The following is a 72,089-nucleotide window of genomic DNA, read 5'->3' as shown; positions in this document are numbered from 1 at the left end:
AGTTGTGAAATGCAGTCAATAATAATGAAAATCAAATAATCATTGCTTAATTATACTGCGTAAAACCAGATTAATAAAAGTAACACAATAAGAATTTATCAATAATAGGAATGAGAAAAGAAAAACAGAAATAAAACATTAAAACCATGTATAATGATATTTAAAATGATAAAAACTGAAAATTAAATGCGATTAAATGCGATTAAATAATAGTCTAATTTAGGTGAGCTTTTAAGAGTGATCAGTTCCTAAAATGCCCCAGAATCTGATTAGTGATAAGTAGGGGTGTAACGTTTTTTGTATTTGTCCCGTACCGTCTCGGTGCAGGCTGCATGGTTCACGCACCCATCCGACGAATGCGTCTGATGGAGGGGGAGGGAAAAAATTTATTCTGAGACCAAGTGACTGCCACATTTGTTGTTTTAAGAAGAAATAGAACACATTTAGAAGAAAAATGGCAAGTGTGGGAGACCATGCTCCCTGTCATATACATTCGCACAAGAGCCATGGTGCGCCCTAACTCTTATAACGAAGTTAAAAGTTACTAGTTGGCAAGTGCTACCTGACTTTATCTGCAACCTCATTCTATCCATACAAGAAAGGTTTTTTTTCCTGTGTGTCTTTATTATTATTATTATTATTATTATTATTATTATTATTAGGGCCCGAGCAGCGACTGCTGCGAGGTCCCTATTGTTTTTGTAGAAATTATTATTATTAGAGTCCGAGCAGCGACCGCTGCGAGGTCCCTATTGTTTTTGTAGAAATGATTATTATTTGTTGGCTGGCGACCAGTTCGGGGTGTAGTCTGCCTTCGCCCATTGACGGCTGGGATAGGCTCCAGCAACTCCCCGCGACCCTGTATAGGATAAGCGGTTTGGAAGATGACATGACATGACATTATTATTTGTTTTTTTTCTGACCAAATGATCGCATTTTTGAACCCCTAAATATGCACGAAAACTCACAAAACTTTGCAGTCTCATCGGGCCTGGAGAAAAAGTCGCTGTAAACGATGCAAACGAAATGGCTCTGTAGCGCCACCTAGAGTAGGAAAACAAAATAGAATTCCAGCCCGTTTGACCTAGGGCTACGAAAATTTGCAGACACGTGTCGCACCCCTGAGACATACAAAAAAGTTCATTGCAGCCATAGTGTAAAGTGTACAGGAAGTGAGCTATGAATTTTTTAATGTCCAATTTTGGACCATTTTTGGACGTCTACAGGGTGCATACTTTTGCACCCATGTCCCAGAGGATTATTCCAATTGACTTCAAACTTCGGGTATATAATCTTAAAATGTGGGGCAACAACTGGAAGAATTCTTTGGAGTTTTCGATAAACTATATGACTGGGGCGGGGCATCAAATTTGGCATACATTTTTTCCTTCGCCATGCAGGAGAAAAACCTGAATAACTCCCCTGCACATGCTCCAAAAAATGCCAACTTTCACCTGTATGTAAAGAGTCGCGTCCTGAAGACATCTATGTGATAATATTCCATTATACATATAGCGCCCCTTAGTGGCGACAAAAATTGTCATTTTTTTCAAATTCTATTTACTGCACAAAGCCCGTTGAACGAATCCAACTGAATATTTGTCCGAAAAGCCTCAAGACATTGACCTTACTCTACGCTGAATATTGTGACTTTTCGGCAAAGGGCGTGACCTTGACAGTGCCGCAAAATCTGATTATTCAACGTAACAATAAATACAGTTTTAACTTGACTCAGATCATCCAAACTTCTCGAAATTTTTCATATTTGATGATACCAAAAGGCTGAAGACATCTTCTAAGACATCATATTTTTCATCCTTGTGGTGCGCCACTTAGTGGCTGAAGGAAATTTATGTTTTTTTCTTATATGTGTGTAACAGTTCAAGGCCTACAAAAAAGTCTCTTGGAGTTATATGCTAAATCAAACAGGAAGTCAGCCATTTTGAATTATGTTTAAGGTATGAATTTGCTCTGATTACAATAACTGCTGGAACTTGCCCACATGATAATTTCTTCTAAAAAACTACTGACATTTGATAAAAGTCGAATCCTGAAGACACCTCCAAACTTATTTTACGTCGTAGTGGTAGCGCCACCTACTGGCGAAAGGAAATACATTTTTTCTTTGATCTTTGTCTCCTTGCTAGTTAACCATTTCGACCTCAGAATTGCTCCGAAGACTCTGTAGACCTTCCTGATGTTAAAATACAAAATTTGTGAATTTTCCTTAAAAGCTGTCGCCATGGCTACGGGCAGTTCGCAAATAAAACTACGCCAATTTCGACGGTCTAAAAATGCATGAAATCTCACAAATATTTGCATACACATCAGGCCTGGTGAAATCATCTTTTTTATTTTGTTTTACGTAGCAAATGGTTAAAAAATGGCTTGCTAGCGCCCCCTTGAATTTTTTAAAAAATCAGCCCCGGTTCTACGTCTCACCTATCGCTACGAAAATTTGGTGGTATATCTAACAGGTCAAGACCAACAAAAAAGTCTCTTGGAGCTATGTGCTAAACCTAACAGGAAGTCCGCCATTTTGAATTTACTTTACAATTCGGCATCACATTGACTTTAAAAGCAGCTGTAATGTGATCCACATGATAATATCTTGTCAAAATTTCACATTTTTGATGAGAGTCTATACCTGAAGACATCTACGAACTAACTTTTCATCGTAGTGGGAACGCCACCTACTGGCTAAATGAAGTACATGTTTTATTATTTCATGTTTTTCTCCTGGCAGGTTAGCCAGATCTCCCTCATATTTGCTCGGAAGAGTGTTTACGCCTTCTTGATGTTAAAACACGACATTTGAGATTTTTCGCAAAAACCTTTGCCATGGTAAAGCCCAGTTTGCCAATAAAACAATGCTGATTTTGACAATGTAAACATGCACAAAAAGTCATGAAACTTTGCACACATAATAGGCCTGGTAAATTAATCAATAATTAATTATTCAACTGTGCAGTCGTTAAAAGATGGCTCGCTACCGCCCCCTTGAACATCTTTAAAAAGCGGCCCTGTTTGCATGCTTTGCCTACATCTACGAAAATTTGGTAGTATATAAAACAGGAAGACACCTACAAAAAGCCTCTTGGCTCTTGATATGCTAAACCTAAGAGGAAGTCCGCCATTTTGAATTTAGTTTAAAGTTTGGACTCACCCTCAAAAGCTGTTTTCAAAAGCTTGATTCAAATGATAATTTCGATTATTCAGTTCCAATGTGCGAGCATCCCGACGTGCTGATACCCCAACTTTGCCAGGGCTGCGAGGGCCCTTTATAGCTGCTTGCAGCTCTAGTTAGGGCCCGAGCAGCGACTGCTGCAAGGTCCCTATTGTTTTTGTAGAAATTATTATTATTAGGGCCCGAGCAGCGAAAGCTGTAAGGACCCTATTGCTTTTGTAGAAATTATTATTTCTTTTTATTTTCCTGACCAAATGATCACATTTTTGAACCCCTAAACATGCACGAGAACTCACCCAAACTTTGCAGTCTCATCGGGCCTGGCGAAAAATGTTGGTATTTTAAAGGCGCCGTAAACGACGCACACAAAATGGCTCTGTAGCGCCACCTAGAGTAGGAAAACAAAGTAGAATTCCAGCCCATTTAACCTAGGCCTACGAAAACTGGCCAGCACGTGTAGCACTTTTGCACCCATGTCCTGGAGGATTCATCCGATTGACTTCAAACTTCGGATATATCATCTTAAGACGTGGGGAAACAACTGGCAACATTTCTTTTGAGTTTTTGAAACTATATGACGGGGGCAGGGCATCAAATTTGGCGTAATTTTTTTCCTTCGCCAATAACTCCCCTGCACATGCTCCAAAAAATCCCAAACTTCACCTGCACATAAAGAGTTGCGACCTGAAGACATCCATATGATAATATTCCATTATACATATAGTGCCACCTAGTGGCAAAAAAAATTCGATTTACTGCATGGAGCCGTGCCCAAATCCGACTGAAAATCTCTCAGCAAACCCTCAAGACGTTGATCTTGCTCTATGCCAAATATTGTGGCTTTTCAGTGAAGGGCGTGGCCTTGATGGTGCCGCAAACTCTGATTATTCAACGTGACAATAAGTACAGTTTTAACTTCACCCAGATCATCCAAACTTCTCTAAATATTTCATATTTGATGATAGCCAAAGACTAAAGACATCTACGAGCTTATCTTTCATCATAGTGGTAGCGCCACCTAGTGGCTGAAGGAAATACATGTTTTTTACTTTGATATTTTTATCCTAGCACGTCAACCGGGTCCACCTCATCTTTGCTCGGGGCAGTGTTTAGGACTTTGTAATATTAAAATACTACATTTGTGATTTTTCGTGAAAAGCTGTTGCCATAGCAACACGCAGTTCGCCAAAAAAACAACGCTCATTTTGAGGGTCTGAACATGCTCGAAATCTCACAAGATTTTCCACACACATCAGGCCTGGTGAAATAATCTTTTTTTGTTGTTTTAAGTCGCAATTGTTTAAAAATGACTCGCTAGCGCCCCCTAGAATTTTTTTTAAAAATCAGCCCCAGTTGTACGTTTCACTTATATCTACGAAAATTTGGTGTAATATCTAACAGGTCAACACCTACAAAAAAGTCTCTTGGACCTATGTGCTAAACCTAACAGGAAGTCCGCCATTTTGAATTTACTTTACAATTCGGAATCACATTGACTTTTGACTTTATAAGCAGCTGTAATGTGATCCACATGATAATATCGTGTCAAAATGTCACACATTTGATGAGAGTCTACACCTGAAGACATCTACGAACTAACTTTTCATCGTAGTGGGAGCGCCACCTACTGGCTAAATGAAGTACATGTTTTATTCTTTCATGTTTCTCTCCTGGCAGGTTAGCCAGATCTCCCTCATATTTGCTCGGAAGAGTGTTTTAGGCCTTCATGATGTTAAAACACGAAGTTTGAGATTTTTAGCAAAAAGGTGTGGTCATGGTAACGCATTTTGCCAATTAACACAATGCTAATTTTGAGAATGTAAACATGCGTGAAAACCCATGAAACTTTGCACACATAGAAGGCCTGGGAAATTATTCAATAATCAATTATTCAAATGTGCAATCTTTCAAAGATGGCTCGGTACGGCCCCCTAGAAAATTTATAAATAGTGGCCCCGGTTGCACGCTTCACCTACATCTACGGAAATTTGATAGTATATAAAACAGGAAGAGAACTACAAAAAAGCTTGGTGCCATATGCTAAACCGAAGACGAAGTCTGCCATTTTGAATTTTTCTTTAAGTTTTGGACTCACCTTGACTACAAAAGATGCTGTAACTTGATCCACGTGATAATTTAGATTAATCAATTCCGATGTGTGAGCATCCCAACATGCCGGTAACCCCAACGTTGCCAGGGCTGCGAGGGCTTTGTCTTTTATAAATCGCTGTAAGTAAACCTTGCATGGATAACATCTGTGGATTATTTTGAATGTTACTTCTTTTATCTTGTTGTTAATCAAATATTTAGCAGGTAGATTCCATATTTTTACCAATTAAGATTATTGACAAGATTATTCCAATAAAAAACAACATATGGAACAGAGGCAACATCTTTTTGAAAATGTTTTCGTAAATTATAATTGTTACGTTTAGGATGAAAACAAATCCTCCCAATTTCACTTTTGGTTGGATCAACGGGTAATAGATTCAAATTGTAACCAGCCAAATTTCTAAATAACATAGTGACACCATCAGAAATAGCCTTTACAACAGTATTAAATTCAGAAACAGAAATAATTACACCATATTTCAAAACAAAGTCTTGGTGAGTCAAAAGTAAGCCATTTAAACCAAATAACTGACCAACCAAAAGAATGTTGTGCGAAAACCAAGTGGGATAAAATAAGGATTTTCGTCTGTATACAGTATCTTTGTTGTTCCATAAATAATATCTATGTGGTGAGAAATTATGTTTATAAATTAATGACCAAGAAATAAGCGTCTGCTTATGAAAATTAGAAAGTTTAATGGGGAGTTTTGAGATACTATTATTACAAAATAGAAGGAAGTTGAGGCCTCCAAGTTTAGAAAAATTAAAATTTGGAATACAATTTCTTTTTTGATTTTTTGATAATTGTTTCATCCAATTTATCTTAAAGGTATTTTCAGGGTATGAAAGTCCAAAAAGTTAAGACCACCTTTATCATTGGAGTTCATAATACATATTTTTTTAATATAATTTGTTTTGTTCTTCCAGACAAAATTAAAAAAACATTTTGTCTATATCGTTCAAAATCTTTTTGTTTATATCGAGAGACAAGGCAGCATATGTAAATCGAGACAAACCCTCGGCTTTGTTCAGCAAAATCCTTCCCCTTAAAGACAAATCACGCTGCAACCATTGAGTTTTTTACAGGTTTTGTCAATAACCAAATCAAAATTCAAGCTGCACCTGACCCCCTCATCTTTGGAGGTAATACCAAGATCGGTAATAGTATATTTTACAGGTATATTACAGAAGGAAGGAATGTCAGGAGAAACGCAAACGGAAGTGACGTGCGAGCTGCCTCGCAAAAGTAGCAGTAATGTCCTTTATTTAATTTTTTTATTTAGTAACTCCGAAGATAAAAACACAACAGCCAGGGGGGTGACAAACATAGAGGCAAAGAAATATATTACAGAAATATGAAGTGTGACATCATCAGCAGGCGCGAAGGACCCAATCCAATCTGGACATTTTTTTAAATTTCAATGAACATTCTATCAGTCCGGCCCTCGGCTTGTCGCAAAATTTTTTATTTGGCCCTCCGTCCATTTGACGTTGACACCCCTGCTCTAGCTGGTAAAATTAACTTATGAGCATATTTAACTATATAGTGTGGTCTATAATATTAAATGTTTCGACTCTATGGTGTGGTGGGACATCACTACCTTTGATCAATATTTGTATCAATAAGATTTATCTTTTAAATATAAATATTGGAACTGATATTTTGTCCAGTAAATAAATAATCAGACTGTAAACCACAAATGAAATTATCATTATTCTCAAATTAATTTACACACTGGGGGCGGCATGGCTCAGTGGTAGAGTGTTCCTTTCCCAATCGGCAAGTTGTGGGTTCAATCCCCGGCCATTGTGACCATGTTGAAGTATCCTTGAGCAAGATACTGAACCCCCAGTTGCTCCCGATGCTGCGTCATCAGGAGGGAGATAAGGTACAGTGTGAAGCGCTTTGAGTACCAAAGGTAGAAAAGCGCTATACAAGTGACAAGTCCATTTGCCATTTACACACAAATAATAGTGATGCATAACATATAATTGATAATTGGTCTAACAAGATAGATAGATAGATAGATACATAGATAGATAGATAGATAGATAGAAACACACAGACAGGGCATGTGTAATAAAAGCAAAAATATGTATTGAAGTCAAAACTGACCTGACGAAATCTTTTTTCCTTTTTCGTTATTATTTTTTCTACTTATAATAATTGAGAGATCAGTTAGTTCTTATTTTCTTTTACTACATGGAGACAAAGTTCGAGGTGATTTGAAAAAAAAAAAGGTAAATAAGAAACGAGCGCATCAGACTCTAATAATGGCGTCTATTGTAGTTTGTCCGATTGATGGTGCCGTAGCGTGACGTCATTGGTCACCGGCAGATGATTTGCATTTTGATCACTAGGTTTTACATATGGCAATTGATGGAACTAAGTTCATTAAATCAGATCTAAAAAGCACAGTGACTTATTGTTTTGCAGTTTATTCGCTTCGTTTTACTTAGGTTTGTTCCTGCTTGTATTTTGTGTCTATGATTTGCATTTTATTTTATGAAACCGTGACAGTGATTATTGTCACAAACAATAACTTCTCAGCTCTCTTAATTGTTGTCAATGGCGTAAAGACAATCGAATTGCTTGGCAGAGAGTTGACTCGTGCACTTACGTTGATACGTGAAGCTCCAACTGTGACAAGAACTTTTTATTTGAGTATTGCTGGAAGTAATAGCTTACAATCAAGTGATGTTATGAACTGCCCTACTTGCTAAATAATGTCAACATAAGTATTATGGTCCTGAAATTTGTAACGCGTTACCAGTCTCAGTAACTGTAATAATATTACCAAAAAAATCAGAGTAACAAGTTACATTACGTTGTTACTGCCTAAATTTAATGTATTACTGTACTGCGTTACTTTTGTAACGCGTTACCCCCAACACTGTGGCTCGAGAAAAAAAACAACAACATCCACAATGCCAGTCACCCGACAGACATCCCGACACATAGAAACCATTGGCACCATTGGGACCCCAAAGGGGTCAGCCGATGGAGAGTGGTCATTGGGTTAAAAGGTCGAGACAAACGCCCACCACTACCTGCAAACCTCTGACACAGATAATCGGCAACCAAGACAATAATGATTGTGAAGAAACGGCAGTGAATGTGGCTGACGTAAACCTCACGGTGGAACCAACGGTGACCGCTGACCACGTTTTTACAACGGAGTGCCCTCAGCAGAAGCTGTCGGTGTTCGAGGAGACTGAGAAGGAGAACATACCCCCAATGGACATCCCTCAAATGTCCTTGTCTGGAGCTGTCAAGACTTTACCAAAAGAGACGTTGACTGAGGAAGGGGAACAAAAGGGGGAGGAAAAGGACGACGATGAATTGAAGGAAGAGGACGATGAAACAGACGCAGAGGAGCTTGAGTTAGAAAAGGATGAGGAGCCAGAAAAGGAGGAGGAGGAGCCCGAGAAGGAGGAGTCGGAGTCAGAGGAGGAAAAGGATCTCACATGGATGATGCCTTCATATGGCTGGATGACTGCATCGAGATCTAAATATATCAAACAGTCAATCATTCACTTGTTGCAGGATGTGTTAGTGAAATATACGAAAGAACAATGTGACGGGTGTAAAAATGGTCACCCTAGTCAGAGTCATCACACGTGTCAGACTGTGGAGGGGGAAGATTGTTATTACGACACACACTTTTATGATGTGACAAGGTTGCTCTGTAACAAGAAATTTCTCCCTAGCCTTGATTACATGTTGAACCTGTATCAAGTGCACACCGAGTACCAACAAGTTAAAGACACGGCCCAGATAGTTCTGAGAGAGCTATCACATGAAAAGAAGATTTTTGACAAGCTCCGAGGGAGTACATGGCCCCCTACCGGCGTCAACATCTCTGAAAAGGCTAAGGAGAAATTTCTTGATACAGAGTAACCTTGTCACACCATGTGGTTTCCTTTTTAAGGGCCCAGCTCTTACCCAATAATTGAGTGAGACAGGGCATGATTTAAAAACAAACAAACAAATAAACAAAAACTTTCAAATCTATGTGCGTGTAAGAACTGTATACATTTGACAGTTACTCTCATGTTAAACACATGGGGTGTTGTCTTCTTTCCAAATAAATCCTTGATTTTTGATGAGCGTTTGATCCACAGCCTTTATGAATAGAAATACACATCTCCTCAATCATGATGCCTTCATGAAGATCTGTTTTACTTTCTGTTTTAGTGTATGGTAGCGCTTTGCAAATGAGGGGAGGGTATGATCTCATCCATACCCATATTTGGGCATGCCGGAAAAGATGGCGGCAGCCTAAGAACATGTCTGTACATGCCTTGGCCGAGGCGGAAGCATAATGTCCTTATTTGGGCATGCCGGAAAAGATGGCGGCTGCCAGGACATGTCTGTACATGTCTTGAACGAGGTGGAAGCATAATGTCCATATTTGGGCATACCAGAAAAGATGGTGGCAGCCTAAAAACATGTCTGTACATGCCTGGGGTGACATCACTCTTCAAAACATGTCTGTACATGCCTAGGCCGAGGCGGAAGTATAATGTCCATATTTGTTCATACCGGAAGGGGCGTTAATCATAAATGACTTGTTAAAGCGGTGGGGACTAGGAAGTACCAAAATGGCAGACAAGAAACGAAGCATGGCAACATAAAATGGCCGACCGGATGTGAGGTATTGGGACTAGGGAGGGGCTTATGGACTAAAACATGACATCATCAAAGCACGGTGTTATGGGGTGGGGCTTGTGGACTACAAAATTATATCATCAAAGGGGTGTGGCTGGGGGAGGGACTCTACTTTCGGGCTACAAAATGACATCAGCAAATGGGCGGGATTTAAACCGGATATGATGTCATGAACGGGCGTGGTTGAGGCGGGACTTCCTGTGTGACGTCACACCTGTCAAAAGTTTGACGAAAGGGGAATTGTATACATTTCTCCAGATTTCCATGCATACGACGTGGTGGCTTCACACATGCAGAATTTATATGAATAAAACAACGAACAACTACGGAACAAACTAGTACAGTGTGACCCTCCAAATCTGCGCACAGCCGCAATACCACGCGCATGCCTATGTTGGTCTCCCCCTGCATGCCTGGAGCCTTTCCTGGTATTGTTCTCCAGCTTCCATGCATGCGACGTGGCGGCGTCACACATACAGTGCCCAAATCTTCATTCCGTATTTCGCCGGTTTGGAGGGCATGTACTGCTTGAATGAGCAGCGGCCCCGAAATGAGAGGAGCTGCTCATCCACGCAAACGTCCCGGCCGAGGTTGAACAGTTTTTTTAGCCGGCTGTTCCACTTTGTCCAAAGCTCCGCAATTGAAGACATCTTCGAAGCATAAATCAGCTTCTTCCTCCCTCCATAATCGAGCACCGAGCTTCGAGTGAGTAATACCTCGCCATCGCTGAGTGTCATTTCCGAGAAGTAACGTAAGATGAGCAGTCCAACATATATACTGACATGTTAGAAATGATTTGATCCAATAGGAGGACAAAAAAAATTCAAACTCAAGAGTTGAGATTCAAACAAGAGCATTTTTTAAAATGATAAACCCTCCCACACGTGAAGACTCATAAAGGCGTATCTTTCGACCAATGAAAGTATTGGATTTCAAATAACATTTGTACTGCAATGCGTCCATCCAAAGCGTGCACCTACCTGCACGCGTGCTTGCATTGTATGCATGCATAACTCAAGGCGTGCAAGGAAAGCGTGCAAAAAAATCGTGGGAAACGCGCGTTGACGTGTAGCGCGCGTGCACGCGCACGCATGTGCACTTTCAATGTGCGCGCTCGCACACACACCTCCTCTGGCAATGTAAGCAGTTTATGGAATTTTTATTTACATGCAGCGATAGTGAATTCAATGAAGAGCCCTTACTTGAACCAGGAAAATCATTAATTAGTCGCTGACGCCACCTGGTGGTTTAGAGGCGTAAACTCACAAATGTATTTTTCCCCATGTCATTCAGACGCCCGTGAAGGGATTTGTTCGCTTATCGCGGGAAATGCATTACAAAACATCAGGTTTACAGTGTATTGAAAATTGGTGTTTATAATGGGAGTCAATGTGCCAAAAAAAGGACATTTGCGTGAATAAAGGTCTAAAAATGTGTACTCCGAAATGCAGATGTGTAGAGATTACAGCTTGGTGCCATTTTGAACCTTTATGTATTTTAACATCCTGTGTGAAATTTCAGCTCCGTAGAGTTTTTTTTTCTATGCTTTTCTTTGATGTTAACACATGAAAGACAAAGAGCCAAAAAAATGGACAAATAGGTCTAGGGATAAACTTGTTACAAGATAACATATCAACATTTTTCATTCAAACAAATTACTGTATACAGTCGAACAGTACCAACCTACCAAGGATGAAGTTTTCCATTAGTAGTATACACCGCCATTTCTTCAATGCAGGCATGTCAGTCTAAAAAAGAATTAAATAGTAATATCAACCATTATTTTTATTAGCCATGTAGACACACACAAGGAATGTGTCTGTTAATTTTGAGCCACACTAGTATTAAAGTTACAAGCAACTATAACTAAAATAACATTTGGGATGTGGCAGGTGCTGTAGTACCAAATAATTACTGCTGTACAAGTGATAAAGAGAGACATCAAAAAGTACAGTCAATGTCAATGACGCCCTGTAGAGCTTTCTTGAAAATAATTACAAAATAAGATAAGATGGTTAACAATGGTGAAGTCATAGGCAGCATCCAGCACTTGGTAAATGTTACAGGGTAGACTGGAAGTGTTAGGACCCAAGAGCAGACAGATGTTAAAGTAACAAACAAATTTTATTAAGATAAGAGTTAAAGTAACAAAGAAACCGGACATGGCAGCGGCTGAGCTCTCCAGACTTGAGAGAGCTGTGAGAGAACAAAAAGAAGAAATGGGTCCAAATAAGTATTGGGTTAACCCAGGAATTAGTCCTCAAACAGAACAAAGTAATTAACTGAAAATCACTAGTGCACAGTAGGAGGAACAACAAAGGACAACAGAGGAAAAAACTCGACAGGAGGAAACAACTCTAGATCGATTGGTTAGCAGAATGTGAATACAACCTGTTTCCCGAGCAAGAGACAAGACCTTCTGGTGAGGAGTAGAGATTTGACCGGTGGTTAAATACTGGATGAGTGATGGAGAACACGTGAGCTCAGCACACCTGGTCCTGAAAACAAAAATAAACCAGCACAGGAAAGGGAACTACAAATTATTCCAAAATAAAAGGGAACAGCGGACTACTCACAACAGTACCCCCCTCAAGGGGCACCACCTGGGGCCCTACCAGGCTTGCCGGGGAATTCAGCATAGAAGTCTCGAAGGAGGGCAGGGTCCAGAATGAGGGAACGAAAGATCCACGGGACTGTAACCCTCCCAGTCCATGAGGCACTGGAAGCCACGACCACGGCGGCGGACATCCAGAATCTTATGGACGATATAGGCTGGATGGTCGTCAATGAGAAGTGGCGGCGGAGGAGACCCATCAGGGGGGTTGAGTTGGCTGCAGGACACCAGCTTCAGAAGGGAGACGTGGAAAGTGGGATGACGTTGAGAGAGACTGGGAGCCAATGTCGTAATTCTTCTCTGCGGGGGACAGCTTCCTAGAAAAGAACGCGCAAGGGTGTACCTTCTGGTCCTTTGAGAGAGAACTGCCGTGAGACCCGAGTTTGAGGCATCCACCTCAACGATGAATTAGAGTGAGGGGTCAGGATAGATGAGAACGGGCGCGGAGGTCAACAACTGCTTGAGGTGATTGAAAGCTGCGTCCGCCCCAGGGGTCCAGGAGAATGGACGGGCCGCAGAGGTGAGTTCAGTGAGGGGTGATGCAACCTTGCTGTAGTCCCTGATAAACCCCCGGTAAAAGTTGCCAAAGCCCAAGAACTGTTGTAGTTGTTTGCGGGTGGCGGGTTGTGGCCAATTCACCACCGCCTTGATTTTAGTTGGGTCCGGTCTGAGGTGTCCCTCAGCAAGGATGTAACCCAAAAAGCTGACCGATTTAGCACTGAACTCACATTTATCCGCTTTCACGAATAGCTTGTTTTCCAGGAGGCGCTGTAGGACCAGTCTCACATGCTGTACATGCTCCTCAGTGGTTCTGGAAAATATTAAAATGTCATCCAGGTTAACAAACAAATCGGTTCAGCATGTCTGAGGACATTTATAAGGGCCTGGAAGACAGCTGGGGCATTGGTGAGGCCGAAAGGCATGACAAGATATTCAAAATGCCCTAAGGGGGTCTTAAAGGCAGTCTTCCTTGACTCGCACTAAATGATAGGCATTCCTCAGATCGAGTTTCATAAACATGGTTGCTTTATTGAGTGGCTCGAAAGTCGGGTCAATGAGTGGGAGAGGGTACTTATTTTTTACCGTAATTGCGTTAAGTCCCTTGAAATCAATGCACGGTCTGAGGGTATTGTCTTTCTTCGACACGGAAAAGAAACCTGCCCCAAGAGGGGAGGAAGGGGGGCTGATCAGTCCTGCCGCCAAAGAGTCGTTAATGTATTTTTCTATGGACTCCCTCTCGGGACGTGAGAGGGTATACAATCTACTTGATGGTAGGGGATCACCAGCAAGCCGGTTGATCGCGCAGTCATAGGGTCCATGTGGGGGTAGTGAAAGGGCCAGAGACTTGCTAAAAAACTCACCCAAATCTTAGTGTTCCCGTGGGACAGATGAGAGATCAGGAGGAGAAAAGGAAGGACCTGGGTGAGAAACTGGGGAAGCAAGACGCAAAAAGTGACATAAAACACTCCAACTGACTATAGCAGAGGACACCCAGTCAATGTGCGGATTATGAAGCCAGGGCAAGCCAAGGACAATGGGAGATGACGGACAGCGAAGGACTAGGAATTTGATTTGCTCTTTGTGATTACCAGAGATAGTGAGGGAGCGAGTGATAGTCTGGTTGGTCACAGTTTCAAGTGGGCTGCTGTCAATAGCACTAACAGGTCGGGGGGAGTCAAGGCTAGTCATAGGAAAATTAGCAGACCTGGCAAATTCACCATCAATAAAGTTATCGTCAGCCCCCGAATCTATCAACACCCATAGACTAACCGAGGAACCACTAGAGGAGACAGAAGCGGGCAAGGTCATGAGTTGTGGTGAACAGGAGGATGCAGTCTCACTCACCATCGTGCTGGCTGTAGTAGGTGAGTGGTTGGTTCTGGGCCGGAGTGGGCTTTGGAGGACCAAGTGTCCAGATTGTCCGCAGTAGAGGCAAAGACCCTGAGTAAACCTCCTGGTGCGTTCCCCTTGGGTAAGATGGGTCCTGCCTATTTGCATGGGCTCATCACCTGAGGTCAAGAGAGGCTGTGGTGTCGACCCCACTTGGGGAATGGGCATTTGGGTGTTGGCACCAAGGGGGAAGGAAGGGAAAGCACGCCTCACTTGGTTAGCAGAAGGTGAATACAACCTGTTTCTTAGCAAGAGACAAGACGTTCTGGAGAGGAGTATAGATTTGACCAGTGGTTAAATACTGGATGAGTGATGGAGCTCAAGCACACCTGTGCAAGCCCGGTCATGAAAACAAAATCAAACCAGCACAGGAAAGGGAACTACAAATTCTTCCAGATAAAAGGGAACAGCAGACTACTCACAACAGTAAAGGGTATACTGGGAAATAAAGGAAATCTTAACATACAGGCAGAAAAATAAAGTTAAAAAAAATCTACCAACCATCATCATAAAGATGCCACAATCAAGCCCATATGGCTGCCCTGGAAAACCATGTGACATAACGAGAGAAGTTAGAGTGTTAGGTCTTGTTACACATTATCTTAAAACCAGAGCTAGGTACTTGACCCTTTTTTGCTGGTCCAGCCTCAATCCCCCGCCCTTGACCTGGGTACCCTTCCGGCCTCGACCCTCGTCCTTATTCATAACAATCATCACCCCCTGCCCCGTTCCAAAAAAGGACAACCTTGACCTCAGAAATGGCGATCTTTTGGTAGTGTTTGGATATAGCATGACACAAGTGTCTTTAAGTACCTTTATAAGTACCCCTAGTACCTCTTAGTACCTTTATAAAACATTTCGATTTGATATAAAAATTTGACCAAATGCAAAAAGTTTTATAGCTTTAAATAAAAAATAATGTTACACTGTATTAAAGGCTTTGTAGAAATCAAGGAAAACTATAAGGAAGTCGTTATCAATATCCTTAGCGTAATCTAGTAAAGCAGAATTCTAGTCAAGCACAAGTCTTATATTTGAACTAATATGGCGGTTTGACATAAATCCAGTTTGGGTTTCACTTATGATCTCATCCAGACCTTTTTTTTTTTTTTTTAAACTATTAGCATATACCAATGAGGGAATTTTATAATCTGTATTTAAAAGCATAATAGGGCTCCAGTTTTCTATCAGAAGGTGATCTTTATCAGATTTATGTATTAATGCTACACCTTGTTTCATACTTGTGGACATTTCTTTCTTAACAAAGCATTCTTTGGATAATACTAATAGATTATCTTCATACACCAAAAATTAAGTGTGTCCACAGCGGGTTTGAATAGTAAATTAGCCGGCGAATGAGCTTTAAATAAGACTCTGTCGTTATCATCCCTCCTGTAGCATGTCATGCACGGACGTTTTTCGGGGCGATAATATTTATGAATAAGGACGGAGGGACGAGGCCGGAAGGGTACCCAGGTCACGGACAGAGGACGGACCGACAAAAAAGTGTCAAGTCCCCCGCTCTGTTTATTTTATACTTATCAAATTATTTCACCCTTTATTTAACTATGTATTTATTTATATATTTATGTATTTAACTAGTACGGTATGTGTTGAAGGTTTTTATGTTATTTGATCTTATTTTATGTTTTTATTTTTATTATTTTTGCGCCCCTCCTCCTGCCGCCGGTTCGGCGCCGTCCTCTGGGGTGGACTTTCGGGGTGGGGGTGGCGCAGCAGGAGGTCACGCTGTCAAACCTGGACTCCTTTGGGTCGCCGGAGCCTCACAGCTCTCCTGCATTTCCGACATTCAAGCAGCAGCCACGGTTTTTGACGGGGAGTCATTTTAAAATGTTTCAACAATTCTATTACAGCAACAGAAAAACGAGATATGTTTATAGAGCAGAAAATTATACTAACAGTGCGATCAAATCGTGTGGTTCAATTTGCAGCACAAAATGGCGACATCTGCCGGTGACAGTGCTCCACACACGCTTCGCCGCCTCGCGCAATTTCCAGCATCCAATCATGTCGCAGTGAGGCGTGTCCTGCATGACTTCCGAACGTCTGCTCCTGTGCAGTGTGCACCATTTTTCCTTCCGTAACAAAACAACCTCAGCTAAATCATAGTTTCCGATTTAGTGCTGAACGGACCATAGCATACACACAGGACGTCCATCACTACTTTACAGGACTACAACATCATTTATTAAGTCTTTTTGTCCGGATTAAGTCGTCTCGGCGCGCGTTGATGCTTCTCGGCCTAAATACCTTATTTTACCAAAGGTTAGCTAGCTAGCTGTTATCAAAGAGAAGCACGCGACTCATCGTCAAACAGCAACCAAGAAGTGCCAATTTATTGGGATTGTTGCGTGAATATGTATGCAATGACGACAATAAAGTACGAGGAGGAACTTTGTGGAATAAAAGAGGAGAACGAGCAACATCTTCAACTGCTGGGCGAAGTTTGCAACCTGCCTCGTGTTGTGCTACACAGTGCAGGTTTGTACACTTCTCTCATTTGCTTTGTAAAACGACTTCCTATTGTAAAAAATATGCACGTCACACGTGTTTTTGAATTTCAATGTAATCTTCTTTACTTGTGTATGTTAATGATGGCCAGATGAAGTTGTTAGGGGAAAATGCGTTCAAGGTTTTTACCACTTTATTTTTATTTATTGCCTATTACATACAGGTCCGCTTATCATTTGTTCCTGCCAAATTACACCAGTCCAGAAAATGTGTGCCAAAGAATAACCGTTGGGAGGGAATGGTAAATGGACTGTCACTTGTATAGCGCTTGTCTAGTATTCAAAGCGCTTCACACTGTTACCTCATTTACCTACTGATGCCGCAGCATCAGGAGCAACTGGGTATTTAAACCCCGTGTTTTATTCCACAGTATGAAATCTAACTGAATATTTAACATTTGGCATTTTATGGGCTTTATATCTTGTTCAAGCCATTCCTTATGGAAGTATTTAACCTGACTTTAAAAGAAATGTGCACAATGCAGAAAATATAAATGATGATTCATCAATTTACGTGGATGAAGCTAAAATATTGAATGAAAAAAAAATCAAGTAAATGTTGACTTCAACTTATTTATTTTTGACATTTGCACTGGCCCAGTCAGGCCAGGTCAGTGAACCTGTCACAGTCTCGTGCAAAGTTTCACAAACACTTAAAGGCCTAGATCAGGGGTGTCAAACATACGGACCGGAACCGGCCCCCAAAGAGGTGAAAAAAAAATCAAGTAAATGTTGATTTCAACTTATTTATTTTTTACATTTGTACTGGCCCAGTCAGGCCAGGTCAGTGAACCTGTCACAGTCTCGTGCAAAGTTTCACAAACACTTAAAGGCCTAGATCAGGGGTGTCAAACATACGGACCGGAACCGGCCCCCAAAGAGGTTTGATCAGGCCCGCAGGATCATTTAAATGTGAAAACTTGCATAAAACAAACAGAATTAATATTTTTAATACGATGCAATTCATGACTTGCCCGCTAGGGCGCACAGTGTTTTTATATAATATTGTTTAAAAATTCTTCTAATCTTAAAGTGCATTACTATACTTTTCGATTCTAATTACTTGTCAAAATTTTGTGCCTTTGTACAATCAGTGGGATCAGTTGCAATGCATATATATGAATGATAAAAGTAAATTGCTCAAAGGAAATCTAAGGTGTTTCATGAAAAGTTTTGTAAAAGGAAAGTTCATTAAATTTCATCATTTTCCTGATGTTCTTGTGCTTCTTTTCACCAAAACAGAGGAAATTGATGATATTTTGGTTATTCATAGCACAGTATGGTATAATTATAATGATCTGGCCCACTTGACATCTGCCGAGGCCGTATGTGGCCCACAATGTGAAATGAGTTTGACACCCCTGGCCTAGATAGAACAATCCGACGTTAGCCAACTGTGACCGACGCTTACCGCCTGTGGCGTCTGGCCGACACGTCACACTGGAAAAATACACCGCAATGACAGACAGCGACGCTGAACATTAAAGTACCTTCTGCGCATATGTGAGATGTAATACTCCTCCATACCACCGGCGGCGGCAGTCACTATTCCTCATGGTTAGAAAAAGCCAACCGGAAAGCTATTGGCCGGTGGTGGATTATAAAAACGTAAATTAAAATAAATGCGTTCAGCTATATTTTTCACTTATGATGAACTCCCACGCGAAGTAAACCCTCACGTTCTTGACACAGCATCGTGAAATACTTACATTGTCAACCCTTGCTCTTGTACTTGTAAGAAGATTAAGGCAGCAAAGGTGTGCTCACTGTTTATCCGCATTTGTCACTTCCCGTCCATGCTCTGTACGCTGATTTGCTAGCTAACAGCCAATCAGAGTGACTAAATGTCACCACTCACAACACCCACTAGACGCTTCCTACGTCGGTGGTCACTACACCAATCAGCCGGCGCAATCCGCCTCTCCAACGCTTCCTGACCTCCGACGTCGGATTGGTGTATCTAGGCCTTAAGATACATTTAAACAGATAAAAACAAACAATTGTATGAAACATAATTTCTAAACACATTGTGAAACATTTTTGAACACTCCAAGAACAAATTGTATCAAACATGCTGCCAAAGTGCCTGAGCGTTAGTTGTGGCAAGGGCAGGAGTGGGACTCCTACTTTTCAGCGTAAGAATTTCATGGCTTAGACCAGCCCACTTTAGTTCACTCTGTTTTCATGTAGTTGCATAAATTTTACCCTTATTACTAGGGATGGGACGAGACAAAAATCTCCCGAGGCGAGATGTCTCACGAGATTGAGTCGACGAGACGAGGTTTTTGCTAAATTTCGAATATAAAAAAAATACCTAATGTAATTTTTTCCGTTTTCAAAATGTTTTTTATCGAACAAACTGCAAGAAAATTAATCATCTAGCTCTAAAGTGTAAATGCAAACAGGAGTCACTTTCGTTACATGCTCTCAAATATTGCTGCAATAACAGCTAAAGCTGAGATCTTTCCTCTTACTGAATACTTTGACAAAATCCAACTGTGCTCGTGGGGCAGTAACTCAATTGTATATTGTGTTTTATGTTAATTTATTGGCTTTATTTATTTATATTTAATATATTTGTTCATATTTATTGATGTATTTATTAATAGATGTATCACTGCCTCTTATTGTTTTTTAATTTATTGTATTATTTTCAAAGTGCTTTGTTACAGCTCTAGCTGTTATGAAATGCGCAATTGTAAATAAAATAGTATTGTATTTTAGAGTTTAACTTGTTTCTCAGTCGATCTTCAACAAGAGGAATGTCACTGCATCTGTGTCAAGATTTCTGCAACTCATCGTAGTTCTGGGCTACTCAGAGCTGCAGATGCGGCACCCCGCTGCGCTAGATCGCGAGCCATCATGTCCAAAGAATTTTTCTTGCGCCTGATTATGTCCATAATTAGTTTGTGCGCGGGCAGCTGGAGCTGTCTTTATTTAGACGTCAAAAGTGCTGCTGCTGTTGAGCATCGGTGAAAAAAAGAAACTATATGCTTGACACGTCTAAATAAACATGATACGCGGCCAACTTTGGACCAGCAGCACTATAGCGTTGCGTTCATTGCCTGCACGATAAGCACTTAATGTGTGGCTCAAAGCCAGCCTCACATATAGCCACATCCATGTTGCGTGCGTTGTCGGTCACAACAGCAACTCCGTGATTTGGCCTCGGAAATTCCCATTCGGTGACAGCTCCTTTTAAGACATCTGCTATATTCACCCGGACTCCAAAACACCGTCAAAAGAAAATAGATCTACTGCTGTGCACTGACGAGAAATCTCGTGGCGTTCTAATCCCGCTACGAGATCTCGTCCCATCCCTACTTATTACTGTTCGAGCTAACATCAATTAACATTCCATCCAACATAGGTTTTTATATTGTATTTATATTGCAGCCTTTTTCCTCGCTCAGATTGTGGCAGAGGTGGTACCATCCTGACCATGTGCCATTATGTGCATGTTTTTTGTAAATTCACCTGACCTGCTTCCTTTTACAGGGAACATACTTTAAATTAAGAGTTACAATAAGAATGACTATTTCCACGTTAAAGCATTCATTCATTAAAACTAGAGCCAACATTTTTAAAGTGTTATTACAAAGAGCCACATTATACATATGGGCGCACATAAAATAAACCATCATATGAGCTCACAAGATATGATAGCTTTGCTGTGTATTTGTGCTGGTGTTGCTGTTTTTTTTATTATTGGTGTTGTCATTACATTCAACAAAAACTGTTAAAACATCCTCTGTTGGGCTGAATATTTTAATTATGATTTGATTTCCCCCCTTTTATTATGCTCTGATTTTTTTTTCCCCCATTTTCAAAATGAGCTTGATAGGCAACACTAGGCCTGCTCGATTATGCAAAAAATATTAATCATGATTATTTTGGTAATAATTCAGTGTTTCCCACAGATTTGAAATCTACTTGGGTGGGTGGAAGCCGGCGGGCGTTGGGCAAATTTTCTTTTTATTTTACGCTTCATATCGTGCATTCTAGTGAATTTTCAGAGCAAAATTTGTTACCACATTACTCAGTGACACCACATTTTTTGCACTTATTTTGTATTCAAGTAAAAAAATAATATTAATAAAATAAGGCTGTCATTGGATCGTAAGAGAGTGGGCGGGCATATGCTAATTTTGCGAAGGGTTTAAAGCCGTGCAGCGGTTGGGGTGATGAGAGGTGTCTTGCTTAGTTGAATATAGGGCTGAACGATTTTAGGAAAAAATTGTATTGCGATTTTTCTGACTGATATTGTGATTTCAATTTAATTTACGATTTTCTTGAAATCAAGCTTCAGTGCAATAGTCACAATGTACAGTAACATTTACAAACATGACACAATGCCTTTATGCAATCAAAAACATTAAAAGCTATTACTCTACTCTAGGCGTGGGTGATATGACGACATTAGATCGTTAAGCGGTTTAACGTGTTCACGAGCTCATAAAGCCGAAAGATCGTTTGATCGTCTACATGGAACATTCTAAATTAGCTCGATGGCGGCGCAAAGCCGCTGACGCGTATACCCGACCAACCGATCACCGTACGTGACACTCCCCGCCTCCCTGTTTGTTTGTATACAGCGGGGAGCTATAGCGGAAAGTCACCACGAAGCAGAGTTGGTCCCGAAAAGAAACTCCACATCCACAGTGTCGATTTGGTTTGGCTTTTCCTTAGAGGAGAAAGCGCAAACCAGTTGTTTGCAAAATTTGCAGAGACACTGTTCGGACGTCAGCGCCGACAGCCAAATCAAACAGAGATCAGACCATTGGTAGCCGGAGGCAGCCGCTAGCTCCAAGCTAACACAACCCACGGTAACATAGCCATTTAACAAGAGCACTCCATATGAAAAAAAACAAGAAAGCAGTGTAAAGATGTAATGAGGCAGTGACTTATTACCTTGCTGAAGACATGATTACCATTTTAACAGTGGAAAACGAGGGCTTTAAAAGACTAAAAAGTACTAGACCTGCTTTACAAGCTGTTTTTATGTTTACATTCACTGCACATTTTGATAAGAATTGTCACTATTCAAATTAAAACCTGTTCAGAAAGCTTAGCTGACTTAAAATGTCTTTTTTTTTCCTTTTAGAGTTTTATACACATTTTAAATAAGTTTTATATGTTTAACATGAGGAAAATGGTCAGAAATGTGCAAATTAGCCTTAAAAAAAAACGATGTAAAAAAAAGAATCATGATAAAATTGTGATCGTGATTTTATTTTTAAAAATTCGTGATCTGATATTTTTGCCAGATCGCCCACCCCTACCCATCCTTAATGTAAATTAAATCGGATGTCAGTTATCTTGTAATAATATTTGTGAACATTATGCTTTTCGTGTTTAACACAAAAGGAGTAAGAAGAAGCTGTGCTTTTGAAAGCGTAGCTCTTTTCCACGATCAATAAAGTCCCTTTTCCCACTTGCTCAACTGGCCTTGATTACACTGTGTGAAAATGTGAATCAGGGCTCATCTGGCTGGCCTGGAGACGAGTTGGAGACCTGATGGTGACTGGAGTCTGCGCTGCTTGGCTCCTGAAGAATTTCCGGGTCGCCTCAGCGACTCATTTAAGATTTCTTTCCAGGATTTCAGGGTCTCGAGTGGGTCTGGGAGACGTCACGGAAAATTGTTTATTTTAATTAAAGCAAAATTATGTTTTTGGTCATTGTTGATATTCAAATTAGTATTTTGTATACCGTATTAAGACTCTTCAAAGTACTAGAACTGAACGAGGTTACGAGGTGCGTTTTTATGTTTACATTGTTACCTTTTATGTTTACATTCACTGCACATTTTGATAAAAATTGTCACTATTCAAATTAAAACATGTTCAGAAAGCTTAGCTGACTTAAAATAGAGTTTTATACACATTCATTTATGTTTTGTATGTTTAACATGAGGAAAATGGTCAGAAATGTGCAAATTAGTATTAAAAACACGATGTAAAAAAAGAATCATGATAAAATTGTGATCGTGATTTTATTTTTTAAAAATCGCGACCTGATATTTTTGCCAGATCGCCCACACCTATTGTACTCTAATAATGCAAGGACAGTAAAGAGGTTTTGTGAGGGAGGTAGTCCTTTTTCAAGTTTTTAAAAATGGTTCAAGTTAGACCTGCACGGTGTGTCTTTTAAACATCACGATTGCGATGAGCGCATGAGCGATAGTCACATTGTAGGACGTGTGATGTTTTAACTAAAAAGCAGCAAGCTTCTCCGTGCTCTGCCTGTCTCGCTCACCCCCTCCTTTCTGCCAGTCAGTCACCGGCCCCACCCCTCCACTCTGCTGTCTGCTCTGAAAACACTAACTGTTAGGCTAGGTTCACACCGCAGGTCTTCATGCTCAATTCGTATTTTTTGAAAAAATCCGATTTTTTTGTGTAAGCGTTCATATTACATTATAAATGCAATCTTGGTCTTGTCTGCTGTATGAACACATGCGTCGTCAAAGTGGCCCGCATGCGGCAGAACAAGAGACGACGTCACACCCGACGTGTTTGCGGAAGTAAATGTGGTCCAGCGCGTCGGGGTATTTATACAGTCAAGCGATTGTAGCAGGTAGACATAAATACAGTATTTGGGGGAAATTATGAGGCGAGGCTATAATATCTCATTTCATGAAGACATCACTAACGATGACGTCGCGTCTTAACCGTGCATAAAAAATGAATCTATCCGAGCCGTGGCTGAATTACTACGATCGCCATAAATATCCACTTTATGCTTCATTTTTCAAGTGGAAAGTAAAATATAAAGTCCATAGTGTTACTCAAAACAACTTTGCAGATTCGATGCCAGCAGTTTCCCTCTGCCTGAGCGGAGCACATTTTGGGCTCCGGATGATGTCAATGTCGGATATATGCGACCTGGCCGTTCGGACCGCGAACGCATTGGAAAACATCGGATACGTATCCGATCTAGGATCACATATTAAAGCGACCCAGGTCGCATTTGAAAAAATCGGAATTGAGCCGTTCAGACTGTCATAAAAACATCGGATACGTCAGATAGAACGTGTGCTGAATTGCTAGTGTAGCCCTCACCTTATTTTTGTCTAGATACGTGTTGATTGTTATACAACACTTCTGTTCATAACTGCAGGCTTCAGTACAAAGTCTACTGTACACCTAAGCACTTATTTTGCTATTCTCGACTCTGCATTTCACGTTAGCAATTAGCACACTTAGCGACCCCTCGTTGACCTCCGAGGTGAAAACGCTACTAGTTAGTGGGATTGTTTATTTATCACATCAGAGGAGGTGATGCGCAGCATGCAGCTCGTTGCTGCTTTGCATGGACTTAAGGCCCTGATACACCAAAAAGACGCTGGCCAACAGTGACAGACGCTTACCCCCTGTGGCGTCCGGCCGGCTGTCGGCACGTCACGCTGGAGGAATAAACCGCAACGACAGACAGCGACGATGACCATTAAAGTACCTTCTGCGCATGCATAAGATGTAATACCCTTCCATATCATCGGTGGCGGTAGTCACCATTTCTCATGGTTAGAAAACTCCAACCAGAAAGCTGTTGGCCGGGGGCGGATTATAAAAACGTAAACAATGCGTTCAGCTCTATTCTTCGCTCATGATGAACTCCCATGCGAAGTAAATAAAAAGTTCTTGACATGGTATTGTGAAATACTTCCATTGTCAACCCTCGCTCTTGTACTTATTAGAAGATTAAGGCAGCGGAGGCGTGCTCACTGTTTTTCTGCATTTGTCACTTCCCGTTGATGCTCCGCGTGCTGATTTGCTAGCTAACAGCCAATAAGAGTGACCAAATGTCACGACTGGCGACGCCGATTCAACATACGTAAATGCCCCCCAGGTGCTTAGAAAAAGGAGGGAAAGGAGGAGACGATACCATCCCGTCCTCCCGTCTGTCATCATGGGGAGTGTTAGATCTCTCCCCAACAAGATGGACGAGCTAGCGGCGCTTACCCGGCATGAGAGGGCCTTCGAGGAGGCTAGCCTGATGCTATTCACGGAGTCGTGGCTAACAGCGCTAACGCCAGACGCGGTCGTTGAATTGGACGGCTTCCAAATCATACGCGCGGACAGGACGCTGGAGAGTGGAAAGAGGAAAGGAGGAGGGCTGGCTGTGTTTGTGAACGATAGATGGTGTAATCCTGGGCACATCACGATTAAGGAGCAGCATTGCAGCAGGGATATTGAGCTGTTAGCTGTTGGCTTGAGGCCATTCTACATCCCGCGAGACTTGTGATGTGGTCGCGGTGACCGTCTACGTCCCCCCCCGCTGCCAACGGCGACACAGCCTGTGATGTCTTGACTGCAGCCGTGAGCAGGCTACAAACACACCACCCAAATGCCCTGCTACTCATCTCTGGTGACTTCAATCATGCCTCCCCTTCCTCCTCTCTGCCTTCATTCACACAATATGTCACCTGCCACACCAGAGACAATGAAACACTGGACCTTTTCTATGCCAACACCAAGGAGGCATACACATCACTGCCCTTCCCCCCGCTGGGCAAAGCTGATCACAACCTGGTGGCTCTCCAGTCTGTGTACAAACCTCTGGTCCGCAGGCAGCCAGCTGTGACCCACACGGTTAAGAGATGGTCTGGTGAGGCCGAGGAGGCCTTAAAGGACTGCTTCAGCACAATTGCGTGGGAAGTATTCAGCGATGCTCACGGGGAAGACATTAATAGTCTATAATGGACACTGTTACAGACTATATAAATTTCTGCATGGAGAACACCATACCCACCAGGACAGTAAGATAAGAAGATAAGATAAGAAGATAAGAATGCCTTTATTGATCCCACAGTGGGGAAATTTTCATTGTTACAGTAGCAAAGATAGAGGTCACACAGGGGCGGCGGCATAATGTGGCCATTAATGTATAACATTGACGGCAAACATTTAGAATCAAACCTATGTAGATATACGCAGTAACATGTGTATATACACATGTGTATACACACCAACCTACATCTACATAAAAAATATGAGGAACACTCATTTCGGCCTGCACATAGTACAGAGGAAAAAATACTCTAAGTGACAGTGCTGCAGTGCTGTAGTGAAATGTAAGGAACAGCATTGGATAAAAATAAAACTAGACTAACAGTAGTGGGGAATGTTGAGTATTGCACGGTATTACAGTAGTGGGGAATATTGGGTATTGCACGATATGAGCTCAGGTGCAGGACTGCACAATTGCACTAATGACTGCCAGTTTGTAGAGACTACACAATGTTCTTGTTAAAGAGTCTGACAGCAGCAGGCAAGAAGGAACGGCGGAATCTCTCCTTTGCACAGCGAGGGTGTAACAGTCTGTCACTGAAGGTGCTGTGGAGTGCTGTTAGGGTGCCCTGGAGGGGGTGGTCCGGGTTGCCCAGCATTGATGACAGCTTGGCCAACATCCTCCTGTCCCCCACCGAGTCCACAGAGTCCAGGGAGCAGCCCAGGACAGAGCCGGCCCTCTTGACCAGTTTGTCCAGCCGCTTCTTGTCCCCGGCCGAGACGCCGCCTGCCCAGGTGACCACTCCCTGGAAGATGACCGATGCAACCACCGAGTCATAAAAGTTCCTGAGGAGTGTCCCCTGAACCCCAAAAGACCTCAGTCTCCTGAGTAGGAAGAGTCTGCTCTGACTCTTCCTATAGAGGGCGTCTGTGTTGTCGCACCAGTCCAGTTTATTGTTCAGATGAACACCCAGGTACTTGTAAGTTGAGACTCTCTCAACATCTGTTCCCCGGATATTCACTGGTGCAGGCGAAGAGTGCTGGCGCCTACCGAAATCCACCACCATTTCTTTGGATTTCCCCGCATTGATCAGGAGGCGGTTCTGCTGGCACCAGTCCACAAAACCCTGAGTAAGTTCTCTGTACTCCCGATCATCTCCGCCTGTGATGAGGCCGACAATCGCAGAGTCGTCAGAGAACTTCTGCAGGTGACAGGTAGGGGTGTTGTAGTTGAAGTCCGAGGTGTAGAGGGTGAACAGGAAGGGAGCCAAGACAGTTCCCTGTGGGGCCCCCGTGCTGCAGAGGAGCACGTCAGACACACAGTCCTGTGTCCTCACATACTGTGGCCGGTTTGTGAGGTAGTCCTGGATCCATGTGGTGAGGTGGTGCGCCACCCCCGCCCGCTCCAGCTTGTCTCCCAGTAGGGTGGGCTGGATGGTGTTGAAAGCACTGGAGAAATCAAAGAACATGATCCTCACAGTGCTCCCCGCCTTCTCCAGGTGGGAGAGTGAAGTGTGGAGGAGGTAGATGATGGCATCATCCACACTGATGCCAGGCTGGTATGCGAACTGGAGTGGGTCCATTGAGGAGCTCACCAGGGGGCGCAGGTGGACAAGGACCAGTCTCTCCAGGGTCTTCATCAGGTGAGACGTCAGCGCCACTGGTCTGAAGCTGTTGAGCTCCTTCGGGTGGGGGGTCTTTGGCACCGGGACCAGGCAGGATGTTTTCCATAGCTGGGGGACCCTGCCCAGCTTCAGGCTCAGGTTGAACATGTGCTGGACAATTCCACACAGCTGGTCTGCGCAGGATTTGAGGAGCTGGGGGCTGATGCCATCTGGACCCGCTGCCTTCCTCGCCTTCATCTTCTTCAGCTGGTTCCTCACCTGAGATGTTGTGAAGGCCAAGGCTGGACAGGAAGGAGTGGTGGCTATCTGGTGTAGCTGGGAGCTGGAGACTGTGGAGAAAAGAGGGGAGGGGGTGACACGCCCAGCAGGAGGAGTAGGTGGAGACTGCAGCAGGAGAGACTGAGTGGAGGCAGGCATCTGATCGAACCTATTGAAAAAGAGATTCAGCTCATTTGCCCACTGCAGGTCCCCCCCAGTCCGGGTCTTGGGTTGTCCGTGGCCTGAGATGGTCTTCAGGCCCCTCCAGACTCCCCTGGCGTTATTCTGCAGCAGCTGCTCCTCCATCCTCTTCCTGTAGGACCTTTTCCCCTCTCTGATCCTCCTCCTCAGCTGGCGCTGCACAGTCCTCCGCTCCTCTATGTTGCCTGACGCAAAAGCCCTCCTCTTCTCCTTCAGGAGAGCTTTTATGTCTGGTGTGATCCAGGGTTTGTTGTTGGAGAAACACCTTACTGTCCTGGTGGGTATGGTGTTCTCCATGCAGAAATTTATATAGTCTGTAACAGTGTCCGTTAGACTACTAATGTCTTCCCCGTGAGCATCGCTGAATACTTCCCACACAGTTGTGCTGAAGCAGTCCTTTAAGGCCTCCTCGGCCTCTCCAGACCATCTCTGAACCGTGCGGGTCACAGCTGGCTGCCTGCGGACCAGAGGTTTGTACACAGACTGGAGAGCCACCAGGTTGTGATCAGCTTTGCCCAGCGGGGGGAGGGGCAGTGATGTGTATGCCTCCTTGGTGTTGGCATAGAAAAGGTCCAGTGTTTTATTGTCTCTGGTGTGGCAGGTGACATACTGTGTGAATGAAGGCAGAGAGGAGGAAGGGGAGGCATGATTGAAGTCACCAGAGATGAGTACCAGGGCATTTGGGTGCTGTGTTTGTAGCCTGCTCACTGCTGCAGTCAAGACATCACAGGCTGTGTCGCTGCTGGCAGCTGGTGGGACGTAGACGGTCACCGCGATCACGTGACTAAACTCTCGCGGGATGTAGAATGGCCTCATGCCAACAGCTAGCAGCTCAATATCCCTGCTGCAAAGCTGCTCCTTAATCGTGATGTGCCCAGGATTACACCATCTATCGTTCACAAACACAGCCAGCCCTCCTCCTTTCCTCTTTCCACTCTCCAGCGTCCTGTCCGCGCGTATGATTTGGAAGCCGTCCAATTCTACGACCGCGTTCGGCGTTAGCGTTGTTAGCCACGACTCCGTGAATAGCATCAGGCTAGCCTCCCGGAAGTCCCTCTCGTGCCGGGTAAGCGCCGCTAGCTCGTCCATCTTGTTGGGGAGCGATCTAACATTCCCCATGATAACAGACGGGAGGACGGGATGGTATCGTCTCCTCCTTTCCCTGCGTTTAACCCCCGCACGAGATCCCCGTCTCTTCCTCCTCAGCTCACGGGGGATATCGGGTCTCGCCCCGAGAGCCGGCGCATGGTTAGCACGGAGTGCTAACAGCTGATTCCGGCTGTAAACAATGGGGGCTCGGCTCCGAGCCAAGTCGCCGGACACGATCGCGCAAAAAATAGCCATCAGCAGCAGCAAGAATACCGCAGTTTGGGTGTCCATTGCTACGCAAGTTACGACTATCAATTATACGAAAAAGGTATGAGGTAGAGTAATATTAAAGAACAAAAACACACGAAAAGGCTCACCGATGAGCCGGAGCTACTGTAGCGGGCTGCCACTCGCGCGGCGCCGGAAGTCTTATCTTATCTTATCTTATCTTATAAATTTCTGCATGGAGAACACCATACCCACCAGGACAGTAAGGTGTTTCTCCAACAACAAACCCTGGATCACACCAGACATAAAAGCTCTCCTGAAGGAGAAGAGGAGAGCTTTTGTGTCAGGCAACAAAGAGGAGCGGAAGATTGTGCAGCGCCAGCTGAGGAGAAGGAAAAGAGAGGAAAAAAGGTCCAACAGGAAAAGGATGGAGGGGCAGCTGCTGCAGAATAAAGCCAAAAGAGTCTGTAGGGGCCTGAAGACCATCTCAGGCTACGGACAACCCAAGACCGGGTCTGGGGGTTCGATCAGATGCCTGCCCCCACTCAGTCTCTCCTGCGGCAGCCTCCACCTACTCCTCCTGCTGGGTGTGTCACCCCCTCCCCTCTTTTCTCCAGAGTCTCCAGCTCCCAGCTACACCAGACAGCCACCATTCCCTCCTGCCCAGCCTTGGCCTTCACAACATCTCAGATGAAGAAGATGAAGGCGAGGAAGGCAGCGGATCCAGATGGCATCAGCCCCCAGCTCCTCAAATCCTGCGCAGACCAGCTGTGTGGAATTGTCCAGCACATGTTCAACCTGAGCCTAAAGCTTAGCAGAGTCCCCCAGCTGTGGAAAACATCCTGCCTGGTCCCGGTGCCAAAGACCCCCCCACCCGAAAGAGCTCAACAGCTTCAGACCAGTGGCGCTGTCGTCTCACCTGATGAAGACCCTGGAGAGACTGGTCCTTGTCCACCTGCGCCCCCTGGTGAGCTCCTTAATGGACCCACTCCAGTTCGCATACCAGCCTGGCACCATTGTGGAGGATGCCATCATCTACCTCCTCCACACTTCACTCTCCCACCTGGAGAAGGTGGGGAGCACTGTGAGGATCATGTTATTTCAATCAATCAATCAATCACATTTTATTTATATAACACTTTTCATACATAAAAATGCAACTCAAAGTGCTTTAAAACATTCAAAGCAAAACATAGAATTATCTTCAATCAAAAGAAAAGATAAATTATTTAAAAGTTGTTGAAAGCCAAACTAAAAAGGTGTGTCTTGAGCTTCCTCTTAAAAATATCAACAGTCTCTGCAGACCTGACGTCCTCTGGCAGGCTATTCCAAAGGTGAGGACCAAAACGGCTGAATGCAGCCTCGCCATGCATTTTGGTCCTCACCCTTGGAATAAATAAAAGGCCGGCGCCAGAGGACCTCAGGATCTGCGAGGGCTGGTATGATAAAAGCAAATCAGATAAATAAGATGGCCCAAGACCATTTAACACATTTATAAACTAATAAAAGTACTTTAAAATCGATCCTGAAACACACAGGGAGCCAATGCAGCAATTTCAAAACTGGCGTAATGTGCTCCCGCCCTCTGGTTCTCGTCAGCACCCGAGCGGCTGAATTCTGCAGTAGTTGCAGTGGTGAAATGCTCTTTTTCGGGAGGCCAGAGAGCAGGGCATTACAGTAATCTAAACGACAGGAAATAAAAGCATGCATCAGCACTTCCGTGTTAGCCTGAGAGAGAAACGGGCGGACTCTGGCGAAATTCTTAAGGTGATAAAAACCAATCTTGGTTACATTTTTAATATGAGGAATAAAACTGAGCTCAGAGTCAAAAATGACGCCAAGGTTCTTCACACAATGTGAGGGATTAAAAATGTGTAGTTTTGGTAAAAGCTTCTCTCTCTGACCTTCGGGACCGATAACTAAAACCTCAGTTTTGTCCTGATTGAGCTATAGAAAATTTTCTGCCATCCATGACTTGATATCTAAAATGCAATTTAAAAGGGTATCAATGGGTCCTGTGTCATCAGGAGACACGGCAATATACAGCTGCGTGTCATCAGCATAGCTGTGAAAGCTGATGCCGTGTCCCCTGATGACATCCCCGAGGGTAAGCATATAAAGATTAAAAAGTAGGGGGCCTAAAATCGAACCTTGAGGAACCCCACATTTAATTTCATGGGTTTTGGAGGAACAAGTATCCATACTTACAAAGAAATATTGGTCTGTGAGATAGGAATAAAACCAGTCAAAAACAGTACCAGAGATGCCCACTAGATTTTTAAGTCTATTTCATAAAATTTGGTGATCTACTGTATCAAAAGCAGCGCTTAGATCCAGTAGCACCAAGACTGAGTTTTCTCACGTCTGCAGTGCACCTAATATCATTTAAAATCCTTAAAAGAGCAGTCTCCGTACTGTGGTTCATCCTAAAACCAGATTGATATTTCTCCAAAATATTATTTGTATTTAAAAAATGATTCAACTGGATGAAAACCAGTTTTTCTAAAATCTTACTTAAAAACGGTAAGTTGGATACGGGTCTGTAATTATTAAAAACGCTCGGGTCAGAACTGCTCTTCTTCAGAAGGGGCTTCACCACTGCCGTTTTAAAGGCAGCGGGGAAGACGCCCGTCTGAAGAGAGCAATTGACTATATTTAAAATTTGTTCCTCAAAAAATCCATAAAATGTCTTAAAAAGAAATGTGGGAATTGGATCCAAAAGGCAGGTTGTTGGGTTTACCTGGGAGAAAAGTGTCCTTGCATCAACCAGGGCAAAACTTTCCAGTGTTTCCCCATGTAAATATGATTGTCCGGGTTTATTAAAACTTGTGTTTTGACGGGCTAAAAGACTGGATCTTATGTCATCGATTTTACTTCTGAAGTGGTCTGCGAAGTCCTCACAGAGAAGTCCTCACTGTCTCTGTGGGGACTTATTAAAATCAGAACTAGTTAAAAGTTCAAAGGTGGAGAAGAGAACTCTGGGGTTGTTTTTATTGACTGTAATGAGGTTTGAGAAATAGGAAGATCTTGCCAGTTTTACTGTTTTATTGTAGGATTTCAGTTGTTCGCATAAAATTTCATAGTGTACGGTAAGTTTACTTTTTCTCCACCTCCTCTCTGCACTCCTGCATTTTCTCTTTGATATTTTGATAGCATTGTTTCTCCATGGGGGTACAGTCTTTGTTTTTGTTGTTTTAATTAGTGGAGCTACTGAATCTAATGATGATTTAAGATGTAGGTTAAAATTGTCAACAATAAGATCACAGGGTGCAGGTAAAATGTCAGCAGGAGTGCTTTTTAAGATCTCGATAAAATTTGCAGCCACCTCAGAAGATAGGTAGCGTTTCTTCACTGTTCTAACCGGGACTGCTAGATGGTTAAAACTGGCGATGTTAAAATAGACACAGTAGTGGTCTGACACTGCCAAGTCAACAACAGAGGACACACCAGCAGACAAGCCATAGGTTATAACCAAATCCAGGGTGTGTCCTCTGTTGTGAGTTGGCTGCAAGACGTGCTGTTTAAAATACAAGCAGTTTAAAAGGTTTAAAAAATCTCTGGATAGTGGGTCCGAGATGTTGTCCATGTGTATATTAAAATCGCCAGTTATTAATATCCTGTTATAACTGGAATGTAAAATGGATAAGAATTCTGAAAATTCTGTAATAAAAGAATTGGAATGATGGGGAGGTCTATAAACGGTAATGCAGAAAATAGGAGGACTGCTAAAACAAAGGCATGGTGTTCAAACGATAAATAGCTGCTAAAAATGATCTCCTTTGATAAAAGAGTATTAATAAAAATTGATGCAGTCCCGCCTCCTCTTTTGCCATCCCTTGTAGAAAATAAAAAGTTAAAATTCGGTGGGCAAGCCTCGTTGAGACAACTGGAGCGTCTGTACCAAGCCATGTCTCAGACAAAAGTATACCATGTAAATTATTGTCTAAAATCAGGTCGTTTATGATAAAAGTTTTGTTTAAAAGGGAGCGCACGTTCAGCACGGCCAGATTAATTATTGTGCTGGACGTGCGCTCATGGTGGTATGAATGAGCAGTATTAATATATACTAGATTACCACTGTTAAAACCACGTTGTTTGCGTGTGCAAGGGAAGCGTCTGCCGGTGATGGTTTCAATGGGAATGTTGTCCGATAGTGGTAATGATAATGAGGGCCTGCAGGGGGAGCTAGTGAGGGTGGTGGTACTGTGAGCAGCTGGTAGTGGCCTGTAAGTGATGGTAGTGACATTGTCATTGCAGCGTTTATGAGTAGAAGAAATATGATTGGTAAGCACGAGTCAGCTGGGAGTGGAATTGGTTACGACATGGTGGATGTTAGCGGCTAAAATCTTGCTACCAAGAGAGTTCGGATGAACACCATCCGGCTGGTAAAAAGACGGGCGATTCCAGAATAGGTTAAAATTGTCAATAAAAGCAAAGTCAAGGTGGCCACAAGTGCGTAGGAGCCATGTGTTCAAGCTTAAAAGGCGGCTGAAGCGCTCGACTCCGCGAGACAATGCCGGCAAAATGCCACTCACCCAGACCGACAGACCGCAGGTTCTTAACAAGGCAAAGAGGGCGTGAAAGTCTCTCTTCGTCTGCTCAGACTGTCGGCGTATTGTCTCGTTTGTCCCAACGTGAACGATGAGCCGGGTTATGGATGATGGCAGAGAGTCAAGAACACCCGGCAGGATGTTAACTATGTCCATTACCTTCGCTGGGAAAACAGCGGGTGACGGAGCCGGGATAGTGAGTACGTCTAATGGTGCTGTCGCCAATTATAACGGTGGTCGGTGGGTGACGTGAGGAGGGAACGTCAAGGGGCTCACCGCCGGCGGGAGATTCACGACTCCACTGTCCAGGATGGCTCCGCCGAGGCCGAGTGAAGACGGTGGATGACACCGGTGAGTGTCGCCGATGATGCTGGTGATGTCGACCACTCGTGTACCGGAGCAGCCCGACGCGTGAGTGGACGGCCGGGTCACCGGCGGACCCGCCCAACATGGGGTTCCCAGCCGAGGTCGTCGCCGTGGGTGGCGGGGAATCCGAGGGAGCCCCTGGGAGCACAGCCCCAGCGTCGGACGCAGCAGTCGGTGTCTCCGACTGCTGTAGTGCAGTGATGGGAACAGGAGACTCACTCGCCAGGGCGGCGAACCGATTGCCCAGGACCAGTTGGGGGCGGTGGGGTGGCTCCCCGGCCCTACGGCCGCGGGACACCACCTCGACCCATGTGTCACTCTGCAGCGGTGTCGAGCAGGATGGCCCCGGGCAGGCAATTGGATCCAACCTCGCCGTGTCCGAGAGGCCAGCCGCCTCAGCCGTCATTGTCGCCGACAGGATTTCACGAGCGTGCCTCCTCATGACCACCGCGGAGAGTTCGGGGAAACGGGTCGCGAAGCAAGAGAATGACCGATTCCTTCTCATGGAGCTCCTCTGAGAGACGACGAATATCCCTTCTTAGGTCAGAGATTGTTTTATTTGCCTTCTCCAGCAGGCCATTGTGCTCGTCACTGTCGTCTGAAGGCATTTTAATACACTAGCACCAAGCTAGCCCCAAGCTAGCCCGTTTCCGTCTCAAGATAGCTGTATGCTAGTCCGCGAGATCAAGCGACCCAGAGATTAACAAAAATTAAAAAATAAATAAATCATAATAAAAAATAAGATAAAAATAGTCTCCAAAAATAAAAAAAAGCAAAAACGCAATGCGCAGGTGAGGTAGACTCGAAGGAGAAAGTGCAGAAGTGAAATCGTTACCATCCACGTCCAAACTCTGACGTCACTTCCTTCACGCTGGGAGAAAAAAAAATCAAAAAATTGATTTCTCCAGTGCTTTCAAACACCATCCAGCCCACCCTATTGGTAGACAAGCTGGAGCGGGCAGGAGTGGCCCACCACCTCACCACATGGATCCAGGACTACCTCACAAACCGGCCACAGGACTGTGTGTCTGACCTGCTCCTCTGCAGCACGGGGGCCCCGCAGGGAACTGTCTTGGCTCCCTTCCTGTTTACCCTCTACACCTCGGACTTCAACTACAGAACCCCTATCTGTTACCTGCAGTAGTTCTCTGACGACTCTGCGATTGTCGGCCTCATCACAGGCTGAGATGATCGGGAGTAGAGAGTATTTACTCAGGGTTTTGTGGACTGATGCCAGCAGAACTGCCTCCTGAAATCCAAAGAGATGGTGGTGGATTTCTGTAGGCGCCATCACTCTGCACCTGCACCAGTGAATATCCGGGGAACAGATGTTGAGAGGGTATCAACTTACAAGTACCTGGGTGTTCATCTGAACAATAAACTGGACTGGAGCGACAACACAGTCGCTCTCTGTAGGAAGATTCTGCACAGGCAGGAAGAGACAGGACACCAAGGTGCAATTTAGTATCCTTTACTTGACTGATGTCTTGCAAGCTAAATAAATAAAATATTGGGATGTATTGATGGATTATTGAATTACTGAATTGTTGAGCGTTTGATTGAGTCTACAAAATAAGGGAAAATTGGAATTAGCACCAACATTCAATATTACAAACAAATAATGTTGTAATGTTCATAATATATCAATCTGATATACTGTCCAAATGCTGGCGTTCCAAATATATGCATTTAATGAAAGTAACTTAAACATTCACAGATAACTGACAGTGTAATGGCGCCATCTAGGGGCCACACAAAATAACTACACTTAGTGACGACAGGAAAGCGGACACATATTCGATACAAATTCAACCCCTACATCAATGCAATAATTTGTCACAACATTGGAATACACGGCAATATAAAAATAAGGAACTAACCATGCCCTTACAGTCACATATTGATGATCGCAAACGGCGGAGACCCTATGCTAGGTAGCTAATGTGGCTAACCTTCTCACGAGCATACGGGCCGGCATTACCTAAAAGATACAAGTAAATGAAGGCGTACTTCCGTTTTTGTCATTAACTCAGGGCTTAAAGTAGCATCAATGAAATAAGAAATAACAAGGAATCATCACGAACTAGGCTGATATCGAGCTGAACGTTTAAGTTTGCACCTGACTCAAACCCGGAAACAGGAAACGTCTGAAACAATGCGAGATACAAAACACGTGAATGTGAACTGACGGCAACGAAATTAAAGAGAATGCTCAGCCTTTACTACAGTTCATATTCTTATAATATCAGTGCTAAGTTTCGATTCCTAGTTAGCTGCGCGGAAAAACCACAAACGAAGTACGGCCAATTTAAAAAAATAAATAAATAAATAAAAACGCGTGCGCGGACGGCGTTCCTCCTGCTGCAGCTGCGTTGCGATAGCACGGAAGCTCACCCCCGCTTGAGCTGCCGTGGTCCTCTCGGTCAGCCGCTCCGCTCGCTTCGTACCGGCTGGCAAGCACGGGCCGCGGCGACTCTGGCCGTGGGCCCATTGATCTCCACAGCGGCTGCGGCAGCGGTCGCTCTTGGCAGGGTCGGAGATCCTGCCCGGGCCGGCCCGGCCTACTCATTTGGCCCACGCCTAGCCATAGAACTGACACGATGCAGCTTATGACCCAAAAGTCAGAATCGGCTAAGTACGTCTAATGGCAACATTGAGCCAACAAGTTCACCACACAAATGCACATATCCAGCTAGTATTTAGCTTATAGCATATGCAGCTGCAGCATATACATAAATACTGTACATACAGATACATCATATGGTTACATATTGCTTAGATTAGATGGACTTTCCTTGCTTGCCCTTAAAATGCTGCAATCGTGTTTGTCATATATGTTTTCTTTCTAAAGGAAGACAAGGTTAGCCAATAAATTGGTGTTCAGTAGCATGCTTTCAGTAACAGCTGCATTTATGTATTATCTTGAACTTCTAAAAAATAAAGCTCTTGTGAAAAATAACACTAAATATTGTATTTAAATAATACTATTAAATAATGTAAAATGTATTGAAATAAATATACTGATTAAAAATAGCTCTTTGAGAATCCATGATAAAGTTCACAAATAGTAAAAAGTTAATGAAATTAAAGAACACAGAAGTTCGTGTGATTGGTCCAAAAATAATTCCTTTTTTTTGTTAAGAATCCGAATCGAGAATCGTTAGGAACCGGAATCGAACCAAAGAACCGGAACCGCAATTGTCCAAATTCAAATGATGCCCAACCCTAGTCACTAGGCATGATATTGGTATTCTCTGTAAAGCAAAAGTTTCTCCCTGTTCTGAATAACATTCCATGCAGCCAGCCATGTTTTTCATTGTTTTACTTTGTTCTCTGTAGGGTAAGCAAACCCTTTAAAGTCGACGGATGATCACGTGATTTTTTTTTTTTTTTTTTTTTTTTTTTTTTTTTTTTTTTTTAAGACTACACAAAAAGGCAAGAACCGGCCTCGCCGAGTTTCCATTCAAACTTCCGTCAAAAAAGGGAAAACTCCCAACTATATACCATGTTTGAATGGTCTCAATAGGCCAACTTAAACCATACTTAGGATAAGTCAATCACACCATACTTTTCATGATTATTTTTGTTATGTTCGATGAAGACGTTGTGGTAGCCGTTACGCTACATGGTCATTCAAATTCTTCCCCAGACTCTGCGCACTTCATGCTTGCAAAGCACTTTGTGCTTTGGGATTGTGGATTAACATCTCAAACAACATGGTGTTATATGTTTTAAGGCTCAATATTTTTGTTTTTTGCTGTCCCCATCCAGTTTTTTTTCTTACGATCCAATGACAGCCTTATTTCATTAATATTATTGTTTATTTGAATACAAAATAAGTTCCAAAAATGTACTTTGTTCTCTGTAGGGTAAGCAAACCCTTTAAAATCGCCGGACGATCACGTGACTTTTTTTTTTTTTTTTTAAGACAACACAGAGAGGCAAGAACCGGCCTCGCCGAGTTTCCATTCAAACATCTGTCAAAAGTGCAAACTCTCAACTATATACCATGTTTGAATGGTCTCAATAGGCCAACTTAAACCATACTTAGGATAAATCGATCACACCATATTTTTCATGATTATTTTTGTTATGTTCGATGAAGAGGTTGTGGTAGTCGTTATGCTACATGGTCATTCAAATTCTTCCCCAGACTCTGCACTTCATGCTTGCAAAGTACTTTGTGCTTTGGGATTGTGGATTAACATCTCAAACAACATGGTACTATATTTTTGAAGGCTCAATATGTTTGTTTTTTGCTGTCCCCATCCAGTTTTTTCTCTTACGATCCAATGACAGCCTTATTTTATTAATATTATTACTTGAATACAAAACACGTGCAAAAAATGTGGTGTCACTGAGTAATGTGGTAACAATTTTTACTCTGAAAATTCACTAGAATGCACTAGAATGAAGTATAAAATAACAACAACAAAAAAAACTTGCTCCACTCCCGCCGGCATCCACCCACCCAAGTAGATTTCAAATCTGTGGGAAACGCTGTATACTAAAACTCCCTCTGAATTGCTTTAAGTGATCTTTTATTTTTCATAAGTTACATTATATCCTTATATAATGTAGCCCCTTCGACTATACTTCGATGTGGATGATAGACAATGTTCCATTCATCGTTACCTTATCATTAAATTGCTCCTCAGTATAATATTCACATTTGTAATTTGGAATTAGTCCATTGATTATACCCTCACCCACTTCATATATTTTACTCTCTAAATCAGCATCTAAGTTTATGTACGAATCCATGTTTCGTTATTTGCATCTTTCCTCTATCCACTCAAGCACTCATCCTTAGCCTGTACCAGGAGTGTCAAACTCATTTTAGCTCAGGGGCCACATGGAGGAAAATCTATTCCCAAACGGGCCGGATCGGTAAAATCATGGTATATAAAAACTACAACTTCAGATTGTTTTATTTGTTTTAATACTGTCCAAAATAAGACAAACACAACATCACTATTAATAATAAAACAAGTCAAGTTTTTTGAAAATTCTGAGGACAAAGAACACACCAACACACAATGCCTCAGTGATTCAAAGATCCAGAACAGTATCACAGACCACAGAACTATATCAGGGTGTCATTTCTCAAGCAGAAATGTAGATAAAAATAATAAAATCCTGTTGCCCAAACAAGAGTCACAGTTACAAATCAAGAATAGGTATATTGGGGTAATGAGTGTCCCCGTTTTTCTTTGTTCATTAAATACACGAGTTCCTTTCAGATTCTTTGCTTGCATTAACAGATTATTCCTCTGCTTTCTACTGATGAATTTTATAATGATAGCTTTTTCAATGATAGTCTTTCTTGGTAATGTGTGAAAAAACAGAAATATCGCTTTGATTCTTTTATGTTCTTACGATGCAGAAATCCTACCACTTGTTGCTCTAGTGTCAGCAGTTCTCCCGTGGTGCACCTTCTGCAAACATGGAGACAACAGTAGCTCGAGCGTAGGTTCTGTGTTGAGTTTCCAGACCTGTTAATACCAAGTTATCTCTTTTAGCCTATTGTTCCAGTTCGTCCACCCTCTGCTCCAGCTCAATAATCTTCCTGTCTTTCTCGATTAGCATGGCTTTCAATGTTTTTACTTCCTCTTCTAGTCCAATTAGTCGTTCCTGCTGGGATGTTAGTTTTAACAGCTCAGCCGACATAAAGATATTTTAATCTCTTCCAGGTCATCTGCAGTTGACATGTCTATGTCCCTTGCATTATTTCTTATACTCTGCATTCTCTCTTTCTCATTCTCTAAACTAAAAAAGTAATCCGTGTAGTTCCTCCTCGCTGTTGGCTCCTCGTCCAAATTCAAACAATGCCGTCGCATTGTCTGTAAACATGGAGCTATCGAAACTCAAAAGAAAGGATGATTTAAAAAATCTCCAGTTTAATACCGAGTGGACCGACAAATATACGTCTGGCCCCCAGCCCCTTGGGTTTTTGATAATGTGGACCCCTGAATAATTGAGTTGAATAGCTCTGCCGTAAATAATGCTGACTGCCATTTACATAGACCAGGGCTTGCCAACTGCGGCCCTCGAGGGCCTATGCCTATCGAGCATGTTTTAGATGTTTCACACCTCCAACACGCTTGAATCAAATCATCAGATCATCAGCAAGCACAGCAGAATCCTGATAATAATCCTGATCATTTGAATCAGGTGTGTTGGAGAAGGGAAGCATCTAAAACATGCAGAATATTGGCCCTTGAGGACAGGAGTTGGTGACCCCTGGCATAGACTGTTTGTAAAAATCTGAGAAAAACGTCAGGGAAGGTGTCAGTGTTAGTCTTATTGGATTTTAGTGCATCATTTTATACAATTGATCATAACATACTTTTGAATAGGTTGGAAACTTGGGTGGGATTAAATGGAACAGTCCTAAAATGGTTTAGGTCTTAATTAGAGGAAAGGAGTTACTTTGTGACCATTGGAAGTTTTGAATCAGATCGGATGGCCATGACATGTGCTATATAAATAAAACTGCCTTGTCTTGCCTTCCCATTTGCATAATAATTTGGAGTGTATACAGCTCATGTTTTACAAGAGAGTAACATAAATTTTAATTTCATATCACATCGCAGGGCGTCCGTAGATTGTGTGGTTTTGAGTTGCCAGCCGTTTATTCTTTTTTCTTTTGTTTCCGATGGTCTGGTCCAAGTCGGGATCGGACGCATCGCTCTGCGTGCGACAGGCACAAGTCAAGGTGGTACCACTGTAGAAACCATAATTCACAACATCAAAGTCACCGCCTGAGATTTGCCTTGACCAAACCAAATGTGTGTTTGTCTTTTTGTGTCCTGCAGATGTCGATGAAACATATCTTCGTCCTGAACAAAAGGAACCAGACTTAACTCGCATCAAAAAGGAGGAGAAGGAACAGCCCCTTCACATTAACAAGGAGGAGGAGGGGATAACATCACCACTGCCCTTTGTCCCTTTAAAGAGTGAAGATGAAGACAAGGGTGAGCGTGAGGAGGACAGAGGGGTGGAGCCTCCAAGCAGCAGCTCGAGTCAACACATGACAACAGAAGGTGATGTAGACCACTGGGGACCATCACAAGCACATAGTGATGACACATCACACTCTCCTGACACTTCTATATGTGGGAAAACATTAAGTTCAAAGTGGTCTTTAAAAGTGCACACAACACAACACACAGTGGAGAAAAAAAATCCTGCTCAGTTTGTGGCAAAAGCTTTGCTCATAAATCAATTTTAATAAATCACACAAGAACACACAGTGGAGAAAACCCTTTTTCCTGCTCGGTTTGTGGCAAAAGCTTCTGTGTAAAGTCACATTTAACAGAACACATAAGAACACACAGTGGAGAAAAAAACTTTTCCTGCTTAAACTGTGGAAAAAGCTTCTCTCAAGTCAAGTTTAACAGAACACACAGTGGAGAAAACCCCTTTTCCTGCACAGTTTGTGGCAAATGCTTCTCTGTAAATTCAAGTTTAACAAAACACACAAGAACGCACAGTGGAGAAAAACCTTTCATGCTTTTATTATGGCAAAGGCGTCTCTCAAAAGTCAAGTTTAACAGAACACACAAGAACACACAGTGGAGAAAACCCTTTTTCTTACTCAATCTCTGGAAAAAGCTTCTCTCGAAAGTCAAGTTTAACAAAACACACAAGAACGCACAGTGGAGAAAAACCTTTTTCATGCTCATATTATGGCAAAGGCTTCTCTCAAAAGTCAAGTTTAACAGAACACACAAGAACACACAGTGGAGAAGACCTTTTTTCCTGCTCAGTGTGTGGCAAAAGCTTCTCTCATAAATCAAATTTAATCAAGCACATGAGAACACACACTGGGAAGAAACCATTCAGTAACAGTGTTTTTGCTAAAAGATTCTCCACTAAAGAGCATGTTGAGAAACACAAGTGTTCTGGTGAGAATAGCAGCGATCCTTGAAGCTTAAAAAAAATAAAATAAAAAATGTGATCTATTGAGTACTGAATTTTGCAAAGATCTTTTAAAGAGACAAAGCCAATTTTGGCACTGAGAGAAAAAACATTTTGTCTTAGTGATGGTGACGTTTTTTTTTTTTGTCAAATATTTTTATTGACTTTTTTCAGTTATGAGATGGGTACATTCGATCAGGAGACAACAATAATAGGAAAAAACTTTTCAACAAGTACAATTCGGTGATGCAAAGTATGTCTCCATCAGTGTGAAAGCACATCAAAAATAAATTGTCATACTATACCCAAACAACACACTCAACCACACATTTCAGGTCTTTTAAAAAAAAAAGGACAAGTTAAATAATAAAATGAGTAAACAAACAAACAGACAGGAAAACAAATATATAAATTAAAACAATTAAAAAACTACAACAGAAAAAGAATTGAATGATAGTAATGGTATTCAGCACATATCCTAAGATAAATGAATGAGGGGGAACTTATAAAAATGAAAACACAATCAGTAGCTCAATGGTTCTCCGCATCAATATGCAGGGTATCTATATGAAGCGAAGGGCTGCCAGGTTTTGTGAAAGGCCTGGAGGGAACCTTTCAGGGAAAATCTGATCTTCTCAAGCTCTATGGCGGCGCAAAGCTGCTGACACGTATATCCGACCAACCAATCACAGCACGCACAGTATGTTACACTCCCCGCCTCCCCATTTGTTTGTATAGCGGGGAGCTTAAGCAGAAAGTCACCACGAAGCAGAGTTGGTCCCGAAAAGAAACTCCACATCCACAGTGTCGATTTGGTTTGGCTTTTCCTCAGAGGAGAAAGCACAAACCAGTTGTTTGCAGAGACTCTGTTCGGACGTCAGCGGCGGCAGCAAAAGCAAACTGAGATCAGTCCATTGGTAGCTGGAGGCAGCCGCTAGCTCCAAGCTAACGCAACCCACGGTAACACAGCCAGTTAACAAGAGCACTCCATATGAAAAAACAAGCAAGCAGTGTAAAGAAGTCATTGAGGCAGTGACTTATTACCTTGCTGAAGACATGATTCCCATTAAAACTGTGGAAAACGAGGGCTTTAAAAGACTAAAAAGTACTAGACCTGCATTACGAGCTGTTTTTATGTTTACATTGTTACCTTTTATGTTTACATTCAATGCACATTTTGATAAAAAATGTCACAGTTCAAATTAAAACCTGTTCAGAAAGCTTAGCTGACTTAAAATGTCTTTTTTTTCTTTTAGAGTTTTATACACATTTTAAATATGTTTTATGTTTAACATGAGGAAAATGGTCAGAAATGTGCAAATTAGCCTTAAAAAAAACAATGAAAAAAAAGAATCATGATAAATCATGATCGTGATTTTATTTTTAAAAAATCGTGATCTGGTATTTTTGCCAGATCGCCCACCCCTACCCATCCCTAATGTAAATTAAATCGGATGTCAGTCGTCTTTGCCTGTAATAACATTTGTGAACATTATGCTTTTCGGGTTTAACACAAAAGGAGTAAGAAGATGTGCTTTTGAAATCGTAGCCCTTTTCCACAACCAATAAAATCCCTTTTTCCACTTGCTCAAGTGGCCTTGATTACACTGTGTGAAAATGTGAATCAGGGCTGATCTGACTGGCCTGGAGACGAGTTGGCAACCTGATGGTGACTGGAGTCTGCGCTGCTTGGCTCCTGAAGAATTTCTGGGTCGCCTCAGCGACTCATTTAAGATTTCTTTCCAGACTTTTCAGGGTCTCGAGTGGGTCTGGGAGACATCACGGAAAATTGTTTATTTTGATTAAAGCAAAATTATGTTTTTGGTCATTGTTGATATACAAATGAGTATTTTGTATACCGTATTTTCCGGAATATACGTCGCTCCGGAGTAGAAGTCACACCAGAAAAGGCATAATAAAGTAAAAAATATATATAAGTCGCACTGGAGTATAAGTCAAATTTTTTAAGGAAATTTATTTGATAAAATCCAACACCAAGAACAGTTATTTAAAATTTGAATAACGAACAATTTAAAATAAAAATAGAATAGAGACAACAACAGGCTGAACGATGTGCATGCGTTACATTACACAACGCCCCCCCTCCACCACCCGGAAGCCAAGTTGCATCCGTCGTGTAACGCTGATAAATCTGTCCATATAAATCAAAATAATAAAATTGTGCGCTAAGTACACATTTCCCCTGAGATACGATGGTAACATTTAGCTTACATTCACTGTATGTGAATTTGGGGGATTCAGCGGAGCGCCTCATCCAAACAGTCACTCGAATCAAAGAGCGTGACCGGACACAGTGATAGGGAACAACGTGGCTTTAATAGCACTCCAATCCATTCCACAGAGCTCAACAACTAGCTCAATCCCGGCGCGTACGCGACGACGAAGAGGTGCGCGTCTGCTGCTAACGGCTAACAGACTCCAAACATCACTCATTAGGACCCCTTAGCTGTCCAACAATATGCCCGACATAAATCAACGTAAAGAAAGGACCCATTGGCTGCCCGAAAACATGTCTGGTGTAAAACACACAAGTTAAATAGTAAACCAATGCCTTTATAAACGAAGCACTAATGAGGAATTTACAACAGGTATGTCAGAAAGACTGGGGGGAACCAAAGTTTAGTTCCGCCTTGGTGCGTAATCAATGGTCTATACTACCCGCTTCAGCCAGTGTAAATTCTCAAAATGAATGTGGACAACACTACAAGTTAGATAACTTTAAACTCACCAAAACAGTCGTAGATAGATTAAATAAATCTTTTATTTATCGCCGACCATGTAGAATGTTTCCAAGTCTCCAAAAGTATTTATGTATTCGGTCGTAATTATCTCTGTGTTGTCTCCGCACCGTACGTGTGTGTAAGACCACAAGCACTGCAAGTAGATGTATTGATAGTTAAATTGCCTTTTTATATTTTTATTATACTATTCTAATTACTTATTTAACAAAATATGGTTTAAATTATACATGCATTTGAATAGCTTTAAGGATTTATCTTTGTTTCTTTATGTGAAATGATATACAGGTCTGCCCAGCTCTGCACTACATGTTATTCTGCCCTTTGTAAAGTCAAAAGAACGCCCTCCTGTGGTTGTTTGGTGTATTGTTTGCTGACCTTGAAAAGGAAAGGAAAGGGATACAATATAATAATGTGTTAATAATTTCACACATAAATCTCTCCGGAGTATGGAAAAACGCGACTTATAGTCCGGAAAATACGGTATTCATTTTTATTGGCTTTTTAGTTTATAATCATTCAATCTGATTTTTACATGTAATCATTTATGATTAAGCAAGTATTTAGCCAAATTCTTTTTCCTGGTAAATGTACTGTCTATATACGTTTTCTTTAATATTGTTGTAGTAAGATCATTTTTGTAATTGCATTATCTGCAGTGTTGGGAAAATTCATTTTCTGCGCAAACTAGTTCAAAGTTCAGCTCACAAATTTTAAAATGAACCAGTGCAATTCACAGTTGAATTTTTTTCATTGTTCATCATTCCAAAAATGAACTAGTTTATTCATAGCTTGTTTTTTGACAATTGGGCTCTATTTCACAAAGCAGATTAATCAAACTCTGAGTTTAATCCTGAAGTCTAAATTGATCTACTCTGAGATAGGAAATTATGAGTTTCCGGTCCCAGATCAGATGATTTGAATCAGTTTACTCAAGTCAGAGAACTTTCACCTGGAGTTAAGCGCGTGCACCACAACTATGAAAAGACAGCATGAATGGAGCCCTGATTTTCTGAGTTACCTTGGCAACGAGGAAGGGACATGGGAGAACATTGCTGCTCAGGTCAATATATGCGGAAGTTTCAAGTCCTTTTCAATCACAATAATATAACAGAGGAAAACTGCTTGCTTCCGCCTATTAATTTATTTAATTTCGGTGCAATCTCACGGGGGAGAAGCACACTCAACAGCTGAGGAAATATAAAAACATTGCTCAAACAGTTAAGACCTCAGCATAAGCTGGGGGTATGATGAAAAAAATGGTTGAATTTACTCAATTATATTTCATCAAATGGTTGCACAAAATAAAATAATCTGGAGCCAGATACATTTTTAAATAGAAGCATAGTCTACTTAAAAAAAAGTATCTTAATGCAGATGATTCTATTTCATGCAACCACTTGATGAAATAAAATACAGTGCCTAATGGACTTCTCATATACTGACGCTGATTGGTTCTTTTTAATGACAGACGCTAGCTACGCTATGACAAAACCCGCCTGGGCAAACTGAAGGAATGAGGAAATGAAAAGGGGTATGTGTGGCTATGAAAGAGGGCGTAGACAGAGAGAAATTCGAGGTTCATTGAAATAAACCTGGTCTCGATCAGGTTAAGATCAGAGAGGCTGTTACTGCAGTAACTGACCGAGAGCTTAAGTTACCTCTCTCTCTGAAACCGGCTAGGGCAAGGGTCGGCAACCTTTCACACTCAAAGAGCCTTTTCGACACGGTTTTCACAGAAAAGAAAGCACTGGGAGCCGCAACACTTTGTGACATTTACCTCTAAAAAACCCCAGCTTGTTTGAGTTCCGAGGCACCGCTTCGTTGTATAAAACCTTATATTGCCATTGCACACTCACGTCTACATATTACTACCTACAAAACACATTCAATCACTAATTTGACGCTTGAGTTGATCAAAAGAGTACAAAAACCAAGCCGGCCCCATCGTGCCCCGAGCCTTTGAAACGTCACACCAGCAAACACACCTGCCCAATACAATGCAATACAATCCATATTTATTTTGGCTACAACACCTTCACAAAATGCCTTCTTTCAGGTTTAAAGCCATGAGTGATGCAGTAAATAAAACAATGATCCAACTAACCAAGTCTAAAGTGCATGTTAAAACGAAAGACTTACCTCACCACGTGAGGGGGGCTTTTTTGCAACAAAGCATCTCACCGATCTATATTAAACAAGCCAATGTAATCCAGCGAACCTTACTTTTTTCACTCATTATTGTCTGTGAATATATATATATATATATATATATATATATATATATTTTTTTTTTTTAAGGCCACATTCAGCAGACGGAGGACATGTCATTGTGTCGCACTCACCTCTGGCCATGAAATCTTGCTTTATTTGAGTATTTGCTATTTTCACCGCTTTGAATTGGCTAGAATCGCATAAAAAGTGCAGACGAAGTAGGGACAGACCATTAGAATTGATATGTGATTAAAAAAATGAATTTGACCATATTTGGACTTACGAGATATTCGGCCGACAGCAAAGGTGGGTAGAGTAGCCAACAATCGTACTCAAGTAAAAGTCCTGTTACTTAAGAATAATGACTCAAGTAAAAGTAAAAAGTAGTCATCCAAATAATTACTTGAGTAAAAGTAAAAAAGTACTTGGTGAAAAAACTACTCAAGTACTGAGTAACTGTAGCATCTCATTTATTTTTTATATTTTTAAAAACAACCATTCAGTCAGACGAAAATACAAAATAATCAACTTCAGGCAAATTAGTCAATCAATCAATGAAATGAATTACATTTAATTAAAGAATAAAATAATAATAATTTTAAGATAAATGCAAGTACTTTAATAAACAATAAAATAATAATAGTATAAATAAAAGAAATAAATTAAGCACATGTAGCACAAAATTTCAGCTCCTGTACTTTTTTTTTTTTTTAACAGGCTCCGCAGGCAGAACAATAAAGTAGCCCATGAACTCGTATAAACTGTGCGTGTGTGTGTCTGTGTGTGTGTTTCAGTCTGTGTGTATGTGACAAAACATGCAAAAGAACCAAAGAACCTCCTCTTCTGTGTCTGCATAGTCGGCATTGCTGCATGACATTTTCGATCCGTTTCATTCAAAAACAACTTTTGGTCATTGCAGCTGAAGTTGAATACGTGACGAGACTGCAGGGCTGTACGGCCATACGGCTACGTTTGATTGGTGAAACACAGTCACATGGTCTCTGACAAAGTATATGCGCCTTCCTCAGAGAGAGAGAGGGGGAGAGGGGGTGATTTTAGTAACGGGTTCAATGTAGCCTAATGTAGCCAAGTAAGAGTACAGTTTCTTCTTCACAAATCTACTCAAGTAAAAGTAGAAAGTATAGTGATTTAAAACTACCCCAAGAAGTAAAAAAATTCCCAAAACGTACTCACTGTAACTCGTTACTACCCACCTCTGGCCGACAGTGACTTTAATTTTATTTTAATATTTCGAGGTCACTCACAATCTTACAATTTACAACTACAATTAATTAATGAAAATAAATAAAATAATAAACTGCACAAGATCTGAAAAGCAAGAAGTTAAAAATGTGGACTCAGAAAACAAGTTCTCACTAAACCTGCTTTGTGAAACGGACCCCGTGTTGGACATTACCGGCCCTTCTTGTTGTCAGTCAGAGAGCTTCTTTGATTGGCTTCATTCCGTCATGTCAAAGTTTGCGGAGTAACAAGATTTTCACAGGAGAAACAATGTTGTTCCCACGCAGAGCAGGGATAGGAAGAACGTTCGGGTGCAGACTGCAATTTTATATTATGTAATTTCCCCTACATCATTTCAACATATATGGAAAACGCCTACAAGACGTCCGTTCACAGTTGAAATCTGGTTAAAAAACAGTTGCTGTGGACGTCCTTTTGACACCTTATATGGACCAAATTTAAAGTTAATATTTTCCAACATTTTCTCAGTTATACTGTAAAATAAAAGCAATGAAAATTCATTTTAAAAAGGCAGTTTCAAGTTTCTGATGTCTGTAGGTTGGGTTTACATGGAGCCTTGTATTCTGATTGGATTCAAATCAAATGACCAGACGCAAGGAAAATGCTCCATTCAAGCACCTCAATCAATACAATTCCAAATGTAATTTTATTCGGATTCACCGGGGTGGTATATTTCTTTTGCAAACAAACGTCATGTAAAGCCCACATCCGGTCTGCACATGCACTGTCTTGACGAAAATGCGTAATGACGTAGTCGTTTACGCACTTGAAGTTGGCAGTTTCCTACCAGAGATCGTCTGCGACGGGAGAATTTGTTTTAAACTATTTGGTACTTATATATTTTTTTAATCAAGCTATTGTTTTAATAAAAGTGTTTCAACAATGACAACTACTATGCTAAACAGATAAAATAATTCCAACTTAATGTAACGACTGTTCAAATTAATGTAGTGGCGCATGCACATGTGAAAATTTGACCAGTGATCTTCAGTCAAAAAGATTTTAATGAAAATGACAAAGTTTCCATGTAAACGTCTCTACTGCGATATCTTTTTGACATTTTTAAGATCTCCATGTGCTCTTTTTCATATTTTACTCTGCTTTTTGTGATTTGTTTTTGTTTTTTTTAATGACTGTTTTCTGCTTCGTATCGTACTTCAATCATCTGTCTCTCGTAATAACCTTATTCTGAATATAAACCACAATACCACGTGTCTGTCTTCTTGTGTATTGCAGACCTCAGTGAAGAAGAGAAGCCCCCTCACATTAAAGGGAAAGAAGAGGACGAAGAGGTCGGCCACTTTAAAGAGGAAGAGGAGCAGCAGGCCCCTGACCTTAAAATAGAGGAGGAGCCAGAACACTCTTGCATAAAGGAGGAGGAAGACATCTGCAATTTGCCATTGATCAGTGTCCATTTTAAAAGTGAAGATGAAGGCCAACGTGAGGGGAGCACAGGGGCGTCGCATCCACGCAGCAGCTCATGTCAAGACATGTCAACAGGTGATGGAGACCACTGCAGAGAATCACAAGGGGCCTGCCTCTTAGCTCCACAATCAGATAATGATGACATAATGTCACATACCCCTCATGTTGATGATGATGATGATGATGAACAGTCTGAAGGTTATTTGGCATGCCACTTTGACAACAAACACTGGAGTTGTGCTCAATGTGGAAAGACTTATGCTTTTCAGAGCCGTTTGAAACAACATATGAGAATACATACTGGCGAAAAACCATTTGCCTGCTCGGATTGTGGCCAAAAATTCTCTCTTAAAGGAAGCTTAACAAGGCACACAATAACCCACAATAGTGACAAACCTTTTGCCTGCTCAGTTTGTGGTCGAAGATTCTCTCATAACAGAAATTTAAAAATACACACAAGGACCCACACTGGTGAGAAACCTTTTGCCTGCTCAAGCTGCGGTAAAAGATTCACTCAGAAGGGAAACTTAATAAGTCACACAAGAACTCACACTGGAGAGAAACCTTTTGCCTGCTTAGTTTGTGGCCAAAGATTCTCTCTGACAACAAGCTTAAAACTACACACAAGAACCCACACTGGTGAGAAACCTTTTGTCTGTTCCATTTGTGGCCAAAGATTCTCTCGAAAGACATACTTAAAAACACACACAAGAACACACACTAGTGAGAAACCTTTTGCTTGCTCAGTTATGGTCAAAGATTCTCTCATAAAGGACACTTAAGAAATTACAAGTACACACACAAACTTTTGCCTGGTCAGATTCTCTGAACCCATTAAGGCCTCAAGAGCCTGGCTCAGCATCTCCCCAATACCTAATGGCGACTATAGAATTACCCTCTTAAACCTGAGGTTCTCCCAGAAAGTCAATGCCTACAAAATAATTGAAATCTCAGCCCCTATGGCAGAAACATAATTCCAAACAAATTTCAGAGGTTAGACATGTGGCTTTCACACAGGCAGAATCTATTATTATTTACTGTTTCAATGTAAAATGTAAAAATAAAGTCAGTGCAAGAGAAGCACTATGTTACATTTTTAAAATGGTAAATACCATCCTCTATTCTGCTACAAAGACGTCAATATCATTATTATCTACAAACGTATATTTTCACTATATATTGGGTTCGACGGGCTTAACTGGTTCAAAGTCCACAAGCGCGTTGTTTTTTTCACTGCCATTACTTATTTCAGAGCTCCTGCGATCATCTGCGTCCGCCATTATGCTCGAAAAGATTTCGGACATCCTCTGAGGGATCACGACACCATTCACGCAGAGCTGGGCATTCCGCCTACGTGATGCACCGGTCTGTCTATCCGCTTATGATGGACACCCATTTTGTAGGCGATAAACAAAAGACAGGAACCTTAACCCATAAGAACCCAGACCCATTTTTCCATAAAGGAAAATTATGTTGGATATACTACAGGCCAAGTGGATCACATAAAACACATTTCTGATGTTTTTTTCAGAATAACACTTTTTCATACCAAAGATCTGTGTTGTTACATATATTTCACATTGGGCATTAGTGGTAAAAAATGTTGTTTATTTGGCAAGAAGTAAACATGACAGTTTTTAGCGCTTGGTAACATGAAAAGTGCCTATTATTTGCATTTCAACAACATATATTGTAGCTGTGACTTTAATGACAAGGTTTAAAATAAAATTCTTCAGTTTATCTTTGTGTCACAAAATTGCCAAATGTATCAAAAATAAATAATGCTGCATATTTGGTTGCGTTTGTAACAAGCTACCATGGGTACAGAGAACTGAACAACAGACCCAAAAACAAAAGTTTTGCAAAAAAAAAAAATTTTTTAGCCTACACTAGATGGTAAGACTTGAAACAGTTTTGTTCCTCAGTGAAGCAAAGACTCATATCACATTTCTCACAGTGAGTGGTAGTTGCGTTGAGTTTGCAGTGTTTGCAGCGGCCGCGTTTGTCACATTTCACAGGCCAATGTGCAACTTGGTCAGAGCGAACATCATTTGGAACTCCAAGACGAACCCTTTTGGCCGGTGGTGGTGGTGGTGCTGGTGAAGATGTGGGATTGAGTGATGGTCGGCCTCTTCGTGCCTGCAAAAGAATGAGGCTAGTGGCAACCGCTGCCTCTCTTGGCAAGACTTTTATCATCTTCAAGCTGACACCCAGCTAAGCGATTGCCACGCAGAGTTCCCACAAAGTAGATATTTCGTTGAAGAAGGTTGAGTACCAGTGGTGCTGAAGAAAAAAGATTGTCGGCAAAGACTTTGTAGTTGTGGTCTGATGGGAGAGTTTCACAAAGCTTGACCACAACATCACCTCCCATGCCAAGTAAAGACTTTTTTTCCCAGTGCCACCTTCATACACTACAAAATCACAGAGGATTCCTGAAGAACAACAGCGACTCAAAATTTTCAGTCCCCAAGGGTGGGGCTTGCCCTTCACGTACAGTCTTATTGGACTGTGTGTCCCTCTGAAGGACGCCATTTGCTCATCAATAGAGTTGTGCTCTTCCGGGGTGATATCCAGACATTGTTTGCGAAACATATCCAACCATGGCCGGATCTTCCAACACTTATCTTCTGCTTTCCTGTTTGATACGTTGGTGTTGTCAGTGAAATGTAGATTTTTGAGCAGGTTTAGAAAACGATTACGTGACATGTCAGCCACCATGGGGCACCTTGTGTCATTTTCCCAGTATGCACGATTTCCTGTCAGTTTGCAAAGACCCATGCTCAGGTAAAGACCAATCATTATTTCCAGCTCTTTTACAGTGGTGTTTACATTGTGGTTTTCCGATTTTTGTACACTGTACAAATTTGTTTGGTCTTTGAGCAACTCAAGCATTTCCGCTGTTATGAACTTTCTGAAGTACTTCAGAGGACTAAGAAGATTGTCTGGAGGTGTGACATGTGGTCCTTTGAATGTGCACTCAGGGATTTCAAAAGGTTTCTTCCTCCAATAAAATGTTTTTTTTCCCTTGGACAGTTCCTTCTTCTGTTCCTTTTTTGTGACCATGGACATTTTCTTGTTGTTTTCCTTGGACGGATGTATTTTTATTTTGCTCTCTTGAACTCACATTTGGTTGTGGTTCATCATCAGAGGTACTTGATTCACTACTGTCTGAATCACCACACTCACTTGACTCATCACTTTCCCTGTCTTGGCTATTGGGATTATAAAGAGGGTCATCTGGGTCTTCAATCTGAGTTATCGTCACAACCCTCAAAATCACTGTCATCTCCCAGGATGATCTTGAGTGCATTTTGAAGAGAGTATCGCTTGTTCTTTTGCATTCTAAGAATGTGTTGAAAAATAAGAAAGTAGAGAATACACAATAATTAGATATATTTTAATGGGATAAGCATAGGATAGTAAAACTGTATTAGTATTACGTTAAAGTTCCAAAAAGTGTTTTACTTTCACATTATTTTGTGTTTCTATTTGTTCAGTACACTTTTAATTGACAAGCAGAACATACTTCAACTGAATATAACAGATACAGCTAATTAAATTGGGTGGATTATTACAATTTTTGTTATTGTAACAAATATGTCACATCGAGCTTTTCATTCGTATTTTAAGGCTGTAAGCCCAACGTGACATGTATGTCACAGCAATATTTTGATCCCTGGTTTGATATTAGTTTCTGTGAGACCAGGTTGAGGGCACTACAGGACATGTTATCAAAGTATTGGAACTGTCAAATGAGTTTAAAATGACCTGTAGTATCACATAACAGTTATTTGAAGTTGACTGTTTCTTTGAAGTTAACACATTAGCAATACCAGCACATTGGAGAAGTCACTTCCTGTCAGAGTCACATGACTATCACATGGTCTTTATTCCAGGATGTTGCATATATGTCGCTTAGGGTTTTAATGGGTTTAAGTCAGACATAAAGTTTTAAAACAAAGAAACTGGGGAGTTCAAAGTGTTTGTTACACTGGTGTCACCATGGGGTCTTATGGGTTAATAAAAAAATAAACAGACTAAGCATAGTTGGAAGCCCATTTTTTCCATCTATGTCACCATGTGTCTTCTATTTTCACAGTGTGGCTTCAATGGCTGCGGTGAGGTCTCCGTTTCCCGTGGCCGAGGCTTTTTGACAGCTTCAGGGTCCTGAATGGAGACACATTTAGTCGGGCCGTGGTGAGACTTCCATGCCACGATAGGTCTTTCGTTTGAAATATCACTCAGCAGGGTGGAGGGGGTGTAGTGGCCTTTGGTCACAGTTAGTAGACTGAAACGCTAACGGAAGCCTGTTTAAAATGATAGGCGGTTTACTATTTGGCCTGGCCCCACAAAAAGGCGGACAGGCGGACGGCGGAAGGGTACCCCGGCTGCAGGTGATAAACGGACCAGGAAATTTTAGTCAAATGCCCAGCTCTGCCGTGTATATTCTGATGCAATTCATTGGCTAAGAGACCGAGAATTGGATTTTTAAACAAGTCATATACACTCTCCCGGCTGCTCCCGTGGTAGAAACGTGGTTATGAGCTCCTGGCCTTAATGTGTTAAGACAAACGTAAAAATATAAGAACCCATGCTGGTGAGAAACCTTTTGCTTGCTCAGTTACGGTCAAAGATTCTCTCGGTAGGATAAGGTCAAGAGACACAAGTGTGCTGGTGAGGAACGCAGAAATCAAAAAGCTGTAAATGTAAATGTTTAACAGATCAAATATTTACTATTACTATTATTTTATTTTATTCTATGTAGCACCTTTTACCTTCATGTAGTCTTTGTTTTCGAAAAGCCTCCTGTGGACAAGTGTTGAGGATTCCCACTGGTGATCAAATACTTAAAGCCAGAGCTGGGCACTTGACCCTTTTTTGCCTTTCCATCCTTCGTCCGCGACGTGGGTACCTCGTTCCTCTGTCCTTATTCATAAAAATGATCAGCCCCCAACCTAATGCTTTAATAGTTTATTATATCTGGTATGTTTTTACTTTATTGAGTTTTTTACAGCTGTTGAACTTCCCCAAGATGGCAATATTGGTTTGCATTAGCTTTATCACAACTAAAGCTACGTACTCCTCCAGCTGGACAGTCAAGCGATATGTTGGCATCACTCGCCGGTGTGCTGGCTCTGACGCTGGGTCTCATCACTTGCCATACTAGTAGAACTCAAGCTGTATCTGCTGTTGAAAAATCTCCTGCGCAGTGGGGTAGCTAGTGGCGCGTATGAAGTGTTCGGAGTCAATTTTTGTCGTTTGCCCATTTTGCCGAGTAGGTCAAGATGAACGTTTGGTCGCCTCGTGACCATGTCACACGCATGAGGGACAATTAGTGGGCCGGACTAAAATCCACCTCTGCCCCTTTTTTGTGTGTCACCCCCAGTCCTCGCTCCTGGGATGGACTGCCTAAAAATGCATGTGCTTTCTACAATGTTTTTGTGAAGTTTGTATGACGTGTGTGATTGGTTTGATTGTGGAGAAAGAGTTCTAAATAAAATACACATCAAACAATGAGTAATTTTTGTCAATGAAAAAGGCAAGATGTGTTGATTTATGACAGGGGTGTCAAACTCATTTTTGTCACGGGCCGCATCGTAGTTCTGATTTCACTTGGAGGGCTGTTACGACTGTTAACCCATGTGAATGTATGATCGCCCTATACACAACTAATTGATGGATCACTAGTTTGGAAATCAGAAGCCAGTAAATAGTTTTTTCTAATATTTTTCAATGTATTAAAGGAAGGATTGGTAACAAATGCTTGAAATATCAAATATGTTGTGTTATGTTCAAATATAAGGGTGTCCGTATGTGCACTTGGCACCAGTACACCCTAGGTCACAGTTCAATGACCGACTTTGTAGCCGTATCATCGGATTTGAGGCTGCATGTTTCGGACACTCGAGTGAAGAGAGGGGCGGAGCTGTCAACTGATCACCATCTGGTGGTGGGTTGGATCCGATGGTGGGGGAAGATGCCGGTCCAACCTGGCAGACCCAAACATATTGTGAAGGTTTGTTAGGAACGTCTGACAGAATCGCCTGTCAGAAGGAGTTTCAACTTCCCTCTCCGGCAGAACTTTTCCCTCGTCCCAGTGGAGGTGGGGTTCATTGAGTCTGAGTGGACCTTGTTTCGTGCCTCCATTGTTGAGGCGGCTGATCGGAGCTGTGGCCGCAAGGTGGTCGGTGCCTGTCGTGGCGGCAATCCCCGAACCCGGTAAGGGATGCTGTTCAGCTGAAGAAGGAGTCCTATTGGGCCTTTTTGGCCTGCAGGACTCCGGACGCAGCTGGCAGGTACCAGCTGGCCAAGCGGAATGTAGCTTCGGCGGTTGCTGATGCAAAAACTCAGGCGTGGAAGGAGTTTGGTGAGGCTATGGAAAATGACTTCCGGACGGCTTAGAGGAAATTCTGGTCCACCATCCGGCGTCTCAGGAGGGGAAAGCAGTGCACCATGAACACTGTATATAGTGGAGATGGGGTGCTGCTGACCTCGACTCGGGACCTTGTGGGTCGGTGGGGAGAATACTTCAAAGACCTCCTCAATTCCACCAACACGTCTTCCACTGCGGGAGCAGAGCCTAGAGACTCCGAGGTGGACTCTCCTATATCTGGGGTTGAAGTAGCCAAGGTATTTGAAAAGCTCCTCTGTGGCAAAGCCCCAGGGGTGGGTGAGATCCGCCTGGAGATAAGATAAGATAAGAATGCCTTTATTGATCCCACAGTGGGGAAATTTTCATTGTTACAGCAGCAAAGATATAGGTCACACAGGGCATAATGTGGCCATTAATGTATAACATTGATGGCAAACATTTAGGATCAAACCTATGTAAATATATGCAGTAACGTGTCTATACACATGTATATACACACCAACCTACATCTACATAAAAAATATGAGGAACACTCATTTCGGCCTGTACATAGTACAGAGGAAAAAATACTCTTAAGTAAGTGACAGTGCTGCAGTGCTGTAGTGAAATGTAAGGAACAGCATTGGATAAAAATAAAACTAGACTAACAGTAGTGGGGAATGTTGAGTATTGCATGATATTACAGTAGTGGGGAATGTTGAGTATTGCAGGGTATTACAGTAGTGGGGAATATTGGGTATTGCACGATATAAGCTCAGGTGCAGGACTGCACAATTGCCCTAATGTCCGCCAGTTTGTAGAGACTACACAATGTTCTTGTTAAAGAGTCTGACAGCAGCAGGCAAGAAGGAACGGCGGAATCTCTCCTTTGCACAGCGAGGGTGTAACAGTCTGTCACTGAAAGAGCTGTGGAGTGCTGTTAGGGTGCCCTGGAGGGGGTGGTCCGGGTTGTCCAGCATTGATGACAGCTTGGCCAACATCCTCCTGTCCCCCACCGAGTCCACAGAGTCCAGGGAGCAGCCTCCTGACCAGTTTGTCCAGCCGCTTCTTGTCCAGCCGCTTCTTGTCCCGGGCCGCCTGCCCAGGTGACCACTCCCTGGAAGATGACCGATGCAACAACAGAGTCATAAAAGTTCCTGAGGGGTGTCCCCTGAACCCCAAAAGACCTCAGTCTCCTGAGTAGGAAGAGTCTGCTCTGACTCTTCCTATAGAGGGCGTCTGTGTTGTCGCACCAGTCCAGTTTATTGTTCAGATGAACACCCAGGTACTTGTAAGTTGAGACTCTCTCAACATCTGTTCCACGGATATTCACTGGTGCAGGTGAAGAGTGCTGGCGCCTACCGAAATCCACCACCATTTCTTTGGATTTCCCCGCATTGATCAGGAGGCGGTTCTGCTGGCACCTGTCCACAAAACCCTGAGTAAGTTCTCTGTACTCCCGATCATCTCCGCCTGTGATGAGTCCGACAATCGCAGAGTCGTCAGAGAACTTCTGCAGGTGACAGGTAGGGGTGTTGTAGTTGAAGTCCGAGGTGTAGAGGGTGAACAGGAAGGGAGCCAAGACAGTTCCCTGTGGGCCCCCTGTGCTACAGAAGAGCACGTCAGACACACAGTCCTGTGTCCTCACATACTGTGGCCGGTTTGTGAGGTAGTCCTGGATCCATGTGGTGAGGTGGTGGGCCACCCCCGCCCGCTCCAGCTTGTGTCTCAGTAGGGTGGGCTGGATGGTGTTGAAAGCATTGGAAAAATCAAAGAACATGATCCTCACAGTGCTCCCCGCCTTCTCCAGGTGGGAGAGTGAAGTGTGGAGGAGGTAGATGATGGCATCATCCACACTGATGCCAGGCTGATATGCGAACTGGAGTGGGTCCATTGAGGAGCTCACCAGGGGGCGCAGGTGGACAAGGACCAGTCAGCGCCACTGGTCTGAAGCTGTTGAGCTCCTTCGGGTGGGGGGTCTTTGGCACCGGGACCAGGCAGGATGTTTTCCATAGCTGGAGGACCCTGCCCAGCTTCAGGCTCAGGTTGAACATGTGCTGGACAATTCCACACAGCTGGTCTACGCAGTATTTGAGGAGCTGGGGGGGGGGGGGTGATGTGTATGCCTCCTTGGTGTTGGCATAGAAAAGGTCCAGTGTTTTATTGTCTCTGGTGTGGCAGGTGACATACTGTGTGAATGAAGGCAGAGAGGAGGAAGGGGAGGCATGATTGAAATCACCAGAGATGAGTATCAGAGCATTTGGGTGCTGTGTTTGTAGCCTGCTCACTGCTGCAGTCAAGACATTACAAGCTGTGTCGCCGCTGGCAGCTGGTGGGACGTAGACGGTCACCGCGATCACATGACTAAACTCTCGCGGGATGTAGAATGGCCTCATGCCAACAGCTAGCAGCTCTATATCCCTGCTGCAAAGCTGCTCCTTAATCGTGATGTGCCCAGGATTACACCATCTATCGTTCACAAACACAGCCAGCCCTCCTCCTTTCCTCTTTCCACTCTCCAGCGTCCTGTCCGCGCATATGATTTGGAAGCCGTCCAATTATTCGACCGCGTTCGGCGTTAGCTCTGTTAGCCACGAATCCGTGAATAGCATCAGACTAGCCTCCCGGAAGTCCCTCTCTTGCCGGGTAAGCGCCGCTAGCTCGTCCATCTTGTTGGGGAGCGATCTAACATTCCCCATGATAACAGACGGGAGGACAGGATGGTATCGTCTCCACCTTTCCCGGCGTTTAACCCCCGCACGAGATCCCCGTCTCTTCCTCCTAAGCTCACGGGGGATATCGGGTCTCACCCCAGGAGCCGGCGCAGGGTTAGCACGGGGTGCTAACAGCTGATTCCGGCTGTAAACAATGGGGGCGCGGCTCCGAGCCAAGTCGCCGGACACGATCGCGCAAAAAATAGCCACCAGCAGCAGGAAGAATACCGCAGTTTGGGTGTCCATTGCTACGCAAGTTACGACTATCAACTATATGAAAAAGGTATGAGGTGGAGTAATAGTAAGGAACAAAAACACACGAAAAGGCTCACTGATGAGCCGGAGCTACTGCCACTTGCGCGGCGCCGGAACCGGAAGCTCCTAAAGGCTATGGATATTGTGGAGCTGTCATGATTGACACGCCTCTACAACATCGCGTGGACATCGGGGACAGTGCCTCTGGATTGGCAGACGAGACGAGTGGTGGTCCCCCTTTTTAAGAAGGGGGACCAGAGGGTATGTTCCAATTACAGAGGAATCATACTCCTCAGCCTCCCTGGTAAGGTCTATTCGGGGGTGCTGGAGAGGAGGGTCCGTCGCATGGTCGAATCTTGGTTTCAGGGGGAGCAATGTGGTTTTTGGCCGTGGAACAGTGGACCAGCTCTACACCATCAGCAGGATCCTCGAGGGTGCATGGGAGTTCGCTCAACCAGTCTGTTTTGTGGACTTGGAGAAGGCGTTCGACCGTGTCCCTCGGGGAGTTCTGTGGGGGGTGCTTCGGGATTCCAGGGTACCGAGCCCCCTGATAAGGGCTGTTCGGTCCCTGTACCACCGATGTCAGAGTTTGGTCCGCATTGCCGGCAGTAAATTGGATTTGTCTCCAGTGAGGGTTGGACTCCGCCAAGGCTGCCCTTTGTCGCCGATTCTGTTCATAACTTTTATGGACAGGATTTCTAGGCGCAGCCGAGGAGTCGAGGTGGTCCGGTTTGGTAGCCTAAGTATTACATCCCTGCTTCTTGCAGATGATGTGGTACTGTTTGCTTCTTCAAGCCACGATCTCCAAATCTCACTGGAGCGGTTCGCAGCCGAGTGTGAAGGGGTTGGAATGAAAATCGGCACCTCCAAATCTGAGACTATGGTCCTCAGTCGGAAAAGGGTGGCGTGCCTTCTCCAGGTCGGGGATAGGATTCTGCCCCAAGTGGAGGAGTTCAAGTATCTTGGGGTCTTGTTCGCGAGTGAGGGTAGGATGGAACGGGAGATCGACAGGCGGATTGGTGCAGCGTCTACTGTGATGTGCACTCTATCGGTTTGTCGTAGTGAAAAACTGACATCCAATTTACTGGTCGATCTACGTTCCTACTCACACCTATGGTCATGAGCTGTGGGTCATGACCGAAAGAAGATGATCTCAGACACAAGCGGCCGAAATGGGTTTCCTTCGCAGGGTGTCCGGGCTCTCCCTTAGAGATAGGGTGAGAAGTGTGGCCATCGGGGAGGGACTCAGAGTCAAGCCACTGCTCCTCCGCGTTGAGAGGAGCCAGTTGAGGTGGCTCGGGCATCTGATTAGGATGCCTCTTGGACACCTCCCTGGTGAGGTGTTCTAGGCATGTCCCACTGGCAGGAGGCCCCGAGGATGACCCAGGACACGCTGGAGAGACTATGTCTCCCGGCTTGCCTCGGAATTCCTTGGGATCCCTCCGGAAGAGCTGCAAGACGTGTCTGGGGAGAGGGAAATCCGGCCTTCCCTGCTGAAGCCGCTGCCTCCGCGACCTGACCTCGGATCAGCGGCAGATAATGGATGGATGGATGGTTATGTTAACTGTGAAGAATTTTTAAAAAAAAATGTCCAGTCAACACATGATTTGTCTTCGCGGGCCACATAAAATGATGTCGTGGGCCGGATCTAAATATCTAAGATAATTATTTTATCACGTTTCTTTTGTTCTTTTTATTTCCATATGATCTTTTTTCTTTTGTTTGCTTGTTCTTGTCTGTCATTGTTTTTCACTATATCTTAGTTCTGCTTCCTTGTTGTTTTCTTTTTTCTTTTACCAGTATAATAGCCAGTCTAATACTGGGCTAATGAAGTGTTGCCGGTTTCGGTTGGTCTGATGCGCTGGCGGCTTGTTTGCTTGATATCTGATTGTGCCCATCAATAGCGAGTCCATAAGTCATTTGCTAAAATACGGAGTTTGTCACTTTCCAAGAATTAAAATCTCCATAAAACATATTGCGTCTATGAACATAAATTCCGCCCCACGAAGCGGTCAAAAATCTGTAGGCCCTTCCCAGTCAACACCTGTACACTGTTTCTTTCTCTTTTCTTATATACTCTTAGTGACAGCGCCACACAGTGTTCAAGACAAGTAGTACATACAAAATATTTGACCCGTGTTTGGCTTCTATACACCGGCCCCTAATAGGCATGGTTCACATACAGGACAATTCTCAAAAGTATTTCACAAACAAACCAAAAAAGAAGCATTTTCAAAGATAAGTAGATCCCATAGACAAGGCATAATTTAGAAACTGGTCTTTCAATTGTATTTGACTTTAATTCCTAATTTTGCGGATCTCACCAGACCATGAGCATCTGCATAAACTTCCAAGACTCTCCCCAGAGGCCAGGATCCCCGTGGAGCAGATGGATCCATAATGGTCACGATTTCTCCGACAGCTAGGTTCCTTTTCTTATCTTTCCATTTTTGTCTTTGCTGGAGCAATGGTAAATATTCACGAACCCATCTCTTCCAAAGCCCAGTTCTTTTTACACTTTATCTCCTCCCACTGAGTCAAATTTTCCAAAAACACAGCATTTCATACCATTTTTATGCGATGGCTGTCAGATTTACTTGCCCATGTCAAAAACAACTGGAGACCCCCTGGAACCCCTACATGCCTGCCTGAGTGACATGACGGTGTGGTTGGCCCAAAACTTCCTATGTCTTAATGAGGGCAAAACTGAGGTTGTGATCTTTGGCCCAACTGATCCATTGTTGGACTTGGGCCCCCTAAGAGACTATGTTCGGCCCACTGCCACCAACCTTGGTGTCACTATGGACAGTGATTTTAAATTAGATAAACAGATTAGATAGACAGATTAGATCTGTCTTTAAATAAGACAGATAAACACAGTCGTTCGGTCAGGCTTTTTTCATATTGTATTCGTCTTTTATTTAAAGTTAAACAATTGTTATCTTTTGTGCATTTTGAGCGGGTTGTACATGCTTTTATTTCATCTCGTCTGGACCACTGTAATGCTCTTTTATTATGGAATTTCTGGAAAAGCACTTTCACGCATACAGTTAGTCCAGAACTCTGCTGCCCGCCTTTTAACCGGAGCCAAAAAACGAGATCACATTACACCAATTTTGCGTCTTTGCATTGGCTTCCAGTTACTCTTAGAATAGATTTTAAGATTTTATTATTTGTTTTTAAAGCTTTGAATGGACTGGCCCCAAACTATATTGCTGACCTCATTAAGGTTTACAGTCCAGCACGCACTTTGAGGTCAGGGGACGAACCTTAAAACCCGGGGGGACAGGGCTCTTTCAGTGGTTGGCCCCAGACTCTGGAATGCTCTGCCCCTCCATATTCGAACGGCCATCTCAGTCGAGTATTTTAAGTCTCGTCTTAAGACCCACTTTTATTCTCTGGCTTTTAATACGGTGTGAATTGTGTGGTCCTCTGTGTGTTTTAATTTCATTTTATGTATTTATTTATTTTTGTTATGTTTTTATTTTGTTTCTTTATATATTCATTGTTGTGATATCACAAACAAATGTGCAGCACTTTGTAACAGCATTGTTTTTTAAAGTGCTATATAAATAAAAATGGATTGAAAGTAAATCAGCAAGATATTGTACTTGCTTCCACTTCCTTCCATACTGGTCCTCCGATGTAAAGGCTCCAGGCGGAATTGATGGTTTCCCTCTTAACAGGAGAATGTGATTGGGCGTAAGCGGCTCCAAGTCATTAGGGTCGTCTGACAGTTTTGTAATCGGTCTATCATTCAATGTAGCTTCATCCTCACATAACACTGTTGCCAGTCCATCATCCTCTCCCAAACACCGCCAAAATGGGAGGCAGCAGGTGGGTTAAAAGTCCAATTAAGTCCAACCTGAGCAAGATATCCTGTTATCTTTTCTTGATCCAATTTTGCTAGAACTTCCCTTAGCTCTCGCTCTGCTCCCACAAAGTTTGTTCCATTGTCGGAGCATAGATGATGGACCTGTTCTCTCCGACTCATGAAACATCTGAGGGCATTTATGCATGCATCGGTATCCAACGTAGACGCTACCTCCAGATGAATGGCTCGACTTGCCATGCAAGTAAATATAACGCCATATCTTCTGCAGCAGGATCTCCCTCGTTTTACTTCAATTGGACCAAAATAATCAACCGCAGTGTTGGCAAAAGGCTACTGGTCTGGTAAAATCCTTGCTGCAGGTAAATTTGCCATTTTTTTGTTGTAAAGGTCGACTATTGTAGCGCTTACAAATACAGCACTCCAAAGATTTTTCTTATGGCAGAGCTGCCCTTTGTGATCTAAAACTTTCTTCTCACCAATGATAAAGTGTGAGATCGTCCAGCGTGTCAGAGGCTTTGGTGAGCATGCTTAAGAATGAGGCTGGAGATTTGCTGCTCTTTCACAAGGATGATTGGATGCTTATCCTCCTCAAGCATTGCACCTTTATCTAGCCTGCCTCCAACTCTCAACAGCCCATCCTCTAAGGTAGGGTCCAAATTATAGATGGGACTAAGGCGGCTCACCTTTGAACTTCTTGCAAGAGCTTCAATTTCCAACTTGAACTTCTGATAATGACAGTAACGGATGATGTAAATCCTCCAGTGACAAAATGTGTCCTTGTGGCTTTCTGGTGGCCTTACCACGTGACATTGTGGTATTATTTCCTGAAGGAAGCAACTGATTGTTCTTTTTGCACTTTTCCTTCAACCATGACTTCAACTTTAAATACCAGGCCACCGCTCTTTGTAGCCTCCTCCAATCTGAGAAGAATGAGATCAGCTGATCTGTTGGTGCAGGAGTGTCCACTTTGACAGTATTATTTGCTGCTTCCCTCCTGACTTCCTTATCTTCCACATCCAAAGAGGCATCCAGCACTGTTTCCGGCCATTGCTCCTCTTCCCTCCACAGATATTCTGGTCCTTCTGCTTTTCCAAAAAATCAGAGACCCTCAGTCCTCGAGACACATAATCAGCTGGATTCTCTTTTGAACCAACATGTCTCCATTGTGCAGGCTCAGACAAATCTCTTATTGTGGCAACTCTATTTGCAACAAAGGGTATAAAGACGCCTATCTTCATTGTTAACGTACTTCACCACAGATGTGCTATCGGTCCAAAACACTGATTTTTGGAGGGTCATTCCAAGCTTAGCTTTAATCATAGCGTCCATCTTCACAGCGAGAACAGCTGCAGACAGCTCTAGTCGGGGAATGGTCACAGACTATAAGGGCATTATGTAACGAGCGAATGAAGGCAGCATGGTTGTTGGTAAAAGTGGGCTTGTTAGGTGTGTGCGTGTGTGAAAAAGAGTGCAACCTTCCTTCCCAGGTGTCCCTCGTCAAGGCGTGATGAGGACCGGGCCAGCCTGATTGGCCAGGTGAGCGGGGGCCATAAATACGGTGCCATCGAAGGTGGACAGCAGACCCGCAGCAGGCGACTGGCAGTGGCCCGCACGCACGTCCATCCATCGAAACACCACAGCAGAGGAGTGACCCGCGGTACCACGCACGCCGACGTTCGTGGACGACGCTCGCGTACAACGCTCGCCAAACGCCGTGCATGGACAGTCCCCCTCCCCTCACGCACCGCCGCTACTGCAGCATAGCTTTAGCAATATTTTAAGGGGGGTTAATAATCTTTGAAATTTTAGCAATGGGGTTTGTTTTTTTTTCAGCGGGACCGTGGGAGGCAGCCTGCAGCCAACGAGGGGTGGAGTATTGAACTATTTAGCAGTAGTAGTGGGGCCGACCCAAGGGTACGCATGCTTTCAAATTGCTTGTCGACAGTGTGTCTCCGCATGCCCGTGTGCCGTAACCAAAGCCCGACTGAATAATGCCGTTTTATATTTCTAGTGAGTGCAGTGTTTTAATCATGAGTGTAAATTTTAGCATGCCCAAACCCCACGTGACCGTTGGGCCCAGCCAACCACAGCCCTACTGCCCCCCCCCCCTTCTTACTTGGTTTTATTTATTCTTTTACTTTTGTTGCTATTTTTTCATATTTTATTGTGCAGGCCCAGGTCCCCTTCTTTTAGTTCCTATTACTAATCCCCCTCACGGTTCAATAAAACAATTGTTAATCAAACCACTATCCCTTGTCCATCGTGCTGTGTCTCAAGAGTGCAAAGTGGCCATTTCTCAGCCTGCTACAGTTACTCTGCCCTTGCCAATGAGAATGGCAGTGTAAATTTGGCTTTCTTCACTCACCAGACGAACATATGTGACTGTTGTATAGCCTCCTTCGCTGGCGTCTGAAAATTGGTGTAATTGCGCTTGTTTTATGCCTCCAAAACTAGCTGGTCTAATACATCGGTTAACATTGAATGCAGCTAGCTGTCTCAAGTCCTCTAACCACCTTCTCCATTACTTTAAAATGTCTGGTCATCCCAGTTACAGCCCCTTTTGCACAGCTCCTGTTGCATTATTTTGCCCTGCAAGGTCACTGGCGCCAGGAACCCCAGCGAGTCGTAAACAGAACTGTTGACTGATAGCGTCCTACGCCTGGTCAGAGCCTGATGTTTCATTTCCATTTCAAAGTAGAACGCATCAGTTTCCACACACCACTGAAGACCAAGCGCTCTTTCTACTGGAAGCTTGTCAATGTTCAAGTCCAACACCTTCAGCTCCTTGGCTCTCCACTCTTCAGAGATGGCTTGCAGAACAACACGACTGTTGCTTACCACCTTTCCAAAGCAAAGCCTCTCTGTTGACAGAGCGCAATGAGACCCTGTATCAGCTGGATAGCTTCCGTAGCTGTGGCTAAACTCTTCAGGCAATCATCAACATAGAGGTTCTGTAGTGGCCTTCTATCAATTAAAAAAAAAAAGCCACTTGAGCAGGGTGTTGACGCACTAATCACAGTGGAACAAATGGCGACCCAAAACATTAACAAAAATTCAAAACATTCCCCATCGTCCTCCGAACCAAACAGAGATATAAAGCCGACACTTCAAATCTGTTGTCACAATTTACTATGGTTCGGTCATTTGTGTGTGTATATGTGTGGTCAAAAACTTTGTCCGCCTGGCTTCCTGTCTCAAACATCCTAAGGTGCTCGTGCTCGAGGGAAGGATCTAGCTATACAAATATACTGCTCAGGAAGGCGTACTGTGACAAGTAAGACTATTGAACACCACCAACCATAGTAAACCATGCAGCACAGACAACTCAACAACAATAATAATAATGCAGCACATTGTACAACAAAAAACCATAATCATAATCAAATCAACATGTCCACATTATTTTCCATTATGTCCAAAACAACATATGTTCCTTCTGGCCCCAACAAGTTCTGTTGGACAGTTTCGGTAACAACAGCTGTGCATTTGGACTGATTACCTTGGGCTGTTCTTCTCAAAGCATAAGCTGCACAACTTGGTGATGAGATGGCTCCAAACAAATGCACAGTCATTCTGTAGAGCACTGGTTCTTGTGTTGTGTCTCCATTCGGCCACCACAAAAAACGTAAGAAGTCCCGATCCTCTTCTGACACACGGACCTGATGGAACATAGCTTTAATGTCTCCCATGAAGGCTATTGGCTGTTGTCTGAACTTCATGAGGACACCCAGCAACGTGCTTGTGAGATTGAGCAGCAGCTCAGTGTTCAGGGACACACCTTTGAAAGTGGCGCTGCAGTCAAACACAACACGCAATTTTCCCTTTCTAGGACGATGCACACCATGATGGGGAATATACCAAACTCTCCCCGCATCAAGGTCTCTTTGAGGTACTCCCCTCAGGTACTTGTTCTGCGTATTTACAAGCAATTATATTGTTCGTATAGTCCACATATTCTTGATGGAATTGCTGATTGAACTTAAAGGGACACTTGTTTGATCTTAACATTGGCACTTATATAATAGGTTTGCATGTAAAAATGACATCAGTACTAATGCCTACTTCAAAAGACTCTAGTGATTTAAGAGCTTTTTTGTGATTAGGTTTATGACAAATTGCCCCGCCCATTTTGGGGGTGTGGCTTACAGTAGGAAAACAGTACTGCTAATAGCAACAACTAGCTTCAGGCCGTTAATACAAAAGGCGTTAGCACAACAACATTAGCTCCTTACTGTCCGCGCAGCGTGTGGATGTGATCATGAGCCTGCGTCTTCATGTCACGGGGTTGCCTCCCAAGCAGTCGCGTGCGTTGTGTGACACCGCTTGCAGCTGCCAGCTTCGGCGTGAGAGTGAGGTAAGACCTCATCGAACAAGCGTCAATGTTCAGCAAACAAAAAGTTACAGCAAGGAGGCTGACTGCACAGCCGAGTGTGGCCGCATTGGAACGTACCATTTCGGCTGTTACGTTCCATTGGACGGCGAGTTGTCGGTCGAAAAACTGTGGCCATTCCTCATCCAAATGAATGTGCACGTCCACTCATTCCAACTTCAGTCTTTGTAAATATCTTGACTGGTGTTAAATGCCTCACCCGTCCTAACTGTGATCAGCAAAGAAGCAGTGTTTGTATTTTGTATTGTTTTTTTATAGCAAAGAAGCAGTGTGCGCTCGTCATAAATCTATGTAGCTCTGCTCACTTCCACATTTCCTCATTCTCAAGAGCAAGCAGACGAGCAGGAACGCGCACACGAACTCCGACTGGTTATATTTCGGACATTTAGCGACCCTAAACTCGTGTCAACTCTCTGGAGGCAGACGGCGACTGACAGTGGGCAAGCAATCAGCAAGCATGGATCTTGCGGTTGTGGGTTCGATCCGGCTTCCCTGTGTGGAGTTTGCATGTTCTCCTCGTGCCTGCGTGGGTTTTCTCCGGGTACTCCGGTTTCCTCCCACATTCCAAAAACATGCTTGGTAGGTCGATTGGACACTCTAAATTGCCCCTTGGTGAGATTGTGAGTGCGAGTGGTTGTTTGTCCTGCGATTGGCTGGCAACCAATTCGAGGTGTCCCCCGCCTACTGCCCGAAGACAGCTGGAATAGGCTCCTGCACTCCTCGTGACCCTTGTGAGGATAAGCGGTACTGACAATGGATGGATGGATGAATATTACATATCTTGTCTTTATAGTAGTCAATTGAAAATAGGTTAAACATAATTTGCAAATCATTGTATTCTGTTTTTATTTGTTTAACACAATGTACCAACTTCATTGGAATTGGGGTTGTATTACAATTAGTGAGCTTGATTTCACTGGTAGACAAGTTTAGAGCAACCCCTTCAGAACTAACAACAACCAAAAATAAGTGTTTGGCATGAATGAGGTATATTAAAAACATAGAGATGAAGGTTGAATGTGACATGGACCCTTTCGTATTATTTACTTCAAGTGGTTCTCAACCTTTTTATATCAATGCATTGTTCGGAGGACCCCACACTTGCAAATGTCACATTTCAGCGTCCACATTTGGCGTGCTGAACAGCAGGTTGAGACTGCTTTAATGCATTCTAACAAACAAACAAAAAGAAGAGACCATTCTAATTTTACTATTTATTTAGTAAAAATATTAACATATTTTCTGCCTCGACAAACAACTGCAAATAGTGGGCTTTCTGCCAATGATCATAAAGGTCTCAATTTCAAACAAAACAGTCAAAAGCAGGTTAACATGAACAAAACAAACAGGAAAACAACTAATTTACTGTCCTTGATACACCACCACTCCTCTCTGGTGCATAATGTGGCCATTTCTTCACAGTTGCACTGAATTGAAATTCCATCAACTTGCAGTCAAATTGCCGAACAGCCGCTACAAAAAAAAGAAACTTGTTATAAACGTGTCTGTCCATCTATCTAACTGAGAGAGAGAGAGAGAGACAGAGAGAGAGAGAGTGTGAGAGAGTCATTTTTAATGTAGCCTACTAGACTTTCACTCAGTCTTAAAGACCCAAGTGTGACATAAATTTATGGGTTGAAATTTGTGCCACAAGAAACTGAATCTGGCTAATGTAATTTGTGTCTGAATAGCGGAACTTGAATAATATGAATTACATACATTGAATTTTTATTGTGTGATTTGAATATTTAATTTTAAAAAATGAATCTGAATTATACATTTTGAATTCCTCACAAAAATTCTATTGTGTATATTTTTCCATATTCAGTTTTACAAATTCAAATATTTTCCAGACAGATGCCGTGTGCTTACAGTTCCATCCTGGCATTTGAGGATGAGCAATAGATTGCAGACCTCACAATAACGCCAGCATTGACTCCATGCCTGAGGCATTAGTGATACCTAGTAGTAGAATCAGCGCACAGCATGTATCCATAGACAGTGGGGGCCACTTCTGGCATCATGAGCATCTGTGTACATGTGTGATCCAACATACATCATGCTAACAACTTTCTCTTCCTCCAACTCATCAAACACCTGGATTGCCTCAGATAACTTTGATAAGTTTCTGACTGGCTTTATACACTTTCTATGTTGCGCACTGCCGTTATTGTCTTGAAATGACGTTACACTTCATGGTTGTCGCTTGTCAGGATCACACTTCAGAAAAACAATGACTTTGTTGAATATACGAAGAAATGATTTTTTTTCATGGTTTATTTTTTTGTACGATGTTTATTTACTTTACTTAGATTTCATTTGGCATTTTCTGAAATTAGTTCACATTTGAGCTTTAAGAATGGATGAATCTCCCTTACCATGATGACTGGTGAGGGAGTCTCATTTATCTATGGGAGGGAAGATAAGATAAGAATGCCTTTATTGATCCCACAGTGGGGAAATTTTCAGTGTTACAGCAGCAAAGATATAGGTCACACAGGGACGGCGGCATAATGTTATACATTAACGGCAAACATTCAGGATCAAACCTATGTAAATATACGCAGTAACATGTGTATATACACATGTATATACACACCAACATACATCTACATAAAAAGTATGAGGAACACTCATTTTGGCCTGTACATAGTACAGAGGAAAAATACTCTAAGTGACAGTGCTGCAGTGCTGTAGTGAAATGTAAGGAACAGCATTGGATAAAAATAAAACTAGACTAACAGTAGTGGGGAATGTTGAGTATTGCACGGTATTACAGTAGTGGGGAATGTTGGGTATTGCACGATATGAGCTCAGGTGCTCCGCCAGTTTGTAGAGACTACACAATGTTCTTGTTAAAGAGTCTGACAGCAGCAGGCAAGAAGGAGCGGCGGAATCTCTCCTTTGCACAGCGAGTGTGTAACAGTCTGTCACTGAAGGAGCTGTGGAGTGCTGTTAGGGTGCCCCTGAGGGGGTGGTCCGGGTTGTCCAGCATTGATGACAGCTTGGCCAACATCCTCCTGTCCCCCACCGAGTCCACAGAGTCCAGGGAGCAGCCCAGAGCCGGCCCTCCTGACCAGTTTGTCCAGCCGCTTCTTGTCCCGGGCTGAGACGCCGCCTGCCCAGGTGACCACTCCCTGGAAGATGACCGATGCAACCACCGAGTCATAAAAGATCCTGAGGAGTGTCCCCTGAACCCCAAAAGACCTCAGTCTCCTGAGTAGGAAGAGTCTGCTCTGACTCTTCCTATAGTCTGTGTTGTTGCTCCAGTCCAGTTTATTGTTCAGATGAACACCCAAGTACTTGTAAGTTGAGACTCTCTCAACATCTGTTCCCCGGATATTCCCTGGTGCAGGTGAAGAGTGATGGCACCTACCGAAATCCACCACCATTTCTTAGGATTTCCCCGCATTGATCAGGAGGCGGTTCTGCTGGCACCAGTCCACAAAACCCTGAGTAAGTTAAGATAAGATAAGATAAGATAAGATAAGAATGCCTTTATTGATCCCACAGTGGGGAAATTTTCATCGTTACAGTAGCAAAGATATAGGTCACAGGGGCGGCGGCATAATGTGGCCATTAATGTATAACATTGACGGCAAACATTTAGGATCAAACCTATGTAGATATACGCAGTAACATGTGTATATACACATGTATATACACACCAACCTACATATACATAAAAAATATGAGGAACACTCATTTCGGCCTGTACATAGTACAGAGGAAAAAATACTCTAAGTAAGTGACAGTGCTGCAGTGCTGTAGTGAAATGTAAGGAACAGCATTGGATAAAAATAAAACTAGACTAACAGTAGTGGGGAATGTTGAGTATTGCATGATATTACAGTAGTGGGGAATATTGGGTATTGCACGATATGAGCTCAGGTGCAGGACTGCACAATTGCACTAATGTCCGCCAGTTTGTAGAGACTACACAATGTTCTTGTTAAAGAGTCTGACAGCAGCAGGCAAGAAGGAACGGCGGAATCTCTCCTTTGCACAGCGAGGGTGTAACAGTCTGTCACTGAAGGTGCTGTGGAGTGCTGTTAGGGTGCCCTGGAGGGGGTGGTCCGGGTTGCCCAGCATTGATGACAGCTTGGCCAACATCCTCCTGTCCCCCACCGAGTCCACAGAGTCCAGGGAGCAGCCCAGGACAGAGCCGGCCCTCTTGACCAGTTTGTCCAGCCCCTTCTTGTCCCGGGCCGAGACGCTGCCTGCCCAGGTGACCACTCCCTGGAAGATGACCGATGCAACCACAGAGTCATAAAAGTTCCTGAGGAGTGTCCCCTGAACCCCAAAAGACCTCAGTCTCCTGAGTAGGAAGAGTCTGCTCTGACTCTTCCTATAGAGGGCGTCTGTGTTGTCGCACCAGTCCAGTTTATTGTTCAGATGAACACCCAGGTACTTGTAAGTTGAGACTCTCTCAACATCTGTTCCCCGGATATTCACTGGTGCAGGTGAAGAGTGCTGGCGCCTACCGAAATCCACCACCATTTCTTTGGATTTCCCCGCATTGATCAGGAGGCGGTTCTGCTGGCACCAGTCCACAAAACCCTGAGTAAGTTCTCTGTACTCCCGATCATCTCCGCCTGTGATGAGGCCGACAATCGCAGAGTCGTCAGAGAACTTCTGCAGGTGACAGGTAGGGGTGTTGTAGTTGAAGTCCGAGGTGTAGAGGGTGAACAGGAAGGGAGCCAAGACAGTTCCCTGTGGGGCCCCCGTGCTGCAGAGGAGCACGTCAGACACACAGTCCTGTGTCCTCACATACTGTGGCCGGTTTGTGAGGTAGTCCTGGATCCATGTGGTGAGGTGGTGCGCCACCCCCGCCCGCTCCAGCTTGTCTCCCAGTAGGGTGGGCTGGATGGTGTTGAATGCACTGGAGAAATCAAAGAACAAGATCCTCA

General features: G+C 43.0%; 2 protein-coding genes across 7 annotated transcripts; one reads left to right on the top strand and one right to left on the bottom strand.

Moving 5' to 3' along the window:
* Nucleotides 1-16,539: 16,539 nt before the first annotated feature.
* Nucleotides 16,540-65,144, top strand: LOC147135059 (uncharacterized). Of its 6 annotated transcripts, none has more exons than XM_086055167.1 (5): nucleotides 16,540-16,977; nucleotides 40,723-40,767; nucleotides 40,868-41,095; nucleotides 49,445-49,708; nucleotides 64,277-65,144. In XM_086055167.1, the coding sequence occupies exons 1-5, from the start codon at nucleotides 16,854-16,856 to the stop codon at nucleotides 64,315-64,317; spliced, it is 702 nt and encodes a 233-aa protein (XP_085911293.1). In that variant the 5' UTR covers nucleotides 16,540-16,853; the 3' UTR covers nucleotides 64,318-65,144. The 6 variants fall into 6 exon arrangements, with proteins under 6 accessions (XP_085911293.1, XP_085911292.1, XP_085911294.1 ...); XM_086055166.1 differs by lacking the exon at nucleotides 64,277-65,144 and adding an exon at nucleotides 61,282-64,256; XM_086055168.1 differs by lacking the exon at nucleotides 64,277-65,144 and adding an exon at nucleotides 53,733-55,147.
* On the bottom strand, nucleotides 18,414-29,125 carry LOC147135060 (uncharacterized). The gene is made up of 3 exons (XM_086056136.1): nucleotides 28,525-29,125; nucleotides 27,394-28,425; nucleotides 18,414-18,446 (listed from the first exon to the last, which is right to left on the bottom strand). The coding sequence occupies exons 1-3, from the start codon at nucleotides 28,933-28,935 to the stop codon at nucleotides 18,414-18,416; spliced, it is 1,476 nt and encodes a 491-aa protein (XP_085912262.1). The 5' UTR covers nucleotides 28,936-29,125.
* Nucleotides 65,145-72,089: the final 6,945 nt, after the last annotated feature.

The sequence above is a fragment of the Filicampus tigris genome, chromosome 16 (genome assembly GCF_054856515.1).
Source record: "Filicampus tigris isolate MCC_2025a chromosome 16, RoL_Ftig_1.0, whole genome shotgun sequence".
Classification (NCBI taxonomy): Eukaryota; Metazoa; Chordata; class Actinopteri; order Syngnathiformes; family Syngnathidae; genus Filicampus; species Filicampus tigris.
This window is presented reverse-complemented; position numbering and strand designations above follow the sequence as displayed.

Excerpts from the sequence above, each read along its gene's own strand:
- LOC147135060 (XM_086056136.1), bottom strand. The coding sequence starts at position 28,935 with ATGGGGAATGTTAGATCGCTCCCCAACAAGATGGACGAGCTAGCGGCG. Across the intron at positions 28,426-28,524 it reads GTGATGTCTTGACTGCAGCA|TATGTCACCTGCCACACCAG; the intron begins GTGAGCAGGCTA and ends TCATTCACACAG. Across the intron at positions 18,447-27,393 it reads AGCTCAACAGCTTCAGACCA|TGTGACGTGTCGGCCAGACG; the intron begins GTGGCGCTGACG and ends GTATTTTTCCAG.
- LOC147135059 (XM_086055163.1), top strand. The coding sequence starts at position 16,854 with ATGTATGCAATGACGACAATAAAGTACGAGGAGGAACTTTGTGGAATA. Across the intron at positions 40,768-40,867 it reads TGCGACAGGCACAAGTCAAG|ATGTCGATGAAACATATCTT; the intron begins GTGGTACCACTG and ends TGTGTCCTGCAG. Across the intron at positions 41,096-49,444 it reads TCAACACATGACAACAGAAG|ACCTCAGTGAAGAAGAGAAG; the intron begins GTGATGTAGACC and ends TGTGTATTGCAG.